We start from the raw sequence: 67736 nt of genomic DNA on the forward strand, positions 1-67736 counted from the left end.
GTTCTTGTATGTTTTAGCCTTCAGTCCCTTAATCATCTTCGTTGCTGTTCTCTGCACTCTTTCTAGAGTCTCAACATCTTTTTGTGTTGCGGTGACCAAAACCGGATGCCATATTCCTAGTGTGATCTTACCAGTGCAGTATAAAGTGGTATTAACCCTTCACATCATCTTGCTTCCTTCCCTCTGTTGACGAAGCCTAATATTGGGTTCACACCAATATATTGTACAGTACTTTGTTAGACAGGGCCCAGTGTCCAAGTCTGTCAAGATCCTTCTGGATCTTGAGCCTATTTTCTGGGGTGTTGGCTATTCCCCCCATTAGACGCCAGGTGAATTCCCTTCTATTCCTTCAGCTCAACCGTTTATGAAGATATTAAAGAGCACTAGGCCTAGGTACCCCACTGCGTGCTTCCCTCCATGTAGATGCAGTTTCAGTGAGGACTATCCTTTGGGAGGGGTTGGTCAACCAGCTACAAATCCATCTGGTGGTGATCCGATCTAACCCACATTTTTCTGTCTTACTAAGAAGTAGGTTGTTCTCAAATGCCTCACTGAAATCCAAGTATACTATGTCCACAGAATTTTGCTAGCCCACTAATTTAGCGACTTTGTCAAAGAATGCAATAAGGTTTATCTGACGTGATTTATTTTTGACAAACCCAGGTTGGCTTCCAGTAATAGCTTTGCTTCTTTCCAGGTTTTTGCAGATCCGTTGCTTGATTATCTTTTCCAGAATCCTCTCAAATATTGAGGTTAGGCTGATAGGTCTGTAGTTTCCTAGACCTGTATCCCCCGCCCCTTTTTTTGAAGGTGGGGACCACATCAGCTCTTTCCCACTCCTCAAGTGTTTCCCAGGGGCTCCAGGATGCTTGAAAGAGACGGTTCAGTGGGTCCAAGACCTCTTCTGCCAGATCCTTCAGAACTCTGGGATGTGATCCGTCAGGGCCCGGTGATTTGAACTCGTCTAGAATGGGTCGGTGTTCTCTTACCATTTTCTTGCCTAATTTGACTTGTATTCCTAATCTTTTTCAGTGCTGCTTTTGATAAATTGGATTTTTTTCCCCTTTTGTGTAATGGCAAATGCAAAGAACGATTAAGCAGATGTTTCTGAGTCACAGTTTGGTTTTGGGCTGTTAAAATGAACAAACAGGCACCCCACCACACAGCAACAAAAATCACAACCCCTCACTAGAAACTGGATCATGTCTTGACAACGACAGCCAGCCAACCAAACAACCCAAAGCCAGACTGTGACTCAGAGGCAACCAAACAAATTTGCACCACACAGATGATACTTAAACACTGAGGACTGTGGCCCAGCAACAACAACCAGCCAATCAAACAGCCCGAAATCAGTCCGTGACTCAGAAACATCCAGACAAATAACACCCACACCAATTTACAACACACAAAAAGGTATTTAAAGGCCAGCGCTCTGACAGACCAGCACGATTCAAAGCACACTGAAGATGCCCCTCTCCCAAATTGCATCGCCAAGCTCGGAGATCGAACCAACAGTCCAAAGCAGCTCCCTGTTTATCAACCCTTAACTCAGAGCAAGACAAACTTTAAGGAGGAGAGCAATAAAAACGCTTTTGATTAGATGGAGTGTGTGTGGGGGGATCCAACCGTTTTCTCACGGGCTCCAAACGCCATTCAAGCAATGGAAAGGAGAGCTGTTGGTTGGCTTTTCCATGCTCACCTTGTCTGTAAGGCAATGGGGACTCTACCCACTGAGCAGCTCTGCCTCATCTGCTGCAGGCCTTGCCGAGCCTTTTCCAGATCAGCCGGGTTTTTACGGCATAGACAACCGGGTTGAGCATTGGAGGCAGCAGCTGGTAGAGGTTGGCCAGGAGGATGAGGACAGACTGGGGGATGCTGTGGCCGAACCGGTGGGCGAAGAACGAGAAGAAGGCCGGGGTGTAGAACATGAGGATAATGCAGAGGTGGGAGCCGCAGGTGCCCAGCGCCTTGAGGCGGGTGTCCTTGGAAGGGAACCTGAAGACGGCCCTGAGGATCAGGAGGTAAGAAGCGGCGATGAGGAGCACGTCCAGGCCTGGCGAGAGAAGAGTGGTCACAAAGCCGTACCAAATGTTGACAGCGATATTGGCACAGGCCATGCGGGCAACACCCATGTGCTCGCAGTAGGAGTGGGGCATCACCCTCTTCCCGCAGTAAGGCAGCCTCTTGAGGAGGAAGACGGTGGGGAACATCACGCAGAAGCTCCTGGCCAGAGCCACCAAGCCGGTCTTGCCAACCACGGAGGGGGACAGGATGGAGGTGTATTGCAGCGGCCGGCAGATGGCGACGTAGCGGTCAAAAGCCATGGCCAGCAGGATGGTGGACTCTGCAATGAAGCTGATGTGGGTGAAGAACATCTGGGCAAGGCAGCCGTCAAAGGAGATTTCCTTGGAGTAGGACCAGAGGACGCTCAGGGTTTTGGGCACGGTGGAGGACGACAAGGCCACGTCGGCCACGGCCAGCATGGCCAGGAAGAGGTACATGGGCTGATGGAGGCTGTGCTCCACCCGGATGAGGAAGAGCAGGGAGAGGTTTCCCAGAAGCGCGAAGAGGTACATCAGGCAGAAGGCCACGGCCATCCAGCTGTGGTATTCCTCCAGGCCAGGGATGCCCACCAGGATGAAGGAAGCAGGAGGGAGGCTGCTCTGGTTGCTGGGCTGTCGGGGGTCCGGAAGCATGTTGACTCATTGCACCCAAGTCCGGGCTCCAATCCTCTGCTGGAGGGAGGAAGAAGACGGAGGGGTTACGGCTGGAAAGCGTGGTTGCACCCGGGGCCGAAGGGATGGGACTGGGGAGGGACGCAGCTGCTCCATAAGTAAAAATCACATTGCTAACATTTCTAAGATGGGATGCTGTAATGAGTGAAGCGGCAATATTTTGAGAAAGTACTTCAAAGAAGCTAATGAAGAAACATTAATGACATATTCGTAATGAAGCAACAGGACGAGAAGCAACGGATGGAAACTCATCAAGACACAACCTGGAATTAAGGAGAAACTTCCTGACGGGGGGGGGGGGACAATCAACCAGTGGAACAGAAGTCGCCTCTGGAAGCTGAGGGTGCTCCATCACTGGAGGTTTTGAAGAAGAGACTGGACAGACGCTTGTCTCAAATTGTATAGGGTTTCCTGCCTTAGCAGGGGGTCGGACTAGATGACCTCCAAGGTCCCTTCATCTCTATTCTACTCTAAGAATGCTAAGAAATCCGATGTAGCTTATTCTGTTCTTTTCTTTCCCCTGGAAACTCTTGCTTTGTAAATACTGACCAAAGAAGAGGAATCGGCTGCCAGCTGACTTCTGAAAACCCTGCCTAGAACTGCCAGAGAGAAGAGCGGTCAACCTCTCCTCCAAAACGCCCGAAGAAGGCAGGACAAGGAGCAACGGAGGGAAACTCATCCAGGAGAGAAGCAACCTGGAACTAAGGAGAAACTTCCTGACGGTGCTGAGGACCATTAACCAGGGGAACAGAGGTTGTGGCTGCTCCATCGCTGGCGGCTTTGAAAGAAGAGACAGTCATTTCTCTGGAGTGGGATAGGTCTCCTGCCTGAGTGGAGGGGTGGATTAGAAGACCTCCAAGGTCCCTTCCAACTCTGTTATGTTATTCTGAGAGTCCAGGAGGAAAACACAGCCAGCCTCTCGGCATAGTGCTTAATAGCCCTTCCATATTTTTTTTGAAAAGCAACACTTTTTGCCATTATCAGTACAGTACAGCCTATTCTGACTACATTATGCTGTTAAGCATAGTATGGTAGCATATAATAATTTATTTTGCATAATTATACCTTGTTATTTAATACATAATTAAGATTATTTCTATGACTAGACTTGGTGGGGCCATAAAAACACAGGCATTTTCCCGCATCAGAGATGCCTACAGATTATTTCACTGAGTAAGATTCTCTTATATAAATTCCAGACTGGAAATGATATCTTGAAGAAACGTGATGTCCCAAATTCCAGCCATTGCCCCAATCCTTGCAAAACATTATATCATTGGTACATCCAATAAACAAACATTTCCATGTTATCATCTCCTTTGTGCAGCCACAAAGAAAACCGGCCTTTGGTTTACAGCAGAGGTCTCCAAACTTGGCAACAGCTATGCTGGATGGGGACTTCTGGGAGTTGAAGTCCACAAGTCTTAAAGTTGCCAAGGTTGTACACCCCTGGTTTAGAGAATTGGTCCTTAGGCTGGTGCCCAAAGTCTTCCCCAAATCACAAAGCAGGCAATAGGCTGGCTAGACTAGAAGACCTCCAAGGTCCCTTCCAGCTTCTACTCTACTCTACTCTACTCTACTCTACTCTACTCTACTCTACTCTACTCTACTCTACTCTACTCTACTCTACTTGTGACTCACCAGCAAAGGGAGATGAAGGCAGCTCTTGAATGGAGTTGAGGAGCTCAACCGTGCAAGGAAGAAGATGATTTATCCAGTTTTCTTGGGGACTCCAAGGACACGCCTGCCTCTTCTTCCTTCAGACCGAAATTGGCAAGAGAGGCCCAGTTCCCTCTGCCCCCGGGGATGGAGAAACTGGCTGTTTTCAACTTCACGTCCGCTGGTGGGTTTTCCCCCCAAGGACAGGGGACTCCCCAGTGCCAGTTAGAAGTTGCTTGTGTGGCCCCACAGGGAGGGTTTCAAGAGGGCATCCGCTTCCTATGGGGGGATAACCCTTCCCACTGGCTGCCCCAGGGGCTTCTTAAGGACGAACTCTGATGGGGAGACGGCCTCGGGGAGGAAGTGCTCTGTGGCCACCAGACTTCTTCTAAATCACTTGTGGATCCTGGAAGCAGCCAGTCTTGGGCTGGGCCAAAAGGAATAAAGGAAACTCAAAGAAACTCAGGGGAAGCCCCCCCCCCCCCGGCCTGGGAATTCTGCTTGCTTGACTTGAAGGATGGCTCAGCCGGCCTCAGACCCGGGGAAGGCCAGCCGGCCTCTTTGGCCCAGCCTAAGAAGTGGACTCGGAATGACCATTTTATTTCTTTAGTTGTTTCTTTGTGTCTTTATTATTAACTATTATTAACTTGTATACAGCTGCCCATTTCACTAAAATGGTGAATTGCTCAAAAAAATAAAGGGAACACAAGATAAGACATCCTACTATACACACACACACACACACACACACACACACACACACACACACACATACACACACACATGTATATATGTATATTATGTATATATGTATAAATTTATATTTGTATATCCATATTCCTGCCTATCTCAGCTCTTAGTTTCAGTTTTAGTACAGTTTTTAAATAATATTTTAATCAGCATAATTTTAATACTGTAATTATTTGGTTTTACATATTGTAATCTGCCCAGAGTCACCTTCTAAGGATGATGGGCGGCATAAAAATTTAATAAATAAAATACACATTGATCAGTGCAGAAGAAAGCAAGACCCCACCCAGGCAAAGAGAGGGTAAGGCCGGCCCCTTCAACGGCGGAGCCACCCAGGCAAGTCTCTGGTTCCCGGTCCCCGACTTTCCCCGGTGCCCTTGTGGCAAGCAGGGTCCTTTGTTGGGACTGGTTGAGCCACGCGAGGAGGAGGAGGAGGAGGAGGAAGGTTCTCCTGGCGGGGGAGGGAACTGGTTTGGCTTCCCCTCCTCGTGTTTGATGAAGAAGCAAAGGGAGGGAGGCAGCCCAACTTCACAACCCCCCCCCTCCAATTCCAAAAGTGGAAGCAGCAGCCACCTCCAGGATGTACGTGCAACACGTGTGCAGGAACTCTTGTTGTGCAAAGGTTATGAGTGGGAGAATTCAGGCGGGTAACTGGAGGAACACCTGAGGGCTTATGGGTATAAGTACCGGCCATTACCTGTAGCTGGGCAGTTGTTTTCTTGAGACAATAAGGAGATGCTTTGACGCTGTGTCGCTTCTTGCCTATTAACTTAACCCACTACAGTCGGCTTTCAAGCCTAAGGCGGGACTAGAACTCCCCGTCTCCTGGTGATGGGCCCAAAGTGCATCAGCAGCAAAATTGCCATTCTTGAATACCGGAGAACATGCCTGGATGCTCTTGTGTGTGACTTCTTGCAAGTACCTGTAAGGAATCTATGGCATCCCTCCCTCCCCGGTCTGCTCAGCTCTCTCCGTCTCTGCAGGAGGATTTGTAGCTGACTGGCCATCTGGACCGAAGCCCTTCTGGGCTCTCTACATCAGGGGCTCCTAACTAGGGGTGCTTGCCTGCCCCCCCCCGGGGGTACGAAACGATATTCCAGGGGGTGCAAAAACCTGGGTTTTCAAAATTATAGTGTGTACGCATAATTTGTTGCCGTTATTTCAAACTTCTGCAAGGGGCGCGAGAAGTGTTCCAAGGCTGTGGGGCATAGAAAAGGTTGGGAGCCGCTGGTCCCCGTCTCCCTTACAGCCTGGGGTGGACAACTGGGCACTGAGGGCAGGAGGAGGGCAGGGCCTGGGCCTCTCCCTTGCCAGGATGAGGAAGCTCCGGGCCTGCCAATGTCTCCCAAGTCTGCCCTTCCTTCCTTCCACGTGCCTCGCACGGAGGACTCAGTTGAGGCTGGCGGCCGCTGGCTGTCCCCGGTCAAGCCGCCCATCGGGGATCCGCACAGTTCCCACCTCGGCAGGCAGCAACCGGGACCCCTTCCTGCCTCTCCACTTGCAGCCTCTGCCGATGGGCCTCTCTGGGCAATGTCTGGAGCCGACCAACCCTCCATTTTGGGGGGGAAAGGGGAGCAACCGGCAGCAGGGCAGGTGGGGACTGATCCTCGTGGCAGTGAAGGGCCAAGCCTGGTCCACATGGCCCATAATAGCCAAGCCTGGCCCCACGGCCGGTCAAGCACCCCCTTAAATCACACCACCACCCATCCTCCACCCTCCTAAAGGATACAGGCTGGCTTTGCAGAGGATCAAAGATACGGGGGGTCCCCGACTTACGACCACAACTGGGCTCAAAATTTATGTTGCAAAGCGAGGCATTTGTTATGACTTTTGCCCCGTTTTACAACTTTTCCTGCCACCTTTTTAAAGTGAATCACTGCAGTTGTTAAGTAACAGGGTTGTTAAGTGAATCTGCCTTCCCCATTGACTGCTTATCATTGACAGAAGAGGGTCACATGACCCCGGGACACGGTGACCGTCATAAATTTCATGACCCAAATTGGGGAAAATCTTCAGTGCTGATGTGAAAAATGGTCGTAAGTCACAACTGTTTAGTTCTGCCTTCGGCTTGAAACAACCACATTACTAATTCAGCGATTCACTTAACAACGGTGGCAAGGAAGATCGTAAAATGGGGCAAAACTCACTTAGCAACTATCTCATTTAGCAACAGAAATCTGGGGCTCCATTGTGGTTGTAAGCCAAGGACCACCTGTAAAAATCTGGCCGATGTGTCGGTCTATTGCCAGCTCCCCAAAAGCAAGCCTTGTGCAGTTTTTGGAAAAATAAGAGGCCTCCTTCAACCCCACAACCACAGCTTTCCAGGAGGTTGGTCTTCTGTCCTGGCACTGGGGTGGGGTGGGGTGGCAGAAGTAGCACACACCCCTGTTCTGGGGCAGGGATGGAATGGGCTGAGGTGGGGAGGGGCGGGAGGGGACGTCCCAAGAAGCCATGCAGACCTTGAAGAAGACAAGGGGTTGCTGAGCCAATGAGATGGTTCCGCCCTAGGCGCCTGATGGACCCTGAGTGGTTCCAGGCGGCGCTTGGGCCCCCACCTGCCTCCTTTGCCCACAGCTCGGCCGATGCCCTAGTGGAAGCCTGGGAAAGGGCGGCCACAGAGGCACTTGACCGAGTTGTACCCATGCGGCCCTTGACCCGGTGCAGATCCCAATGGGCTCCATGGTTCTCCATGGAGCTCCGGGAGATGAAGCGTCAGAGACGGGGCCTAGAGAGCTGTTGGAGGTCCAGCCGATCCGAATCCGACCGGTTACAACTAAGGTCGTTCACGAGAACTTATCTCGTGGCGATGAGGGTGGCAAGGTCTAACCACTTTGCCACCCTCATCGCGTCCGCAGATAATCGCCCGGCCACCCTGTTTAGGGTGACCCGCTCCCTCCTTAATCAGGAGGTGAGGGAGGAGCCCTTGCAGGGTCGTGCAGAGGAGTTTAGTCGATATCTGTCAGACAAAATCGCTCAGATCCGGACCGGTCTGGACTCCGACTGGGCAGAGTCTGATGATGAGGATACGGGCAGTCTTGTCAATGTTATCTGGGAGTTCGATCCTGACTCCTGAAGACGTGGACAGGATCATGGGGAAGCTGAGCTCCACCACGTGTTTGTTGGACCCGTGCTCCTCCTGGCTGGTTTATGCAGCCCGGGATGGGACACGAGGCTGGCTCCAGGCAGTGATAACTGCTTCTCTGAGGGAGGGTAGTTTTCCCGCCGCCTTGAAGGAGGCGGTGGTGAGACCCCTCCTCAAGAAGCCTGCCCTGGACCCAGCTGTATTAAATAACTTTCGTCTGGTCTCCTACCTTCGCTTTCTTGCGAAGGTTGTTGAGTGTGGTGGCGCATCAGCTCCCTCTGTTCCTGGAGGAAGCTGATTATCTAGACCCGTACCAATCGGGCTTCAGGCCCGGGTACAGCACGGAGACGGCATTGGTCGCGCTGGTGAATGATCTCTGGCGGGCGCGGGACAGGGGCTGTTCCTCTGTCCTAGTCCTTTTAGACCTCTCAGCGGCTTTCGATACCGTCGACCATAGTATCCTGCTGCGGCGCCTCAGGGGGTTGGGAGTGGGAGGCACAGTCCTTCAGTGGTTCTCCTCCTACCTTCTGGGGCGTTTGCAGTGGGTGTTGGCAGGAGGGCAGAGGTCGACCTTGAGGCCTCTCGTTTGTGGAGTTCCTCAGGGGTCGGTCCTCTCGCCTCTCCTGTTCAACATCTACATGAAGCCTCTGGGTGAGATCATTCGTGGTTTTGGAGTTGGGAATCATCAGTACGCTGATGATACCCAGCTTTTTATTTCGACCCCAAACCACCCCAGTGATGCCCTCGACGTGATGTCCCGTTGCCTGGAGGCGGTTCGGGTCTGGATGGGGAGGAACAGACTTCAGCTCAACAATGACAAGACTGAGTGGCTGTTCGTGTCAGCATCTCAGGATATTCAGAATATTCCATCTCTTTCTATGGGGGGTGAGCTATTACCCCCCGTAGATAGGGCTCCCAACTTGGGGGCCCTTCTAGATTCACGGCTCTCCTTAGATCATATAGGAGCTGTGACTAGGGGGGCCTTCGCCCAGGTTCGCCAGTTGCGGCCCTATCTAGACCGGGATGCCTTGCGTAGTCACTCATGCGCTTGTGACCTCTCATTTGGACTACTGCAACGCTCTCTACATGGGGCTGCCCTTGAGGACCACCCGGAGGCTTCAACTGGTGCAGAATGCAGCCGCGTGAGTTGTGTTGGGGGTCTCCTGATACTCCCATGTTACACCTCTGCTCCGCGAGCTGCATTGGCTGCCAGTTGCCCTCCGGGTGAGATTGAAGGTGCTGGTTATGACCTACAAAGCCCTACATGGCATGGGTCCGGATTACCTACGGCAGCACGTGCTGCCGGCATCAACTTCCCTCTGTCCAGTGCGCTCCCACAGAGAGGGCCTCCTCAGGGTGCCTCCGATCAGAGAATGTCGACTGGTGGCCCCCAGGGGGAGGGCCTTCTCTGTGGGCGCACCAGACCTGTGGAACCACCTTCCGGTTGAGCTCCGGATGGCCCCCGACCTGCGCTCCTTCCGGCGTGATTTAAAAACCTATCTATTTGAACAATCTGGCCTGGTCTGATGGGTTTGGGGTTGGATTTAAATAAGTTCTTAACACATTTTTAGTATTGTATTCTTGGGCATAATTATTTAATTTTTTAAATCTCTTTTTTAACTTTTGTATTTACACTTTTGATATTTATTGTCCTGTACACCGCCCTGAGTCCTTCGGGAGAAGGGCGGTATAAAAATTTAATAAATAATAACAACAACAACAACAACAACAATAATAATAACAACAACAAACTTTATTATTAAATGCAAAACCATTAAGGAAATGGCGCCATTGTGCCTAGTGGAAGAGGGTAAATAGAAAGCCACAACAAAAAGGCTTGGAAAGGGAGGAAAGATTCCCTGGGTGGAGGAAAGCAGCCGGCATTCGTCCAGGGGGGTTCTGCTCCCCCCACCCACCCCCCGGGCTGTGAAGGGCCGAGGCTGGCTCTCCCCGGGGCCACACAGCGGCAAGCGAGGTGAGCGGGAGGCGCCCTGGGGCCGACTGGGGGACCCGAGGCCGCCAGAGGAGGGAGACGGGCGTCCGGTGGGTGGCACAGCAGGAGCAGCCCTTCGGGCGCAAAAGGGCGAGGCCGGTCAGCCTCCTGGCAGCGGCCAGGACAACCCTGCATAACGGAGAGCAGCTCCGGCCAGCCGGCGGCAGATCTGGCACGGTGAGAAGGAACCGGGGAGAGGCAGGACCAGCAAGGAAACCGCTTGCCTTCCCTGCCCCAGACACAATGTAGGCCCTGGGAAATGGGGGGGGGCGCCCCAGAGAGAGCAACACGGAGAGAGAGTACACAGGAACCCTGGGAGGTGGGGCTCCTGCCCCCCCACCTGCCGCAGCCTCCGGAGGACGTCCGTCTTCCCTCTCCTGGCCCAGAACTGGAGCGGCCGAAGGCGCCATCACTTATGGCTGCCCACTCGGCTGCAGAGGTGCGACAGTTGACTCTGGAAGGAGAGGAACAGAGGCCGGTGGTCAGAAGGGACCCCCCCCCCGCAGGGCTGAAAGGAGCTCTCGCCTTGGTGACTCCTCCTGGGAGGGGCCAGGATGGAGAGCTCCCCCACCCCCTCTCAGGATGGAAAGCTGTGCGGGGGGGGGGACACAGCCTGGGCCCACTCAGGGAGGAGACGTCCCAGCAAAGGCCTCCTCCCCTTCCCCCCCCAGCAGAGCTGCCCCCCACCTGCCCACCCGCAGAGGCCTTTTCTAGCCCTGCAGGCTCCGCCTCTGCCTCGCACCCGATTCCTTCCCAGCCTCTCCAGGGCCCCGAAGTGGAGTCGGCCCCAGCCCTGCCGGTCCCTGTGGCCGAGCTGGCGGCCTTGCCTGCCCCCTTTTATTTTGTGCTGTTATTTCATGGCTTCGTGGAGGTTTTTGCCTCTGCAGGAGGGCTGGCTGTCCGGAGCCAGGGGGTGCTTGGGCATGGGGAGGCCAACTGTCTCTCCAGGGGGACCCCCGGCATTCGGGAAGGCTGGTCGACCCGGACCAGGCTCCAAGGAGCCCAGACGGGGAGGCCGCCGCCCCCCCAGGAAGAACAGAGAAAGAGCCAGACCCACCGACAGCTTCTTCACGCTGCCCAGGGTCTGGGCGTTCAGCCCTCTCAGGTCCTTCTCTGAGAGCTCGCTGGCCCTGATCCGCATATTCTGTGCAGAGGAGAAAGGGCCGTTAGTCTGGAGTGGGACCCAGGCTTTCCTGGGGGTGAAACAAGCCCACCAATCCCCCCCACAATGAATGCAGGAGCCACAAGGACCCCCGGCCCGTGCCCACTTGAAGCTGCCACCTCTGTGTGGAAAGAGAAAGAGAAGCCCCCATCCTGGAGAGAGGCGAGAGGGCAAAGGTGGCTTCCACGCTGCCCCCTCCCCCCCGCAGACCCTTACCTCTCCTCCGCCCAGGGGCACCGTGAGGAAGACCTCGCTCCTGTCTGCCAGGGGGCTGCCGTTCGCCGAGATGCTGAAGACCCGCTCATGGGCGGCAGGGGCCCGCAGGCCGGGCGTCTTGAAAACACTGCGGGCAGAAGCCGACAGGTGGTCGGTCAGGCGGCCAGCCCTCCCCAGAGCTTCCCCCAGCCCCGCACCGGAGGCCGCCCGAGAGGCCTGCCTGCAGAGGGGCTCACCTGGAGTCAAACTTCCCAGCAGGTGTGAACAGAGGAGTGGCAGCTTTTGCGGGGTTCCCTTGGCCGGCCGGAGTGACGGGGTTCACTTTGGTGAGCCTGCTAAAATACCACAGCAGCAGCCGTCAGTGGCCCATTTGGGACTTCAAGCCGGCGGCCAGAGCTCTAGACTGGAATTCCTGGCCTGAAGGGACCTTGAGGGCATCAAGACCACCCCCTTGCTCAGCACGCCATTCCAATTACGGCCCCTCGAGGGACAAGCCTAGACCGCTAGTCTCATGAACGGGACTGCTGTGATTTAAATGACAAATTTCGTCCTCCCCTCTGGAAGAAGAGATCACGGCAGGCATCTTAGTGCCGGGAGGCACCTTGGGGGGCGGTGGGGGGGGGTTCTTGTCTCCCGACTCTGCTCTGCCCACCGCAGAGAAATGCCTGCCCAAACTCTTCTGGAAAACCTCCAGGGACGGAGGAGGCGCTGCTCCCTTGCACAAGGGCTCCAGAGTCGGGAAATTCCTCTCCGATCCCAGCCTGGGTCTCTGGGTGTCCAAGCGTGGCCACCAGAACTGCTGCAGTTGTGGTGGCTGGCTGGAGAACTCTGGGAGTTGAAGTCCATATGCCTTCAGCTTCCCAGGCCTTACAAGCTCCTCCCCCTCCGGGTCCTGAGGGAACCGACCTCCTCCCTCGCCCCTTCCTGCTATCGCGTCCCCTCCTTTGAGCCTGGAGTTCCTTTTCCTGGGGTTCCGCCTCCGAGGCCCTCCCCACCTCCCTTGTCCTGCCCTGCCCTCTCTCCAGCTCCTCAGCCTTTCCGTGTTGTGGAGACCAGCACCCCATCTCGGGGGGGGGGGGGGGGTGTCTGACCAGGGCAGTGTAAAGCAGCAGTAGCCCTTCCCCTATTCCCCTCTCACGCAGCCCAGGAGCGCGCTGGCTTTTTAGGCAGCTGCAGCACACTGCACCCCTGTGGTCTTCCAGGACCCCCAGATCTCCTCTTGAGGAGTTTCCACAGTGCCGTGGTGTCCCCCCTCAGGGGTCTCCCTGAAGAACAACCCACCCGGCGTCTCCTTCACCTCCGTTCGCAGGGCTCGCTTCAACCTGCTTCAGTCTCCGACAGAGGAGAGTATTTTTAGCTCAGGGTCGTTCTGCGGATTCCCCAGCTGGGTTGCTGACTGCTGGCTGCCCGTTACCTTTTAGAGAAATGCTTGGATCGGGTTGAAGGGGGCCGGGTCCTCTTGGAATTCGGAGGCCCTTTGCTGGAGGTCTGCGCCTGGAAGGCAGAAGGGGGTGTGACTCTGCCCGCCTTCGGCCACAGGCCCTTTGCTGTGCCAAGCCCCAACCTCTTTGGAGGCCGTAGGTCACCGGTCCATCCGCCCGCCCGCCCGCCCAGTTCATTCATTCGGAATAGAGCGGGAGGTCCTCTAGTCCAGCCCCCTGCTCAGGCAGGAGACACCATCCATACCATTTCAGACAAGTGGTTGTCCAAGCAATTCTCGAAAACCCACAACTTCTGGAGGCAGGTTGTTCCACTGGCTAATTGTTCTAACTGTCAGGGAAATCCCTCCTTAGTGCCAGGTTGCTGCTCTCTTTGGTTAGTTTCCCTCCGTTGCTTCTTGTCCTGCCTTCTTCGGGCGCTTTGGAGAATAGCTTGACTCCCTCTTCTTTGGGGCAGACCCTGAGATACTGGGAGGCTGCTATCGTGTCCCCCCTGGTCCTTCTCTTCTCTAGAATAGCCATACCCAAATCCTGCAACCGTTCATTTTTCATCCTTCTGCTGTCTTGTTACCCATTAACGTCCTATTGCTGGGACTTGGCAGAGAAAGACCCGTTCTCAGACAGAACCTTCTGGGCTTCGGGTGCAGCCCCCCCGAGGGCTGCCTGCTTCGTTAAGACAGAGAAAGCGCTCGGCAGGCAGGGGTCCGGAGGGGAGCCGCGAACTTGTACCTTCCCTGCCTTCTGGTGTGCCACGTCCGGATCAGCCTGGTCCTCCTGCCTGGACTTCTTGACCGCAGGCAGCAGAGACGTCTCCATTTCTTCGTCGATGGTCTCAATGTCCTGCTTGGCTATGGGGGGGGGGAGGGGAACACAAACTCTTGGAGGAAGGGGGCGAGACAGGCGGGCTGGTGGGGGCAGCTGGGAAATGCTCGCTTCTCAGCCGGCTCCATCACAGCTTCTAGGGCAGGGGTAGGCAACCTGGGCTCTTTTACGACTCGTGGACTTCAACTCCCAGAATTCCTGAGCCAGCCACGCTGGCTGAGGAATTCTGGGAGTTGAAGTCCACCAGTCATAAAAGAGCCAAGGTTGCCTACCCGTGATCCAGGGCAACATGAGCGATCGGTTTTCTTTTTATTAAGACAAAGCAAGCGGTCCTCGGCTTACAACCGTTCATAGGGCGACCATTTGAAGTTCAACGGCACTGGAAGAAAGGGACTAGCGGCCGTTTTTCACTCTTATGACCGTTGCAGCATCCCCAGGGTCACGCCATCAAAATCTGGATGCTTGGCAACGGATTCCTATTTATGACGATTGCAGCATCCAGGTGGGACCACGTGATGCCCTTTTGCGACCACCTGGCCAGCAAAGTCAATGGAGACCACGTTGCTAACAACTGCAGGGATCCCCTTAACGACTGTGGCAGGAAGAGTCGTAAAGCGGGGCAACTGTCTGGGCTCAGTTGCGGTTCTAAGCCAAGGCTTTCCGGAACTCTTTCCCGAGTATCGTTAAGAGTGGAAGGAGAGGAAGCAAAGTGAAGTTTGTTAATCACAAATGCCGATGTTTGAAAATTGTTAAGTGAGTTTTGCCCCATTTTATGTCCTTTCTTGCCAGTTGTTAAGTGAGTCGCCGCAGTTGTCAAGCCGGTAACACGGTCGTTAAGCGAATCTGGCTTCCCGTCAGGTCATGAAAGGGGATCACGTGAGCCCCCAGGACGCCGCCAACGCCACGAGTATGAGTCAAGCCTGTGAATGTCAATCACGTGACCCCGGGGAAGCTGCAGCGGTCATAAGCGAGGAAGAAAGAGCACTTTTTTTTCAGTGGTCTTGTAACACGGAATGGTCACTAAGTGATCCGCTGCAAGTCCAGGACTGCTGTGTTGGTTGGAAAAAGGCAGAAGAGGTGACATCCTGCAGGGGATGCAGGTGATTTTTCTCCCCCTTCCCTGAAGTGTGTGCAACCTGAGGGCCAGGTGTATCTGGGGGGGGGGGGGGCTCACCGTCTTTCCTCCTGGGCAACCCCCCCACCTGCTGCAGAGCGCCTGGGCGGGCGGCTTCGGGGTCCCACGCTTCCTCTTCGCGGCGGGGGGGGGCCCGCGAGAGCATCAGGCGGGCCCTCCTCCCTCCCTCCCTCCCTCCCCCGCCCGCCCGCTGACCTTTCTTGGCGACCCGGAAGGGCGTCTGGACGGCCCGGGAGGCCAGCTCGTTGATCTCCGCGATGTCCACCTCGTTCTGCGGGGAGGCAAGGAAGCCGGGCAGCTGGCGGGAGGCCGGGGGGGGTGGAAGGCGGCCCCATTCGGCCCCCCAGCCCTCCCCCGGGCTACTCACTGACCGAGGCCACCTTCTCCAGGGCCTGCTCGTCGTCTCCCAGGGCTGCAGGGGGGAGAGAGGGGGGAGGGTCAGCTGGCGGGCGGGGGGCGCGCAAGGGCGGGGGAGGGGGAGGGAGTGGAGGGGGGGCGTCGTGGACCTACCGTAAAAGTCCAGCCAGTTCATCTCTCGCACCGCCACCGGCAGCCGCAGCAGCTCCATGTTGAACATGTCCTCCGCTTCCTTCTTCAGGCCCTCGCCCTCCGCCCGCACCCGCGCCACCCGGGCCTTCACTGCAAGACAGGCGCCCCGGTCACCACGCCGCCCCTCCCGCCGCCCCCGCCCCCACCCCGGTCCCCTCCGCCGGCCCCCGGCCCCCCGCCTCACCCTCGCGGTCGAAGTCCCTCAGGAAGGCGTCCAGCCGCTTGTCCCGGGCCGAGGCCTTGGGGGCGCCCCGGGCCGCCGCTCTCTTCTTGCCGGGCGCCATGGCGGAAGTGCAGCTCGCGGGGCCGGCGGCCGTTAAAACCTGGCGCGCGCCCGCTCGGCCAATCGGGAGGCGGCCCGCCGCCGCGCGGGGGGGAGGGGCGTGGCCGAGAGCCGCCCGCACGGCTCCTCCTCCTGCTCCCGCCAGGCCACGCCCCTCGCGCCGCCCAGCCGCGCTTTCCGTCGAGGCTTTCGGGGGGTGGGTGGGCGGAAGACCGCAGGGGAGGGGCCCTCGGGGGTGGGCGGAGCTTTGGGGCGGGGGGAGGGGCGCTTCGGGGGTCTCGGCCGCGCTCACGCTCAGGCTCCTCCGGCGAGGAGAGGGGACCACGCGGAGATCGCCCTGGGCCCTCCGGACTCCTCCTTCGGCCAAGCGGGGGTCTCGCGTGCTCCGGTGGGGATTGGCGCCCCGTCCCCCCCGCCCGGGCTTGCGGGGGGGTCCAGGCGGGGCGACGGTTGCGCTGCTCGGGGCGGGAAGGGGCGGAAGGGCCGGGAGAGGCGGCGAGACGGTTCTCTTGCTTCCCAGGAGAAGCCTCCGGGCCTGGGTCGGGCTCGCCGCGGACCTCGCCTGACTGCTTCCCGCTTTCGGCTCCCTCTGATAATTCCCCCCGAGCTGCAGAAGGGACCTCGGAGGTCGTCTAGTCTCACCCCGGTCCGGGGCCGGAACGTCTGCAGGGGGCCACTTAACTCAGCTGCTCCAGCCGAGTTCTGTGGGGCTTGCTGGCAGGAGGCTGAGGAGGGTGGGCTGGCCCTCTTTCCTCTGCCTTCCCTACTCCCCCCCCCTGCCCCCAGCATCCGGGCAGAGCGGCAGAACCGGATGGGGATGCCATAGCAAGAAACCACCCCCCCCACCCCCGAGGCTCTGTCCCTGGCATCTCGGCCTGCCCCTCTGGGGGCAAGGCTCACTCGGGGAAGGGCTCCCTGCCTCCCTCCCCCTCCCCCAGGCCCTCTGGGGCTTGTCAGGCGCTTGCAGACCTGGGCCTGGTGCTCTAAGTGGGCGATGCCAGGGACTGGCTGCCCTTATCAGCCTGGCTCACCCCCTCCAACACAGCCAGCAGCCCTGCGTCGCCTCCTAAGGCCTCTTCCCTTTGCAGTAACCGTAAACCTCCATCTCAGAACACAGGCCGTCCTCAAGTTACGGCCACAACTGAGCCCTAAATTTATGTTGCTAAATGAAACATTTGTTAAGTGAGGTTTGCTCCATTGTACGACTTTTCTTGGCACAGTAGTGAAGTTAGCGACATGGTCCACACTGACTTTGCTGGCCGTAAGGTCGCAAAAGGGGATCACGTGGCCCCAGGACACTGCGACCATCATAAATATGAACCAGTGGCCACGCGTCCAACCATGGGGGTGCTGCAACGGTCACCAAGTGTGAAATGTGCCTCCTTCTGACAAGCCAAGCCAGTGGGCAAGCCGGATGCACTTAACAACCGTGTGCCTAACTTTGCCATGTTTTGCATAGCAAGAGAAATTTTGGGCTCGGCTGCGGTCATAAGTCAAGGACTAGGAACAGAAATAGAATAGAACAGAATGTAGAATACAATAGAATAGAATAGTATTAGAATAGAAGTAGAGAATAGAATAATATTAAAATAGAGTAGAATAGATGTAGAGAATAGAATAGAATATTAGAATAGAGTAGAATAGATGTAGAGAATAGAACAGAATATTATAGAGTAGAATATGTAGAATAGAATAATATTAGAATAGAACAGAATAGAATAGAGCTGGAGTAAATAAAAGGGAAGGAGGGGGAAGAGGCATTTGAACACTCTGGTGGGTGCCTCTTGGCTCTCCTGCCATCCTGTAGGAGATAGAGGAGCGTAGCCAGCCCTACCAACAGGCTGGAGGAACAGCTTCTATCCGTGGGCTGTCAGGCTCCTGAACGGGAAACAACGCTACGTACGATTGACTTGCGAGGCCGGTGTGTGGTGCCATTAGCTCACACGGTGTAACAAGATGGTGGGTTTGTTGTCACTGAGTTGTGGGGGGGGGCATGAAGGGAGGCTCAGCCAATCTCACTGTACACAAGTTGTACTTAGATAATAAAGGTTCATCCATTCATTCAGAAGTAAAACGAGAACCGTCAAGGGATCACTGACAGTGGGAGAGCAACTTCATCGATCCAATGACCACAGGGAGTCGGGAGGCTTCGGCCTCTTCCCTGCCTGGCTCCGAGGAGGCCTCTTCTGGCTGGGCACGACTCCCCTAGGAGAACAACGGGAGAATTGGGGCTCCCAGCGGCCGCTGGCTCCTTTGGCTGAAGTTGGAAGAGGCTTCTAGACCCCCACAGTGGCGGCTCAGCTCCAGGAGAGGGGGGCCTCGGGGCCAGGAAAGGGGTCTTCTTTAGCATGACGGCAGAGTTTTTATACTGCAGTGTTATAAAAGGGAAGTAGTACATTATATTGTTTGGAAACACTGGTTAGCCATATATGTGTTGAGGAAAGATTGTTAGCCCTGTAAACATTTGAACCATTCAGGATACAAATAAAAAAAAGATTATCTATCTTAGTTAATAAAAACAGGATTATTAAGGTTTTTTTCAGTCAAAATTGAATGCAATGCAGGAAGTCCTCAACTTACAACTTTTTGTTTAGTAACCGTTGGAAGTTACAAAGACATTGAAAAAAGTGATTTGTGACAATTTTTCACACTTGACGACTGTTGCAGTGTCCCCCACGGCCACCTGATCAAAATTCAGATGCCTGACAACTGGCTCCTATTTATGACGGTTGCGCTGTGGCCGCGAGATCCCCTTTTGTGACCTGAGAAGCAAAGTCCATGGGGAATTCAAATTCCCTTAACAACCATGTTACTAATTTAACAAACTCGATGCTTCATTTAACAACTGTGGCAAGGAAAGTCATAAAATGGGGCAAAATTCACTTAACAAATGTCTCACTTAACAACATAAATTTTGGGGTCAATTATGGTCATAACCTGAGGCCTGCCTGTTCTAAATAACTGCTGCGAGTTTCATTAAATATTTGTTGTACAGCACAATAAAGCTGACATCTTAAGCTCGTTACTTAATATTAAGATCTCCGTTGCATTCTATTTTTTACGCATATTGAAAAAGAAAAGTTAAAGCAAATTTTACTGCAATTAAGGTACCAATAGATTTAAAAAAGAAAAAATGGTGGAAAGAAGAAAGACTTTGCACTTTGCACTTCCTGTTTCTGCTTCTACTAATTCAGTTTTATAAACATTTGCGCCCCTTAGAAGTCAACCATTCTTGCTTAAATTTGGTTAAACTTCTATTGTGAATATATACCGTACTGTCACTCCTGCATGTTCTCCAAATTAACCTCCCAGTCAGATATTTTCAGAATTGTGTTTTTCTTTCAACATTGGGCAACATTTATCACAAACAAAACCAATTTAAGTTAAAGATAAAAATAGAAAAGTGGAAAAAAATAAAGAGAAAAAGAAAGGAAGAAGAATGTGGTTTCTGATCAATAAAAATAATCTTCCATGAGATTTCCAACGTTTATTACTTTATAATTTATCTCAGTTATTATTGATAGAATTGCATACTCTCTATAGAATATTTTGTACCGCTTTTAGCTTGGTCTAAAATTTATAGATTATAGTCCATAATTTTTAACAGAATCACGAAGTTGGAAGGGGCCTTGGAGGTCTTCTAGTCGAACCCCCCCTCTAAAGCAGGAAACCCTACACCATTTCAGATAGGTCCAGTCTCTTCTTAAAAGCCTCCAGTGTTGGAGCATTCACAGCTTCTGGAGGCAAGGAGTTCCACTGGTTAATTGTTCTCACTGTCAGGAAGTTTCTCCTGAGTTCCAGGTTGCTTCTCTCCTTGAGGAGTTTCCATCCGTTGCTTCTTCTCCTGCCTTAAGGCGCTCTGGAGAATAGCTTGACTCCCTCTTCTTTGGGGCAGCCCCTGAGATATTGGAAGGCTGCTATCGTGTCACCCCCCCTAGTCCTTCTCTAAGCTAGTTCCCTCAACCATTCGTCCTAAAATTTATCCTCCAGACTTTTTATCATTGTGCTTCGCTGGTGGTTTTTAACAAGAGACTGGACAGTCACTTGTCTGAAATGGTCTAGGGCAGGGGTCCCCAGCCTTGGCAACTTTTAAGACCTGTGGACCCCTGTGGACAGGTCTTAAAGTTGCCGAGGTTGGGGACCCCTGGTCTAAGGTCTCCTGCTTGAGCAAAGGGTTGGACTAGAAGACCTCCAAGGTCCCAGATGTATTCTGATTGATTGGTTGATTGACCCTGGAGATCAAGAGCCTCACTGGCTACCACACTTCCTCTGATGTGCAACACCGCCCTGCGTAGCTCCCCTTCCTCCAGTTCTCCTTATTGATGCATTCTTTTGCTCAGTGGGGGTGTTTCAATTTGGACCTAAAAGAGCTACTTCACCCACTGTACCCCCCCCTTGCAGGAGGAAAGCTGTTTTGAGAGGGAAGAGCCGGCCCAGAGTCCCCCTAAGGGACACCCCGAACAGGACTTGCCCACCCCCTGCGGCCCCCTGGCATGGACCCCAACCTTCACCCCACCCCACCTTGGCTTCAATGCCTCTCTTGGGATAGGGAAGCACAGGAGGGAGGAGTAGGGACCCCCCCTCTGCTGTGGGAGGGGGCCCAGCAATGGACCCCTTGTCACAGGAACTGCACCCCATGAAGGGGGCGGTTTTGGGGGGGGTGGCTTTCCCAGGAGCCTCGCGGAGCCCACGAACAGCCTGGCTGCAGGTGAATTTTCTGGAAGCTCCCGGGCCTTCTGCGGAGCCCCAACGCCCCCACGGTGGCCGGGCGGGCGGCCCTGCTCAGCCAGGACCAAGGGAGCCCCGAGCCCTGGCCAGGCCATCCCAGCGGAGCCCAGCCAAAAGAGGAGGGCCCGACCCGAGGCGGGCGCCGCCGTCCCGCCGGCAGCTATCTTGGGCTCCGGCTGGCCCGGCAGGGCCACACCCGGCGGGCTCCCCCCTCCTCCCTGGCCGGCCCAGATCCACCCTCCCCCCGGGCTCCTTTCCCGGCGGGCAGGGTATAAAAGGCCGCCCCGGAGCCGGTTCCGCAGCGTCGCCGCTTCCCTTCCTTCCGCCCCGAGAGCAGCCCCCGTAGCCGCCGCCATGGTGCACTGGACCGCCGAGGAGAAGAGCACCATCACCGCCGTCTGGAGCAAGGTCGACGTGCCCACCGTCGGCGCCGAGGCTCTCAGCAAGTGAGCCCCGGGGGGGGGGCAGGGGAGGGCGGCGGGAGGGGGGGCCCGAGGCCGACTGCCAGCCGCTGACCGTCCTTCCCCTTCCCAGCCTGCTGATCGTCTGCCCCTGGACCCAGCGCTTCTTCACCAACTTCGGCAACTTGAGCAACGCGGCGGCCATCCAGAGCAATGCGCAGGTCAAGGCGCACGGCAAGAAGGTCTTCACCGCCTTCGGGGACGCCGTCAAGAACCCCGAGGGCGTCAAGGAGACCTTCGCCAAGCTGAGCGAGCTGCACTGCGACAAGCTGCACGTGGACCCCGTCAACTTCAAGGTGGGACTCCGCGGCCCCCCGGCCAGGCTTCTCCGGGGGCGGGAGGGGTACAGGGGCTCCTCAACCCCCCCGCCCTTCTCGCACTAGTTGCGTCTTGCAACGTCTGCTCCAGAGAGCGCCAAGGACCGCGCTCTCGTTTATCCGGGTCGGGGTTCCAGGCTGCTTCGAGCAGCCTCTTCTGCTCGGCCCATCCAAGACACGCACACACCCCGCATCTCCGGCTTGGGATCCGTGGCCGGGGGCAAAGGGGCTCCTTGGTGCAGGAGGGGCCGTCGGACACCCGGCGGGGAGCGACCACGGCAACTCTCTTCCCTTCTTTCTCTTCCAGCTGCTGGGCGACAGCCTGATCACCGTGCTGGCTGCCCACTTCGGCAAGGAATTCACCCCGCACGTGCAGGCCTGCTTCCAGAAGCTGGTGGCGGTGGTGGCCCACGCCTTGGCCCACCGGTACCACTAGGCCTCGTCCGCAGCGGGTGGGCCCGCTCTTCGCCGCCTCCGAGGGGCCCTTTCCGGCCCCCCTGACCTGCTCAGACAATAAAAGTCACCTTTCGCAGACTGAACCGACTCTGTCCGTGGCTTTGTGTGTGTGTGTGTGTGTGTGTGTGTGTGTGTGTGTGTGTGTGTGTGTGTGGAGGGTGGGGGAGAGCCGGGGGCGGCGGTAGTCGGGGAGGGAAGCGGCCGGGGGCACCGGGGTCTTGGGCGGCGCAAGGACCTTGAAACAACCGCAGGGCTCCACGGAAGGGAAGCCCCGGTGAGAGGGCGCCGTCCCCGGGAGGAAGGCGAGTGGTCGCTCACCAGCGCGTCTGCGAGGAGAAGGAGGAGGAGGAGGGGGGGTTGTTGTTAGAGGTCTCATTCCACCTGAGTGGGGAAAAGCCCCCTCCCCGCCCCCGCCCCCGCCTGGAAGACGGAAGCTGCCCAGCCTCCGCAGCGCCCGAGGCCGTCGGGGAAGGCTGGAGCAGGGAAGGCCCGCCTCGGCGGCGCTCGGATGCCGCGTCGGGCTTCTCTTGGCCTCCCCGTGGCTCCGTCGCGGCCCTGGACCGTCAGCCGGGCAGGAGGCCCTTCTCTTCCCTCCCCGAGCAAGAGGCGCTCAGCCGGCAAGGGAGACTCCCGGCCCGCCGCTCAGATCAGGAGCGGCCGGGAAGGGAGTCCGTGTCCGACCAGGGGCGCTTCCCGCCAGCTGCGGGGTGGGCAGGGGGATCCTCTTTCCGGATAGGCCAGCCGGCGATCAGTTGCAGCTACTTGGATTTACAAGGAAAAGCTGCTCCGAGGGAAGATCCCGACAACCGTGGGCCGGTTTTCTGGCCCTGGAGGCTTTTGTGAGGAAACTGGCAGGTTTCGTTGGTTGGGTTGCACTTTGCAGAGGGCTGGACTAGGGTTTTGGTCATCTCCAATGATCCTACGGTTCGGGCACTATAAAAGCGGAGGAATTGCCCCCCCTGGTCATCCAAGAGAGTGACCTGGTCCCTGGGAGCCAGTTCAGAAGATGGGCAGAGCCTGGAAAGCAGCCATGCCAGGATGGTCAAAGAATCTGGCCTGTTGGGTCTACAGGGGAGGGGAGAGGAGGGGCTCTAGGGACCCCACGCAGCAGGCAGAAGGGGCTGGTTCTCCATTGGCCCAGAAGGCCAGACCAGAGCCAGTGGGAGAGAGAGACACAGAAGATTTGGGCTGCAGATCAGGAGTGGCTTTGGCCCAATCCCTCTCTCAGCCCAGCCCACCTCACAGGGTTATTGTTACGGAAAATAGGAGTATTGTCTATATGTGCTGCCTTGTTTATAATAATAATAAGTTGGAAGGGACCTTGGAGGTCATCTAGTCCAACCCCCTGCTCAGGCAGGAAACCCTATACCATTTCAGACAAATGGCTGTCCAGTCTCTTCTTAAAAACTTCCAGTGTTGGAGGATTTACAACTTCTGGAGGCAGGTTGTTCCACTGATTAATTGTTCTAACTGTCATGAAGTTTCTCCTTAGTCCTAGGTTGCTTCTCTCCTTGACTAGTTTCCATCCGTTGCTTCTTGTCCTGCTTTCAGGTGCTCTGGAGAATAGCTTGACTCCCTCTTCTTTGGGGCAGCCCCTGAGATACTGGAACACTGCTATCATGTCACCCCTCACCCTTCTCTTCATTAAACTACACATACCCAATTCCAGCAAACGTTCCCTATAAGTTTTAGCCTCCAGTCCCCCAATCCTCTTTGTTGCTCTTCTCTGTACCCTTTCTAGAGTCTCGACATCTTTTTTATATCGTGGTGACCAAAACTGGATGCCGTATTCCAAGTGTGGCCTTACCAAGGCCTTGTAAAGTGGTAGTAACACTTCACCTGATCTTGATTCTATCCCTCTGTTGATGCAGCCCAGCACTGTGTTGGCTTTTTTGGCAGCTGCAGCACACAGCTGGCTTATAAAAATAATCAAAGTGGGATACAAAAAATAAACTTCCTGGCTGGGGGAGCTGTCTGCCTGTGGTTCAAGCAGCCACCCAGTGCGGTGAGTGGGCGTTTCCCAGTGGGTGCTGGGTGGCGCAGCTGTCAGAGATGTTCTAGTGTGGGCCTTCCCGAACTTTTTCCTTCATTAACCAGATTACTTCTAACAGAAGTAGTTGGAAGGGACCTTGGAGGTCATCTAGTCCAACCCCCTGCTCAAGCAGGAGACCCTATACCATTTCAGACACATGGCTGTCCAGTCTCTTCTTGAAAATCTCCAGCGATGGAGCACCCACAACTTCCGGAGGCAACCTCCGTTCCACTGGTTGATTGTCCTCACTGTCAGGAAGTTTCTCCTTAGTTCCAGGTTGCTTCTCTCCTTGATCAGTTTCCATCAGAAATTTTTAAGTTTCTTTAAAGACTTTTTATCAGAAAGTCCTTTTTAGCCCAAGAAAGGTAAAACACTTTGAATTCACTTAAATATGTCTCTTATCATGAGTTTGTGTGTTGTGGGCAAAAGCCACTTTTGCCCAGTATTAGGTTAAGTTACTCAGGCTTGGGAAGCCCTAATGCAGTGGATTCTGCACCAGGTAGGGTTGGACTAAATGATCTCTAGGTTCAACGTTCATGATTTCACATGGAATATGAAACATGAATATGCTTCAGCCGGTGAACAGGATTCAGAAAACACGGCGTGTGTCTCAAAAAGATTCTGCCGTTGGATTTCTTAAGCAAAAAAACAAAAACAAAGCACCTTCTAATGCAGGGTAGGTAGGCAACCTTGGCTCTTTTATGATTTCAACTCCCAGAATTCCTGAGCCAGCCAAGATGGTTCAGGAATTCTGGGAGTTGAAGTCCACGAGTCATAAAAGAGTCAAGGTTGCCGACCCCTGCTTTAATGTCATTTTTGAAGCACCACAGAAGGGCACAATGCAGGACGCAGCCAAAGATGGGACAAAGTTTGCCCCCAACCCTAACCCACCACCCTTTCTTGCACTGCAGGAGCCCCCAGAGGGGGTGGGCAGGGCCTCTGCGCGGATCCACTTCCTAGGCTCAGCCAACACATCAACATGTTAAGCTCAGACAGGCTAAGTCAGGACGCTCATCCAGGACGCTAAGCCATAAAACCAAACCGAGATATTTCACACTAAAACGAACCCAAGATAGGCGGGGATGATGTTACCTAGTTGGCTCGTGAAATCTCTGCAAGAAAACCACCAAGCTCAGAAAGCCCCGAGGACCCCCCAATTCAGCCCTGAGCTCCAAGTAATTCTCGTCCTCCCCTCCTCTCCCCCTCCCCCACTGCCCCATGGGAAAGGGGTGCTTGACTGGGCAGGCTTTCGGCTGCAGGGGGGCCCTTGGCAAGGGGGTTTGTCACTGGCAGCCTCCCTGCCCAGCTTGCCAGCTGCCCCCTTTATCGCCGCCAAGCAGCTCTTCTGCCCAGGCCTATCGCAGGAGGCCGGCCTGACACTCAGCTCTGACTCAGCAGAAGGGGAGCCCGGGCAGACCTGCTGAGTCATCCCCCCTCCCTGCCCCTCCAGCTCAGGACCAGCCTCGCTGCCTCTTTGCCAGGGCAGAAGCCCTCTTGGGGGCTTATCCTCCGCTTCCCCAGGGCCCATCAGCCAGGCACGCAAGCGCACCCCGAGGCCCGGGAGAGGTCGGGTAGTCTCATCCACGGGAGCAAGAAGGATGGCTGCCGCTTGCCCCCCCCAAAGGATGGTGAAGTTGGGCCCTTCCTCCTCCACCCTTGGACCGTTGGCCATGGGTCTCCCCCCACCCCCTTTGCCCTTTCTCCGCCTAGCCAGGCGATTCCCAGAATTCCCAGGGAAGGGTGCCCGGCTGAAAACTGGGGTGCTGGTGGTTAGCCCAGCCTTTCCAGGGGGTCCTGAGTGGGGAGAGGCTGCTTGCGGAAGACCCCAGAGAAGAGATTTCAGAGGAGGGGAAGAGGGGAAGGGCCAGCCTTGTGATACTCTCCCCCTCCCCCTTACAGCGGAAGAAATGAAAGGTCCCTCCTGAGTCGCTTTGCCTGCTGTGGGCTCGGATGCCTTATTTATTTATTTATTTATTTATTTATTTATTTATTTGATTTCTATACCGCCCTATTCCCGAAGGACTCAGGGCGGTTTACAGGGCAAAGTTAAAAACAGTTAAAATAGGACAAAGGTTAAGATAAAGTTAAAAATTAAAATAGGATTAAATAACAATAGCCCAAATTTAAAATTTAAATTTAAAATTTAAAGCCCCTCAGTCCAGGTCAGCTAAATCAAACAACCAGGTTTTTAGGTCCCGGCGAAACGCACGAAGGTCGGGGGCGGTCCGGAGTTCCACAGGGCAGGCGCGCCCACAGAGAACGCCCTCCCCCTGGGGATCACCCGCCGGCACTCACTGACCGGCGGCACCCTAAGGAGGCCCTCCCTCCGAGCTCTTCCCCACAGGCTGAGGGGAGGTCCCCCCTCCCGGTGGGCTTGGTGGGGCTCATCAGAAGAGGAGACCTCTCCAAGAAGCCTGCTTGTTGAGCCCCCTCTTGCACCCGAGGCTGGAGTGGCTGGTCCACAGGAGGGCTGGAACGAGCAGCAACCCCCACCCCACCCCCACGGAGAGGTCTCTCGGGACAGATGGGGCTAGAACAGGGGTGGGGAACCTTGGCTCTTTTTTTGACTGGTGGACTTCAACTCCCAGAATTCCTGAGCCAGCCATGCTGAAGGGAAAGGGAGAGGTTTCCAAGCTGAGCCATGCTGGGTCAGGAATTCTGGGAGTTGAAGTCATGAAGAGGCCATAGACTCCCCCATGCTGGCTGAGGGATTCTGGGAGTTGAAGTCCACCAGTCATGAAGGGGCCACAGTTCCCCCATGCTGGCTGAGGGATTCTGGGAGTTGAAGTCCACCAGTCATGAAGGGGCCATAGTTTCCCCAAGCTGGCTGAAGGATTCTGGGAGTTGAAGTCCACCAGTCATGAAGGGGCCATAGTTCCCCCATGTTGGCTGAGGGATTCTGGGAGTTGAAGTCCACCAGTCATGAAGGGGCCATAGTTCCCCCATGCTGGCTGAAGGATTCTGGGAGTTGAAGTCCACCAGTCATGAAGGGGCCATAGTTCCCCCATGTTGGCTCAGGAATTCTGGGAGTTGAAGTCCACCAGTCATGAAGGGGCCACAGTTCCCCCATACTGGCTGAGGAATTCTGGGAGTTGAAGTCCACCAGTCATGAAGGGGCCACAATTCCCCCATGCTGGCTGAGGAATTCTGGGAGTTGAAGTCCACCAGTCATGAAGGGGCCATAGTCAGTGGCGTAGCGTGGGTTGTCAGCACCCGGGGCAAGGCAAGTAATTTGCGCCCCCTAACCTGTGGATTTTAGCACTCGAGTCTCTTCCACTAGCTCAGGAATTCTGGGAGTTGAAGTCCATGAGTCATAAAAGAGCCAAGGTTGCCTACCCCTGAGTTAGGTTCAAGGCAAAAAAGGGTCTCTGGAGAAGAGGGAAAATGCTAGTTTAACACTGAAACAAGGCAACTTTAAGGTGCCTCAGCTGTGATTTAGGATGAGACAAAGAGAGGACGTGGCGTTGAAAATGGTTAATGGGGCATGTTTGTTCCACTCTTAGTGGACGTCAGGATAAACCCCACGAGAGAATGACCTTACAACAGATGTGAATAGGCTTGGACTACATTTGTAGATTGAGTGCATACATCACATGGAGCAATGATGGGCTTCATCAAGATTTATGATCCCACAATTGGCTAGTTTTCTCCATCTTGTCCTAAACCCTGGATACCAACCACGGTTTATGGCTTAGCATGTGGTGTGGGGTTGACCCAACATGTTAGGCGACAAACAATGACTTCCAACTTACAATGCCTCAGCTTCCCAAGGTTATTCCAAAGCCGGAAAAGCCAACCAACCCACATTGCAGCTTTGCCTGCTTAGGCTGAACCCCAGGAATTCATACTTGCTGCGGTGCCCGACCTATTTTCTGCCCAGACGCTGCTTATCCAAGCCAAGCCGCCTCCTTCTCTTTGGCACCTCACCCCAAAGATTCGCCGGCCTGGCTGGAAACTCTCGCTGCTGGCGACGTGGGGGGGGGCGGTCCCGATCGCCGATGCACGGTTGGATCGGCAACCTGCCGACGCAGCTTTCGTTCCAGAGCAGGGACCCCCGGAGAGACGCTGCAGCGATCCTCCCCCCGCGGGAAATCCACCCTCTTTCAAGCCCCGCCGCGCCCCCCCCGCCTTTGGCAACCCCGGGAGTGCCTTGGGAGAGCCTCCACAGCGGAGCCCCGGGCTTGCAGGAGGGCCGCGCTCTGTGCACGCTCAGGAGCCGCCTTCTCCTTTGCGGGGGGGAGGAGGGAGAGAAGGCTTCCGTCCAGCGCCGGAGCGAAGGCGGAGCGGCCCGAAGGAGGAGTCACGCTGTGTGGTTGTGTGTTTGTGTGTGTGTGTGTGTGGCGCGCCGTGGGGCGTCAGGCCCTTCTCGGCTGGGGCTCCGGTGCCTCCGCCCTGCTGGATCCCGGCGCCGTCGAGCGCGCCCCCCCCAGATGTTGCGCCCGGTGCGGCCGGCCCCCCCTGCACCCCCCACGCTACGCCACTAGCCATAGTTTCCCCATGCTGGCTCAGGAATTCTGGGAGTTGAAGTCCACGAGTCATAAAAGAGCCAAGGCCTAGAAGGAGGGTCCAATGGGCCTTCTTTGGGAGCCACCTACTAGAGGGATTTGGGGGGAGAGAAGGGGTTCCCTGCTATGAGAAGAGTCACCTAACTCACATGGAACTGAGTCTGCACGTTGGAAGTCCAGAGGGAGACGTTTCCAGGAGAAAATTTTAATTGGGCCATTCCTCACATTTTATACGACTCCCCCATTGATAATCCTGAGGGCTTCCCCCTTTTGTAGGACATAAACCCTGGAAACCCTGAGGGTCCCCAGCCCCACCCAAGGCTTCAAGAGGGAAGAGTCCAGCCTTCCTCCTTGAAGTGGTGGCTGTGGCTATTCCTGGACAGATGAGGGAGTCCAGACCTGCTTAGTGATGGGGAAGAGACCACCTCGGAGATTCCAGGCTGTGGGCTGGGCAAGACTTCCCAGAGGAAGCTGGCCGCTGTCCCCCTCCCCCAAAGTCCATGGGGTTTATTTTCAAAAGAGGGCTATAGGAACCCTTGGCTCCCAGCCCCCCCCCCATATTGTGATGGGGTTTGCTCCCCTGGAATCCCAGCCAACAGCTGGATGACCAGGGTGGTCCTGCTTCTCAGCTTCCCAGGTGCAGCTAGGTGCCTCCACGGAGTGGCCGGCCCACCCAGCCCGTCCTTGGGGCTCTGCAGAGCCCAGGCAACCCCAGAGGTGACCAATGCTTTTGCAGACGTTCTGGATTTTCCTGGGGCTATTATTATTTATTTAGTATATGATGAGAACATAAAAGAAGAGAAGCGCGCGCGCACACACACACACACTCCACATAACAATATAAAAAACTTATTTGGGCCTCATACCTGCATGCCCAGTTCAGCTACCAAGGCAATGGCCTCAACATGGGCAACCTTGCACAAGGTGCTTAACAGCTTCAGCACCACAATCACAACAAGGGGAATCTTTCCACCCCTGCTGATACAGGGCAGAGGCTCTTCTTCCAGGATCAGGCCGAATCCTGTTGCGTTTTGTCCAGACGGAGGCAGGCAGGTCAAAGCCAATGAGGCTCGGCAAAGCCAGACCTGCAGGCCCTCCGGACGGGCCCGTGCCAAGAACTGATGCCCAAGGAAGAGAAGGACCTTGGGAGCCCCCTGTGCCCCTTTGCCAAAGGGCCGTGGTACCCCCACCTTGGGGGGCTCAGAGAGTGGAAACAGGCTGGGAGAGGAAGGCCTGGCCTGGCCGCCTCCTCGGAGTTCAAAATACTTCTTTTCAAAATGCTCGCCTTTGTTGTTGTTGTTGTTAGCTGCGAAGTCGTGTCCGACTCATCGCGACCCTATGCTCGCCTGCAGAGAGTCAAAATGACACGAACTATTAGTGCCGCTTTATAAACCCCTAGTAAGGCCACACCTGGAATGCTGCATCCAGTTTTGGTCACCATATTAAAAAAAGATGCTGAGATGAGAATCCTAAAGGGGAAAACAACTCAAGAAGCTTGGGAAATTTTGAAAAGTGAGATAATAAAGGCCCAGTCTAGCACAATACCAACAAAGAAGAAAAATAACAGCTCTCAAAAGAAACCACCATGGCTGCATAAAGAACTCTCTGATAAACTGAAAGATAAAAAGGACAAGTATAGGAAGTGGAAAGAGGGGCACATAACTAAGGCAGAATATCAGCAAATAGCCCGTGCCTGCAAAGATGAAGTGAGGGAAGCTAAGGCTCAAAATGAACTAAGGTTTGCGACCAAAGTCAAAAATAACAAAAAAAAATGCTTCTTTCAACATATAAAAACAAGAAAAAAGTTAAGGAAATGATTGGTCCATTAGTGGGTGAAAGTGGCAAGCAATAGGGTGAAGGTGACAAGCAATAGGGAGAAAGCAGAACTATTTAACTCGTTTTTTGCATCTGTCTTTACACAAAGGGAAAAAACAGTCCAACCTACCAAAACCAGTGCCATAAAAAACAGAATAGAAACGCAAGTTAAGATAGGCAAGAAAATGGTAAGTGAGCACCTGTCCAGCCTAGACGAGTTCAAATCACCAGGACCAGATGGATTACACCCCAAGGTTCTCAAGGAACTGGCAGACGTGATCTCAGAACCACTGAACTATATTTTTCAAAGATCCTGGAGCACTGGGGAACTACCAGAGGACTGGAAGAGAGCTGATGTAGTTCCCATCTTCAAAAAAGGGAAAAAAATAGATCCAAGAAACTACAGACCTATCAGCCTGACCTCAATACCTGGGAAGATTCTGGAAAAGATAATCAAGCAACGAATCAGCGAACACCTTGATGCGAACAAAGTTATCACTAAAAGCCAACATGGGTTTGTCAAAAACAGATCGTGCCAGACAAACCTTATTGCATTCTTTGACCAAGTGACAAAACTAGTGGACCAGAGGAATGCTGTAGATATAATTTACTTGGACTTCAGTAAGGCATTTGATAAAGTAGATCACAACCTACTACTTGATAAGATAGAAAAATGTGGGTTAGACAGCATCACCACCAGATGGATTCGTAGCTGGCTGACAGTTTTTAGTTTTAGTTTTAGTTTTTATTAAATTTTTATACCGCCCTTCTCCCTAGGGACTCAGGGCGGTGAACAGGGCAGATAATAAAAGTACAAAACTACAAAAGTTAAAATAGAATTAAATTAATGCCCAAAATAAAACAGTAAAATATACAAATATTTAAAAACCCAAATTAACTCCCCATCAGGCCAGGCCAGCTTGACAGGCCGTACTCAGCGTGTGGTCCTCAATGGAACCGCATCTACATGGAAGGAAGTGTGTAGTGGGGTGCCCCAGGGCTCTGTTCTGGGCCCAGTGCTCTTCAGCATCTTCATCAACGATTTGGATGAGGGGATAGATGGGGAACTCATCAAATTTGCAGATGACACCAAGCTGGCAGGAATAGCCAATACTCCAGAAGATAGGCTTAAGATACAGGAGGATCTGGACAGACTCGAACACTGGGCACTATCTAACAAAATGAAATTCAATTGTGAAAAAAGTAAGGTTCTACATTTAGGCAGGAAAAATCAAATGCACAGGTATAGTATAGGTGGTACTTTGCTCAATAGTAGTAACTGTGAGAGGGATCTTGGAGTCCTAGTGGACAATCATTTCAATATGAGCCAGCCGTGTGCTGCAGCTGCCAAAAAAGCCAACACAGTGCTAGGCTGTATTAACAGAGGAATAGAATCAAGATCATGTGAAGTATTAATACCACTTTACAATGCCTTGGTAAGGCCACACCTGGAATACTGCATCCAGTTTTGGTCACCACGATGTAAAAAAGATGTTGAGACTCTAGAAAGAATGCAGAGAAGAGCAACAAAGATGATTGGGGAACTGGAGGCTAAAACATATAGGAAACAGTTGCTGGAATTGGGTATGTGTAGTTTAACAAAGAGAAGGGTGAGGGGTGACATGATAGCAGTGTTCCAGTATCTCAGGGGCTGCCACAAAGAAGAGGGAGCCAAGCTATTCTCCAGAGCACCTGAAAGCAGGACAAGAAGCAACGGATGGAAACTCGTCAAGGAGAGAAGCAACCTGGAACTAAGGAGAAACTTCCTGACTGTTAGAACAATTAACCAGTGGAACAACCTGCCTCCAGAAGCGGTGAATGCTCCAACACTGGAAGTTTTTAAGAAGAGACTGGACAGCCATTTGTCTGAAATGGTATAGGGTTTCCTGCCTGAGCAGGGGGTTGGACTAGATGACCTCCAAAGTCCCTTCCAACTTCTTCTTCTTCTTCTTCCTCCTCCGGAAAAAGTGCACAGAAGAGCAACTAAGCTGGTTAAAGGCCCAGAGACTAAAACATATGAAGAACAGCTGTGGGACTTGGGTTTGGCCAGTCTCAAGAAAAAAAGAAACGGGGCGACATGATAGCAGCCTTCCAGTATCTGAGGGGCTGCCACAAGGAGGAGGGGGTCAACCCATTCTCCGAAGCGCCTGAAGGCAGGAGAAGAAGCAACGGATGGAAACTAGTCAAGGAGAGAAGCAACCTAGAACTAAGGAGAAACTTCCTGACAGTGTGAACAATTAACCAGTGGAACAACCTGCCTCCAGAAGTTGTGGGTTTTCCATAGCTGAAGGTTTTTAAGAAAAGTCTGGACAGTTACTTCTCTCAAATTGTCCCTTGCTTGAGCAGGGGGTTGGACTAGAAGACCTCCAAGGTCCCTTCCAGCTCTTCTCCGATTCTGGTTCCTTCAGCCTGACTTTTCCTCAAGCTGGGCTCCTGTTATCACCTTTCCCAGCAAGGGTGGGGGGAGCTATCAGGGGACCGACTGACTATCCCCAGGCCCGGCCGGCTGCCTCAGCTGGGCCCGAGAGATAGGCCAGGCCACACACAGCAGTGCTCGGATCCCCCCAGGGCACACCCAAGGCCCGCTGGTGGAGAGATAGCTCTGCCCCACCTCCGGAGCCCAGCAGAGCTTGGCTGCCAGCAGGACCAGGAAGGGGCCCAAGGCAGCTCGAACCCAGATTCAGGGGTGGGGAGCAGAGCTAGAATTGGGTGCGAGGGCTGGCTTGCCATCAGCCAGCTAGGTCCAGCTCTGACATCCTTGGTGAGGCCCATCCCAAAGAGGGGACCTCCTGCCCCTGCCCCAAATTGCTCACTGCTTAGAGACAGGAACCCCTCTTCTCAGGCAGGCCAGGGAGGGCAGAAGTGTGTGTGTGGAAGGGGGGTGTCCTTCCAGGCTCTGGCATCTGACCCCCTAGACCCAGGGTAGGCAACCTGGGCTCTTTTATGACTCGTGGACTTCAACTCCCAGAATTCCTGAGCTGGCCTAGCTCAGCTTGGAAACCTCTCCCTTTCCCCTCAGCGTGGCTGGCCCAGGAATTCTGGGAGTTGACGTCCACCAGTCCTAAAAGAGCCAAGGTTGCCTACCACTGCCCTAGACCCTTTCTGGGGGGTCCAAACTAACACATGGCTCTGAGGTGATAGCCACCCCAACTCCCTGGGCACATTCTCTGTGTGGATGCCGCTTAATCATAATCATAATCATAATAGTAAAGTTGGAAGGGACCTTGGAGGTCATCTAGTCCAACCCCCTGCTCAGGTAGGAAACCCTATACCATTTCAGACAATACCATTTCTGGAAGTCCATTCTGGGCCTGAGCAACAAAAAATTAGCTACCGGTTCTGCCAAACTGGTGCGAACTGGCTGAATCCCACCCCTGTCCCTGGGTCATCCCCGACCTGCTCCCCTATCTCCTCTTCTTCCAAGAGTTCAGCAGGATGCCCAGCCTACCCGCAACAACAACCCTGCGAAGTAGGCTGGGCTCAGCTGAAGGTGGACCCGAGTGCTGGTCCCTCCCTCTGGGGAAGCTGCAGGGGCTGCTTTGGGGCTCTCGCCGCTTGTGGGCTTTCAAATGTGGTACCGTCTTTTGGGTGGGGGGGGCTCCCCCAGGGGCTTTGTGAGCAGAACCTGAACACCGGACCTCAGAAGGTTCCTCCTGAATATCCTACAGGGAGTTCTCAACTTACGAGCAGAGCTGACCCCAAAATTTATGTTGCTAAGCAAGAGAATTGTTAAGTGAGTTTTGCTCCATTTTACAACTTTGTTTGCCAGAGTTGTTAAGTGAATCACTGAAGTTGTTAATTTAATTTAATTTAATTTAATTATGGGACTTGTATGCCGCCCTATCTCCAGAAGGACTCAGGGCGGCTAACAACAATAAATTAACAATAAAAACAATGAATACAAATATTAAAAGAGATTAAAGTAAGTAAGTAGCACGGTTGTTAAGGGAATCCGGCTTTCCCACTGACTTTGCTTGTCAGAAGGTCGCAAAAGGGGATCTTGCGACCCCCGGGACACACTGCGACCGTCATAAATGTGAGTCAGTGTGGGGGAGAGGCTGCGCTTCAAGGGGTCCTCGAAGCCCCTTGGCAAGCTCAGCTCCAGCTCGCGTCTGTGCATGTGTAAGTACAGATAGCAGCCCAGCGGAAGCTCCTCTGTGCAAGAGGCAGCGCCATGGAGCCCGGCCCCGCCGAATGCCTCCCCCTCCGTCCCCACAAACCGAGGTGTGGGGGGGAAGGGAAATCTGTCCCTGGAGTCTGACTCACCGTAGATGCCTCCCTGTCAGCTCCCCAAATGGCCGCCACGTCCCTGTCCTACAGTGGCGGAGAGTTCCATCGATTCCTGACGCTAAGCTCCTCGGCCTTCTTCCGTTTGATCACCGCCCCCCCCCGCAAACTTCGAACAAGAGTTTTGTAGGACAGCTAAAGATGCTCTCCGTGTCCCCCCTCCCCGATTACGATGGGGCAGAAACGAGGCTGGCGATTCACACGCTCCCCTCTCCAGGGTCTCCATCCGTGTTTCTCAAACTTGGCGACGCCGACAGCTGCGGAGTCCCCTTGCCGACGGCCTCCCAGGAGCGGACCGGGACGGCGGGCGGAGGGGCAGCCGGCTGCTCGGCCACTTGAGCGGGTCGGGTCGGGCGGAGCTGGGCTCAGACGCACCTGGAGCTGCCGGCCCAGCAGAGGCGCAGCGGCGCCCGACCGAGGGCGAGGCGGGGCGGCCGGCCGAGGCGGCGGGTCCGGGCGAGGCCCGCTCCGGGTAGGCGGGGCTGCCGGGCGCAGGGTATAAAAGTCGGCCCCGAGGTCCGGGCTCAGCTCCCTCCCTCCTTCTCGCCAACAGCCTCTCGAGCGCTCCGTCCTCCATCAGCCAGCATGGTGCACTGGTCGGCCGAAGAGAAGCAGCTCATCACCTCCCTCTGGAGCAAGGTGGACGTGCCCGAAGTCGGCGGGGCCACCCTGGGGAAGTAAGAGCTCCGGCCGGGCCGGGGGAGGGCAGGGCAGGCCCCGCGGGGACCCCCCCATCTCCTCCTCCTCCCCTTTCTCTCTCCCTCTCCCCTGGCAGGCTGCTGGTCGTGTACCCCTGGACCCAGCGGTTCTTCTCCCACTTCGGGAACCTCTCCGGCCCCAGCGCCATCTGCGGCAACCCCCTGGTCAAGGCCCACGGGAAGAAGGTGCTGACCGCCTTCGGAGAGGCTATCAAGCACCTGGACAACATCAAGGAGACCTTCGCCAAGCTGAGCGAGCTGCACTGCGACAAGCTGCACGTGGACCCCGAGAACTTCAAGGTGAGGGGGAACCCCCCTCCCTGCGTGGCTGGGACCCTCATCTCCTTGGCACCGGAAGTCTCCCCGCGGGGCAGCATTTGCCAGCTGGGCCCTGCCCTCAACTTCGCCAATGCTGAAATGAGGGCAGTGGGCTCCGTTCTGAGCGGCCCCCTCGGAAAGCCTCCCATCTGCCAGCAGAGGGACGGGCGTCCGGTCACAGGGCAGAGCCGGAGCAGAGGGACAATTCAGCCTCCATCCTGGCCTTTTGGCGCTGCCCAGGAGGCAGAAGGAGCATCCCCACTGTTCCTTCGGTGTTTGGTGTCGGGGGGGGAAGGGGGGGGAGAAAGGGGCAGAGGCGCCAGCAAAGCTCCTCTGGCAGCAGGCATCAGCATCCCCCTCCTCTTTTCCAGCTTCTGGGCAACATCCTCATCATTGTCCTGGCCGGCCACCATGGGAAAGAGTTTACCCCCAGCACCCACGCCGCCTTTCAGAAGCTGACCCATGTGGTGGCCCACTCCTTGTCCCTCCGGTATCACTAGGCCCCCCAGTAGGCATAACCGCCGCCTGCCCCCCCTCGCCAGCTCTGAAGCCCCTCCCAGCCCACGGATGACGCAATAAAAGTCCTCTTCGGAACCAGCAGAATGTTGTGCTTTTGTGGTCCTGGGAGGGTCACCCAAAGCCCCTCACACCACCCCAGTGAGGCCCGGTTGGGGGTCGAGGGAAAGGAGTAGGAGAAGCAACAGTCCTGCCATTTGCTGGGGGGGGGGCATTCTTCCTTTGCAGGGGGAGGGGTCTGTCTCTCTAGAGCCCCCGTCCTCCTCCATCCCAAGCTCTGCAGGTTAAGAAAGGAAATAGGACTGCTCTTCAACCCAGAAACTGGGGAAGCAAACCTTAATTATTTCTTACATGGGGGGGAGAGCGCACAATAAATTGACACAACTTGCTAAGTTCTCACTGCCCCCCCCCAATATTCTCCAAATTTAGCTCATGTGGGCCGGGGGGCCCTTTGGGAAAAGGGCAGGAGATGCCGGCAAGAGAGCTAATGGGGAGGCTGGAGGGGCAAGGGGGGAGATCAGCTGGCCTAACCTGCCCCATGTCCAGTGGGGAACTGAGCAAGGTGCCGCACCAGACAGAGGCACTGCTCAAAGCCCGCCCTTCTCAAGCCCTCTTGTGGGGCTCGGAGGCAGGAGGGCAGAGAACCAGGTTGAGGAGCCCCCCCCCCCCCCCCCCCGTGTAAGGGAGCGACCCCCTGTGGTTTCCCCACGGCTGAGCCCAGGTGCAGCAGTCTTGCATTCCAGAAGCGTTTATTTATTTGGGAGCTCCCAAACAACAATGCAGCAATAGCCACAATAACAACCCTTAAGAACAATCACATAAACACCACACAGAGAACTCCGGTGACCCCAACCTCCACCCGGCCAGAGAACAGCCTTTGGGGCCGCCGCTCTCGCCCTCCCCTGAGGCTTGTGGGAAGAGCCCCATCTTCAGGGGGTTGGGGGGCTGTTGCATCTTAAGGGCAGGGTGAGAGTTGCAAGGAAGCCACCATTCTGCCTGGCTCCACCAGGGGGCAGCCTTTGAGGGAAGGGGACGGAACTTGATGCAAGTCAGCAGGGGGGGGGGCATCCAAAGAGCGAAGAGAGGCTGGGGGTGGGTTGGAGACCCCCCTGCTTCAGAGGCCGTCCTCCCTAGGACCCTCCCCCCGGCTTTTGCCCAAGGGGGCCGAGAGGAAGCTATAGGGACCCTCCTTCCTCCTCGCCCGAGGCTAAAACATGCAAACAATGATGGCAGGAATCGGGATGTCACGTTTAATGAAGAGAAGGACGAGAGGTGACATAGCTGTCTTCCAGTATCTGAGGGGCTGCCCCAAAGAAGGGGGGGGGGTTTCCACCTATTGTCCTGAAGGCAGAACAAGAAGCAACTGATGGAAACTCATCAAGAAGAGAACCAAACTTAAAAATAAAGAGAAACTTCCTGACAGTGAGAACAATCAGTGGAAAATAAGTTTCCTTCAAGAGTTGTGGGCGCCTTGGCACTGGAGGTTTTCAAGAAAAGACTGGACACCCACCTTCCGGAATGGTCTAGGGCAGGGGTAGGCAACCTCAGCTCTTTTATGACTGGTGGACTTCAACTCCCAGAATTCCTGAGCCAGCCACGCTGAGTGGAAAGGGAGAGGTTTCCAAGCTGAGCCATGCTGGCTCAGGAATTCTGGGAGTTGAAGTCCACCAGTCATAAAAGAGCCAAGGTTGCCTACCTTGGTCTTGTCTAGGGTCTTCTGTTTGAGCAGGGGGTTGGACTAGAAGACCTCCAAGGTCCCTCCCAACACTTATTCTTCCTGGGCTAGAGACCTCATCCCTCCTTCCCTCCAGCATGCTCAAACCCAGGGTGGCTAGGCACCCGCAGGGCTCCTCTGTGGCTCCCCCTTGCTCACCAGAAGGGCCGGGCTCACCTGCTGGGATCCTTTCCCTCTGGGGGCTACTCAAGGCCTGCCTGGCTGCTCCTGTCCCCATGCTGTCCCCATGCCCTGGGACTGTGTGCCCGCACCCATCCTGCAGGAAAGCCTGGCTGCTGAGGCTGAGGGCACCGTAATGTAGATGGCAAGATTGGGGAGGGGGGTCCTCGAGGGTGCCCCCTGGAGAATCAGCCTTCCCAGCCAGCTTCCTCTTGCCTTGAGCCTCAACCCATATTGGGAGCACCTGGCTGGCTTTCGCATGGACTCCAGGCAGGTTGGGGTCTTCTCTTGTCTTTGGTTCTGGATAATTCCTGGCAGAGTGTGGCTGTGGGTCTGTGGGCTGTTGCTATTCCTAGGGGTTGGAGAACTCTGGCTGTCATTTCCAACACCCCCTTTTGTGTCTGGTAGGATTAGTAGCATCAGTTTTTACGCAGTGGTTGGCTGTGGCGCCCGTTGTGGTTTGGGTGCTGTCGGAATACAAAGCTTTTCAGACAGCTGTTGTGCAGAAAGATGCCAAGCAGCCATTTCTCCTCCACTTTTCTTAGTGTTGTGGTGTTGCAGTGGGTCCTCTCCCCACTACAAGAGGGCCTGGAGGCAGCTTCTTGCTTGCGAAGCTGAGGATCTGGTCCGTGTGCGTAGGATTGCGGCAGAGGTGGGTTTCCAGTTCTCCGTTGTCCAGTTTCCTTACAGTCGATGTTGAGGCATGGGAGTTTGTTGTCTGTTTCCTCTTCGTGTGTGAACTTGATCCCCGGGCATATGTAGTGGAGTGTTATGAAGTGGGGGTGGTGTGTTTCCTCAATTTATAAATAAATAAATAAATAAATAAATAAATAAATTTGGGAGCGTTTGATGATGACAAAGGTGTCCTTGACATCTTGGTTGGATGGTGGGTAGGGCTATGGATTCGAGTCATTGCATGACTGCTTCTGCTATTGGGCCCGATATGGGGGATCCCATCGGGGTGCCTTGTACTTGCTTTTAGTTTTTCCTGTTGAATTTGAAGTAGGTGTTGAAGATTCCTGTTGAAACTGGGAAGGTACTGGAAAAAATGTTAGAATAGACAACATCACCACCAGATGGAGCTGTTGCTGGCTGGCAAACTGTACTGGATGAGTAGTCCTCAATGGCCCTACGTCCACATGGAGAGAAGCAAGCAGTGGGGTACCTCAAGGTTCCCTCTTAGGCCCAGGACTTTTCAATATCTTCGTCAATGACTTAGATGAGAGAATAGAAGGGGAATTCATAAAATTTGCAGATGACACCAACTTGGCAGGAGTAGCCAACACACCAGAAGACAAGCTCATGATTCAAAAAGATTTTGACAAACTTGAATAATGGGCCCTAGCCAACAAAATGAGTTTCAGTGTGGAGAAAAGCAAAGTCTTATATTTAAGCAGAAACACCCAAAGGTACAAGTACAGACTGGGCGAGACCTGGTTCAAAAACAGCCACTGTGAGAGGGACCTTGGAGTCCTAGTGGAAGATCACTTGACCATGAACCAGCCCTGTGCAGCAGCAACCCAAAAAAGCTAATACAGTCCTGGGTTGCATAAACAGAGGCGTAGAGTCATAATCACATACTAGTACCACTTTATAAAACCTAGGTAAAACCAGGCATTCAATTTTGGTCACCACATTACAAAAAAGATGTAGCACAGAAGTGTTGCCTGAACAGGGTCCGTAGAATTATCTGGGACGTTACTCATCCTCTGCACGACCCGTTTTCCTTGTTCCCTTCTGGGAGGAGGGGGCTCCGTGGGACCCGCAGCAGAACATCCAGATTCAGCCACAGTTTCATTCCACACAGCGTTAGCCTTGCGAACCCGCAGGCTTCCTCCTCCCGTTATATGTTCAAGATGGGACAGTATTTAATATTTATTTGTTATGTATATGTAGGAGTGTGGGTCTATACATACGTTGTAAATAGTATGTTTTAGGTGGGTGTCATGTATGTGTCTCACTTTGAGAGGGGGCAACTAAATTTCATTTTTGATGTGTGCCGTTGTGTCCACAGTAAAAAAAAATGATAATAAAGGTTATCTGATCTGATCTAGGATGATTAAAGGCCTGGAGACTAAAACATACGAAGAACGGCTGCGGGATTTGGGTGTGGCTATTCCAGAGAAAAGAAGGGCTAGGGGTGACTTGATGGCAACTGGACTTCCCTGGTTTTTTCCCTTTGAAAACATTTTGTTTCTCACCCAGTTTACCTGCTGTGCCAAGGAAGACTCCTGGCTCCAGGTAAGGGGACCCTGAGGCCTGCCAGACTCTCAGTCCCAGGTGAGCTGTGCTGGAGATCTCCTGCCCTCCACTCCCAAAGCTCAGCATGCGCAGAGCGGTCCCAGCTGTAGGCCCTGGGCAACGCAGGGGCAGGTCCTGGCCTGGGGGAGCCCCCCCTCGAGGAGACTCTCTCTCTCGTGCCCCCCAGAGGGACCCAGGCCGCTGCGCCTCTGAGCAGGGCTATTTGAGGGAGGGGCCTTCTGGGGACAAGGAGGGGTGACGGCCGCCAGGCGCAGCTCCGCAGATTACATGTGAGAGGTAAGAAGGCGGGCACGGTGGCAGGGAAGATGGGAGACGGGCAAGGTGTCCGTCTCTTAGGCGCAGCTGGTGCCAGCAACTGACAGAGAGTCGCTCTCTTCACATGACCCGGTGAGCTGTTCCTGCCTTTTCTTTCGGCTGGCTCCAAATTCATGGCTGGTCCGTCTCTGCCCCTTTCAAATACCTGTGACGGGTGTGTGTGTGTGAGAGAAAAGAGATTGGGGCTCCCCTTAATCCTCCCTATAGGGATGAAGAAACAGCTTCAAAACTCCATCGGGGGGGAGCACGGAGGGCAGGGGTCTTTCACCTGCTTATCCAGTTTTTCCAAGAAGTATGAAACCACGTGGGTCACCTCTAGGATTGAAAAGGGGCTGATGGTGGGGTGTTTCTCCATAAAATCCTTCATTCATTTTAACTTTGGAGAGACTCTGATGATCTCTCTGTGTGGTAAAGCTGGCCAGAAGTGACCTTTCTTCCACGTGCATTTTGGGGAGAGGCCAGTGTGGTCTTGCTTCCCCCCCCCACAGCCACGATAGAACTGGGGTGTTCATCCTGAGGTTGCTGCCTCTTTCAAGGGTCCTTCGGCTAGTAGCGCAGGCTGCCTTGTACTCTACACTGCCGCCATCTTCTGCCCCACTGACTCAGAGAAGCAGTGGTTCACAAACGGTGTATTTAACACTCAACTGTACATTTTATTTAGCATACGGCACACCATATACAGACTTGCAATATAAACATTTCCCCTAGATTAAAGAAACAGAGTAAAATATTAATGTGTAAAAGATCCATATTCAAATGCCAATGTCTCTATGCCATCTACCCACTGAAGTGCAGCCTCGTTTATGGGAAAAGAAATCAGATCCTGGGCAGGTAGATGCCCTCAGCTCACAGCTGGTCACAATGTGGATCAGCAGTTTGCTGGGCAGCCCCCGCAGTCACACTGAGAAGGAGGGCGCTGTACCCCATTGAGAGAGTGAGTCCCGGCAGACGCCGTGCGAGGTGCGACTCCTCTTCAGGACTGCTGGCGAGCTACTTCAGAGACTTGCACCTTCCTTTTGCGTAGGATCATCTAAATGTCTTCTTGGGCGTTCAGCAACTTTATCGTCAAACAAACCGTGCAAAGCTGTTCCTGATAGGAGATGCAGAACGCCATTCTTTTCATTGTGTGATATTGGCTGCTTCTGTTCTAAAACTGACCAGTGTGCCCCCCCTTTCCTTTGCCTGTCTCCTATGGAAAGCCTCTTTAACCCCTTCCTGGCTGCAGCGGAATGCCAAGGGTCTGCTCCTGCCCCACAGCGCCCTCCTCTTTTTCCTTCCTCTTTCCCCACAAGGTTGCTGTGCCAGGAGGAGGCAAAGAACCAGAAGTTCTACTGAGGCTGCCGGACCGATAGGACTTGGGGGCCTCTCCGGGTTCTCGGACCAAGCAGAGGACCCTCAACAAGGACCACATTCCCACAGCCATTCTTGGCACCTCCTGGGGTCACCATTGCCCACCCCTATCCTGGCATCGGCCCCAGTAGGGCCTCTGTGCCCCTCAGCTGTAGGTCTGTCCCAGGGGCACCACTTCCTGCACCCCGGGAGATCCCGAACTGCACCGTCAGATATTAGGGTCCATCTTGAAAAGGAGCTTTCGCTCACTGCTCTTCTTCAAACCATCAGCGTTTATTCAGCTGGGGGAGGAAGGCCTTATGCCGTTTTGCAACAAGAACGATGCTGAGCCGCAAGGGATCGGGAGACTTACTTTGTAAAAGAAAGGCGTTTCATGAAAGTCTTGCATAAAACTTATACACAGTCTAGTGGGGCAGAGGAGCTCACCCAGCAAGGAAGGGCTTCTGTTCAGGACCATGGACAGGGCTGAGGAGCCTCTGCTTTTAACCAGGCGGGAATCGGCTTTTCTGGCTACAAGGCGGCCAGGTGAGCAACGAAGGAAGCCAGCCGCCTCCTGCAAGCCCAGGGACAGGTCCACTCGCCCTCAGAGTGCCTCCTGTTCTGGGACGCATCGTGGCCTTTGCTTTCTCCGACCCAGGCTGGGTCAGGCCAGGAGCCCTGGCAAGAGAAGGGGAAGGGAAGGTCTCCATTGTGACTTGTGAGGGAAGAGACAACAAACTCTAGCAATCACACAGGACATTTGGTTTTTTAAGTGTCCCTCACAAATCTGACCACCTGATTTCCTGATTTCATCCAACATTTCTTGCTCAAGTGACGGTCTGCCACCGAGCACCGCAGCCTGTTCTCTCCCCTTGTGTTGCCTCCTGGGCAGACCAAACCATCAGTAACACAGACTCCATGCTAATTGTTACTCTTCACGTACCTGCAGGTGCTGGAGGGGGGGGCAGAAAGACACTCATGGCCCCCCTCGGAAACCGGAGCGCCCCCTCTCCTACCTTCTTCCTGGTCAGCATCCAAGGACTGGAGGCAAGACGCCCCTGGGCCTCCCTCCCTTTCTGCTTCCTCTACGCTATTGCCGTCTTGGGGAACAGTGCTGTTCTGCTGGCGATTGTGAAGGACCGCAACTTACGCAAACCCATGTACATCTTCCTGTCCATGCTGGCGGCGAGCGAGCTGGGGGTGTCCCTCTCCACCATGCTGGGCGTCTTCCTCTTTGGTGTGCAGGAGATTGGCCTTGACGCTTGCCTCAGCCAGATGTTTTTCATCCACTGCTTCTCCATCATGGACTCCGGGGTGCTCTGGGCCATGGCCCTGGACCGCTTCGTCGCCATCTACAACCTGCTGCAGTATGCCACCATCCTGACTGGCCAGCGCATCGCCCTGATAGGCTGGGGGATTGCTGTGAAAAGCATCCTTTTGCTGGTCCCGCTGCCTCTTCTCATGAGGAAGCTGCCCTACTGCAGGGCCAACATGCTGGCCCACCCCTACTGCCTGCACCCCAACCTGATCCGGCTCCCGTGCGCAGACACCACCTTCAACAGCCTTTATGGCCTGTTCGTCCTGCTCTGCACTTTTGGCCTGGACTCCCTCTTCATCATCTTGTCCTACGCCATGATCCTCAAGACCGTCCTGAGCATCACCTTGAGAGACGGCCGCCTGAAGGCCCTCAACACCTGCGTCTCCCACATCTCAGCAGTGCTGGTTTACTACACCCCAATGATCGGCCTCTCCATGGTGTACAGATTTGGCAGGCGTGTGTCCCCTCTGGTGCCCTCCCTCCTGGCCCACGTCTACCTCCTGCTTCCTCCGCTGCTGAACCCCATCATCTACAGCATCAAAACAAAAGAAATACTCAAGGCTTTGTGCAAACTCTTCTCGCCAAAGACCACCTAAGGGGGAGGCAGACCCTGGATCGTTTGGCTCTTGAGTCGGAGCTTCTCTCTCCTTGGATGCCAGAACAGAAGGTGAGCTTGGAGAGAGGCTGCAGACATTCAGAAGGGAAGATCTGTTGTGTTGGCAGAGGCAGAAGGGATAAGAGAGAGTTTTGTGGAGTGTAAATAATGTGGGCACTGCAATTCAATTCTGAATGGAAGGGGCCTTGGGAGGTCTTCTAGCCCAGCCCCCTGCTCAAGCAGGAGATCTTATACCATTTCAGACAAGTGGCTGTCCAGTCTCTCCTTAAAAGCCTCCAGTGACGGAGCGCCCGCAATGTCCTGGCAGAATAGGCAGGGTCAGAATCAGGCAAGGAAGCCACGAGTTGAAGAACTGGGGACTTATGGGCGGGCTGTGGAAGAGAAGTGGAAAAAAGAAGACAAGAAAAGAGTTGGACAAGGGAGAAAGAAAGATGTGAAAGAAACAATCGGGACATAAAACAGCTCACGTGACAATCTTCCTGGGTTGGTTGCAACAACCAGCATCTTTTGCAGAATAAATAGTTGTGATCTTATATTATTGCCAGGTGTAAAAGAGCAGGTCCACACGTGAAGGTCCAGTTAAGCTGATTTATTGCTAAAAGGCCTATGCACTGGGATCTTCTCAGCCTGCTTGGAGTTTCAGTTTCAGTTTCAGTTTTATTTAATTTATTTAATTTATATACCGCCCTTCTCCCTAGGGACTCAGGGCGGTTCACAGGGCATATAAATAACAATACAATACAATACAAAAGTTAAAAAAGATTAAATCAAGTGAGAGAAGGGTCAATGGAATTCAAGGCAGGTTGGCCTTAGTTCGCTTGTGTCTACATAGGGATTCTGGGCTGATGCCTCTTTTGACTCAGCCCCAGATTCTGCCAGCCCCTCTCCAACAATTATCTCTTTGTAAAATATGTGGGGGAAATCAGAATAACAGAGTTGGAAGGAACTTGGAGGTCTTCTAGTCCACCCCTCTCCCCTGCTCAAGTAGGAAACCCTGAACCATTTCAGACAAGTCTCTTCTTAAAAGCCTCCAGTGTTGGAGCACCCACAACTTTTGAAGGCAACTTCTGTTTCACTGATTATTTTCATTGCAAGGGAATTGCTCCTTAATTTGAGGTTGTTTCTCTCCTTGATTAGTTTCCATCCGTTGCTTCTTGTCCTGCCTTCGGGTGCTTTGGAGGATAGGTTGACCCCCCTCTTTTTTGAGGCAGCCCTTCAAATATTGTAAGACTGCTATCATGCCACCCTTAGTCCTTTTTTTCACTAGACAAACCCAATTCCTGCAACCATTCTTCATATATTTAGCCTCCAGTCCCCTAATCATCTTTGTTGCTCTTCTCTGCACTTTTTCCAGAATTTCAACATCTTTTTTTATAATATGGTGACCCAAACTGGATGCGATATTCCAGGTGTGGTCTTACTAAGAATTTATAAAGCGGTACTAATACTTCATGTGATTTTGATTCTATGCCTCTGTTTATACAACCCAGGATTGTACTAGCTTTTTTGGCTGCTGCCGCACACAGTTGGCTCATGTTTAAATGATCATCCACTGGGACTCCAGGGTCCCTCTCACAGTGGCTGTTTCTGAGTCAGGTTTCAGCTAATCTGTACTTGTACCTTGCTTTTTTTCCTGCCTAAGTGTCAAACCTTGCTTTTCTCCACATTAAATTTCATTTTGTTGGATAGGGCCCATTGTTCAAGTCTGCCAAGATCTTTTTGGACCTTGAGCCTAATCTAGGGTGTTGGCTATTCCTGCAGCTTAGTATTGTCTGCAAATTTGATCCCCTCTATTCCCTCATCTAAGTCATTGATGAAGATATTGAAGAGTCCTGGGCCTAAGATGAAACTTTGTGATACTCCATGCTTGCTTCTCTTCATGTGGATGTAGTGCCATCGAGGACTACTCATCGAGTACGGTTTGTTAGCCAGTTACAAATCCGTCTGGTGGTGATGCTGTCTATCCCGCATTTTTCTAGCTTACCAAGGAGTAGGTTGTGGTCTACTTTGTCACATGCCTTACTGAAATCCCATTATACTATGTCCACAGCATTTCGCTGGTCCACAAAGAATGTTCTTTATTGTCCCCAGTCTTGGAAAGGGATGGGCAATGAGTTGGTTGGCTGATAGGCTTCTGCCATCGCCAAAGACCCCTGAGCTGAGTAGGAATCTCAGAGAGGAACTAGGGAAGACGGGAGCCAGGTGGCGTCTCCGTCGATGTTTCAAGGTTGCCTTCTGTCTCCGCCAGCTCTTGAGCACCCAGCCCTTCTCCTGGCCTTGCATTGGCCTGGCCGGGCTGCTCCTGCAGATCCTGAGATTGGGCTACCGGAGCCTGCGAGGTTGGAGGCTCCGTTGCTGCGGCTTTTCCACCCTGCAAAGAAGGGGTGGGAGTCTCTGGGCTGGCATTTGACACTTCGGGCAGGAGAAGGCCCTCATCCGCTTGCCCGCTTTCTAAACCAAAATCCACTTGGGCTCCCTTTGATACTTTCTCTGGACGGAGGTTTCCCTCTTCGGCAGCACCTCTCTGGCGGTTGGCCTGGCCCGTCCGCCAAGGCCCGGTAGGCGGCTTCCGTGGGACCCAGGGGTCTGGCAGAGGGTCTCTGTTCTCCAGTCCTGGGCACAGAGTGGCCTGATTTGAAGCTGGACTCACAGCCTGGGTGGCGAAAGGATTTTCACGCCGCTCTTCCACTGCACTCCAGATGGGCTCCTCAATCTCCTTGTACATGCGTTGCAAGATGTTGTGGCCTCCTGGGAAACTTTCAATGTTGCTCAGGATCCGATCACAACGTCTGTCCATTTCCTGCTTGACCTCTGGCTTCCGGATGTACCTGATGATTTCTCCCACAATCTTCGGGTTGCTCAGCATGTGGCCGATGGTTGGGTTTTCCTTAGCAAGTTGGATTAAGGAAGGGCTGGTTTCGAGTGTGCGCCTCAGCATCCTGTCCTCAAGTTCGTCCTGAACCTCTGGACTGGAGAGGACCTGGCGGATGTCGGCAAACAACTGGCGGAAGGACTCTAGATCATCCAGCATGTCCGCTTCAAGGCTCATGCCTGGCGTAACGGAGCCCGCCAGTTGCGGGAGCTTCTTATAGACGACCATCACCTTAGTTAAGCCACTGAGGCTCAACAGCCTGCCAAACTGTGGGGTCTCCTGAGCAAATGCTTTCAGCTCTGGGTTCTCTGACACAAACTGGGCCATCTCCTTTGTGTTGGCGAGGAGGTTCTGCACAAAAGCTTCCTCCAGAACCTCGGCAACCTCCCTGTCGCTAAACACCTTCTCCTTCTCTGCTCTTGACTGCATCACTCTTAGACTGACCAGGCTGGAGACTCCCAGGATGAAGGCGACAGTCAGAGGGTTGTGCTCGTTGGAGAGCAAACTCTGAACGGTGGAACTCCCCACCACCTGAAACATGAGCTCTGGATGCTGCTGGAAGTGCTGGGGCAACTCACTAAAAAGGTCTAGCAAGGTCACCATGTCTCTCCTGATGCCTCTCAGCAACGGTTGCAAGTTAACCCCTCCAGAAGACTCGGAGACACCAGCAGCCGGGCCAGCAGCGCTGCAGCCCGGTGCTGCCGGGTGTGGCTGCGGGGCATGGCTGTGTCTCAGCTCTGGCCTTTCCACCACCACGTGCACCAGGCCTCCCTCTTGGATGCCATGCTGAAGAAGAGTCTCTTGGTCTTTCAATATTTTCCCCGCGAATATCAAAAGCACCTGCTCCTTGTTGACCGAGAAATGGCGGGAGGCCGCGCTCCTGAGCTCCCCAACGGTGCTCTTTTCGGCTAGCTGGCAGTACCGGGTCTTCCCCGAGCTTTTCAAAGTCACCCTGACGGTTTTGGGTTCCCTGCTGCTCTCCGCAGGGCTGGCGCTGGGGTCGTTGCTCATGGCTGGGGCACCCCCACCCGTCCATTCCTAGCCAAAGGGCAGGCGAGGCCAGGGGGTCCCGGGTGGTCCCGGGGAGGCTCCTGGGTGGTTCCCTCTGCCTCACGAGAGCCCCGAGCCCCCAGGCAGGCAGGCCTTGCCCAGGCCTCACTCCCAACCCAGGTGCCGGCTCTTTCTTTCCTCTCCCCCCCCCTGGGAATGTCACCCTGCTCCCCCAAATCCACTGTGGCATCACGGCCATGACGTCACAGTCCTGAAGTGACAGCGGTGCTTGGGGCTCTCCCAGCTGGCACGGCCCCACTCAGAGGGCCCCTTGAAGCGCCCCCTGACCCCAGGGCTTTGAAGGACGGGCGCCCCAGCCGCTCCTGGGGCTCCTTTGGGGAGGGACGGGGAAGAGGAGCCTGGAGGGTAAGAAAAAGAGAGAGAAAGCAGCCCCGGTTCGGCTGCTTCCCCCACGGAGGTCTGCTGTGTGGTCACACGCTGTTGCTGCTGTTCTGTTTCTTTGGCTATTTCTCCACTTGTTCTCTCAAGGGTCGGAGAAAGGCAAGTTCCTCCTCCCACACTAGCCCTCCTCTCTGTGTTCTTCCCACATCTGGGGGTTCCTCGTTGCTCCTGAAACCCCCCCCACCTGCTTTCATGGTTGAGGGGTCCTTGGTGTCCTCTGAGCTTGGTGGCTTCCTTGCAGACATTTCATGAGCCGGCTAGGTAACACCCTCAGCAGTAGTGATAATGTTAGTGCTGGTGATGTTCCCTAGTTGGGTCATGAAACGTCTGCAAGGAAACCACCCAGCTGGACCACACAGCCCTCCTCCTCCTCCCCCTCCCCCCATTCCCTCCTAGCACTGATGATGATGATGATGATGATGAAACATCTGCAAGAAAATAGCCAACTTCAGAGAGCACCGAGAATGCCTCATTTCAATAATAACAACAACAATAGAATTGGAAGGGACCTTTGAGGTCTTCTAGTCCAACCCCCCACTTTCAACCCTGAGCTACAAATAATTCTCTTCTATTTCTACTTTCATAGCTCTCTTAACATTGTGGGAAGTCAGCCCCACCACCACCGAGAAGGAAATATTAAAAGGGAAGAATATTATATTTCCTCAAAGGATCTTAAAGAGGCAGAAAAGCATGCCCAGTTATTTTTTCTTAATAGCCCCAAATCTCTCTCTCCCAAGCAGAAACCAGCTCTGTAGAAATGTAGATGTGATAATCCATTCAGGAAGGTTGGAGGCCTCCAGCTAGAAAGACAAAGATACCTAAAATCTACATATTCCACCCAAACTCTAGGACAGGACAGGATTAACCCACAGATGCCAAAGGGGCACACTCAGACTCATGTCAAAGTACATGATACAGGAAATACAGAGCCTCAAACAGGAACAGGAAACAACCTCAAGAGCCTCAGAGGGTATAAAAACTGACTGGCTACCTGTGGACTCACTTTTTTTCCCCAGAGCCATCTTCCTGTCTGGCTCTCCTGTCCAATAAACTGCAACCTTCTTTCTAAAGCAGTCGCCATGTTGTTTATTCCTGGCTTGGACTGAACCACGATGAAGACTTTTCCTTCAACAACGTACTCAGCTCTCACTTCCATGTGATGAAGGAAGCAGGAAGATGCTCTGATGGCCCAGCTTTTATTTGCCCCGGCTTCCTGCCACTATTTTCCCATCTTAAAAAGTTTGATTTATTTGTTTGTCTGTTCAATTTCTATAGAGGCCTCAGTCGATGACTTTGGTAGCTTACAATTCACACACACGTGCCACACAGACACAGAGAGAGACACATACAGGCATACGTACTCAAAAATACTAAAAACATTTTAAAACAATAAAAGGACTAGACACAACCAGATTAAGTACAGGTAGTCCCTGAGGTACGAGCCTAATAGAGCCTGCCCATTAGGCTCCTGATCATAATCGGACTCAATATTACAACATTTTAAAATCAAACTCATTAATTGAATCAAATGGGTCATTAAATGAATGAAGATTTGGTTTACTATTTCCTCCGATGCCTGCCTGAGAGACTTTTCTCGCCGCTGCTGTTTCCGGCTGCACATCAGCTGTTTCCTGTTTCAGTAAACACAGGACTTGTAAACTGCCTCCCAGTTTACTAAAAGAACTATTGTAAGTTGAGGACTACCTGTAACTCTCCACGCTTCTGCGGCACTGTAATTTTTTCCACTCATTCCAACAGCTTCCACATCCTTTTTCCTTCCACCCACTTCGTTCTCTCAGGAAATTAATCTATCCTGCCTGCCGGACTCCTATGTTACGTTTCTGCAGTTGTTCGTCTTTTCCTACCAGGAAGCAGAGAGACCGACCACTGGGGGGAAGGTGGAGGGAAGCTGTCACTTGCAGACTAATCCGACCAAGGCTAGCCTGGCCTCACCCTCTTCCCAAAGAGTACACAGCCAAGGAAGGGCTGTGTTTCCAGTCTGATCAATCAATCAAAGAAAGCCACTTCCCTCCTCCAGAGCAGCTGCTCAGCAAGGAACACCAGTCTTGGGGGGGCATTTGGAATTTGGGGAACATATTATGGCTGCATTTCACACCATAGCAATAGCTCTGAGACTTATGTAGCGCTTCATGGTGCTTCCAGCCCTCTCTGGGAGGCTTACAGAGTCAGCCAATGGCCCCCAACAATCTGGGTCCTCGTTTTACTGACCCCGGAAGGAGGGAAGGCTGAGCCAACCTCGAGCCGATCAGGATTGAACTCCAGGCTGTGGGCAGAGTTTGCCTGCAATTCTGCATTGTGACCCCGGCGCCACCAGGGCTCCTACTTGCTGTGGAAGTCAAGCAGGCACAAAATATGCATTTCCTTGCAAGCCAACTGAAAAGATTAAAGGAAAAGTAACTCGCCTATCTTAAAAGGAGGATCCATTCTTTGGAACCTACAATTTTCTACTCCCCCCCCCCCACCAAAAAAGGGAACTGATGATGCTCAAAGATAAATGCTTTGGGCAAGATATGAATACAAGGTTGGAGCTGAGCCCACATATCAAAATGTTGTTTGCCCTCATGAAATACAAAAAACACAAGGCTTCCAGACACACATTCACACATGCACACCTAAGCAACACAAAGATGTACTTTCCGTATTTTTTTGCTTTTAACAACCCTATAATCCCTTCAATCGGGGTGGAATTGGGGCGACTAAGCAGAGCTTGAACATTTACTAGCTGGTTGCCCTTCCTGATGCCTATACAAAGTTCACAGCAGACAATTATTCATTGCACCCGGAGAGAGAAATATCTGCCTCTATTTCGGATCGAACTCACAGTCTCCTGATTGTGAAGTGAGAGCGCCACCTCTGGGCCCGTGCACAGCTCATCAACACAAAGACCTAATACAAAATTCTACAAAAACTCAAGCAAAATATAAACCACAGTAATCAGGATGCAGACACACACACACAGAGAGAGAGAGAGACAGAGAGAGACAGAGAGACAGAGAGAGAGGAGACCCACATTTGTTGCTGCACCGCTGATTACTTTCCTGGAAGGGAGGCAACCATGGTGGCTGGAGGACGTCCCTTGGCCTTGCAACAAGCAGACTCCCACCTTAAAATGCTGCTTTTCAAAAATTCAAGACCCGGAGAGGCGAGGGGGTGGCAGTGGCCTCCGGTGGTCCAGGGACCCGCCTTGGGAGGCGGAAGGGAGCAGCTCATCTGCAAGAAAGCGCGCTCACCACCCAGGGTCTCAAGCAGAGGAAAGGAGCACCAAGGCACAGTTTATATCCACCATGCTGACTTTAGTGTGTCAGATGACCCTACAAGAGGCAAAGGTAAATCTGTAGCTAGGATGCACGAGAGTTTGTTAGCTTTTCAATTGCCAAACCGATATCTCCTTCTGTGTCCACAAGAGCCTGCAGGTTCAGTTCCTGGTTGGGGAAGCCCATCGCTCTGAGCTGCTCCAACTGGATCTGGTAAAGGGCCTCCGGACCTTGCTGTTCCATGTCCTCCTCCTCCTCCTCCTCCTCCTTTTCGCCATCATCTGCTTTGGATGCGTTGCTGTCCAGCTCCAAGCTTTCTTCAATGGAGACGAAGCTCTCCGCTTCCGAAGACGGGCTCTCCCCCTCCTCAGAGTCCTCCATGCTTTCTGGGTCAACATCCGGGTCTGCCAAAGCTTGCAGGAAATCAGGGACTTCCCTGGTGAGAACCAGCAGACTCATTTGCAACTGGAGAAGAGCCTGGACCGCCCGGGGGTTGGTCAGCAGCAGGGCAGATGCTGACTTGGCCAGTTTGGACGGAAGCTGCTGTGTCCACCCTGGAGGCGGAGGCGCCTCATTTCTCCCCGGGGAGTTGCAGTGGCCGAGGAACAACTGAGTGGGGCCATTAGGCTTCGCCAGGGCGTTGGAGATGTTCTGCATGAATTCCAGGTTGTCTGTGAGCTGATGGACCATGTTTTGGATGCTTTCAGTCTTGCTAGGTCCTGGCCGGACTCCAGGGCCCAACGCCAGCAGGATGTAACCTTGCTCGGCGCTGTTACCGGCGGCGCTGCTGATGTCCCCGTTGCATATATTGTCACCGCCACTGCTGTTCGGCTGGGGTGCCCACGGGTTCGGCAGAGGCTCCTTGTTCTCCGTCCTGGAGAGGGGGCTGATCCCCCCAGGGGAAGGTTTGGCGTCCGAGGGAGGGAACGAGTTGCCCTGGAACTGGGCCTGCACCGCGTTCAGCATTGGGACCTCAATGTCGTTGTAGAGCTGTTGCAAGGCACTGTAACCCCCCGGGGTGCTCTCCAGGTTGCTCAGGGCTCGGTCGTGGTTCCTGATGATCTCATCCATCACAGCCGGGCTGGTGGCCACGTCGATCATTTCTTGCAGGAATTCGGAGTTGTTAAGGATGTGGTTGATCTCTGGGTTCTGCTCAGCCAGCTGCTGCATCTGGGGCACAGACAGGATCATCTGCCTGACCTGTTCGGGATCCCCAAAAAGGTTCTGCACAAAGGGGTGCTGCATCATTTCAATGATGAGATCCTGCCGGGTCACATCCTGCTCCTGGACCTCACTGACCAAGTCGGAAACCTCCTGGGCGTTCAAGTCCAGAACGTTCATGCCGGTGACCCCGAGGAGGAAGCCCAGGAGAAGCGGGTTGCTGTTCAAGGCAGAGGCGTCCAGGTTCAGCGTGACCATCTGGAGCAAGAGGTTCTCCGTGGTTTGGGCAACAATTTCGTGGCAGGAGGCCATCAGGTCTTCAGGCTGGCTGCTCCAATCCGAGAGGTCCAGGCTGTGTTCCGAGGAGCCATCTCGAGCTGCTGGCATTTGAGGGAAGGCGGTGGGCATAGCTGGGTTGTCCGCTAGGTTTCCTGAGGGCTTCCTCTGAGACTTGATGAAGAGATGGACTTTGGACCCATCGCCAATCTTGTGCTGCACGAGGGTATCCTGGTCGTTGAGAATCTCACCAGCAAAGATGAGGGACAGCTGCTCGGGGGGCGTCTTGAAGCGGTCAGCAATCAGCTTCTTGAACTCTTGGATGCGGGTGTTGTCGGCCACCTCAAATTGCTCCTTGCGCTTGAGGGTCTTGACGGTCACTCTGATGACCCGGCTTCTGTGGTTCGCAGCCCCGGGGGCTCTTTTGCTCTCAGACATGGCCGCTCAGAGGCTGCGGCTGCGGTCTGGATGGTGATGAAGGACCTTGTGAAGAGAGCAGAGGTCCAGAGAGAAGGAGGAGGGAAGCAGGAAGTCTCTTTCCAGCGGGGCGGTGGTGCTTGTGAGGAGGTGGGAAGGGGCCAGTGGTCTCCTGCCCCCTTGCGTCTCAGCACCAGCCAAGGCCAGATCACACATACCAGCGGGATGTTGCCTTTCTCGTCCGCTTGCTCACCACCTGGCGGGCTCCTTCATTTTCCTTTCCCCCCCTCTGCTCCTGCCTTGGACATGTCTTCTTCCTGAACTTGGCTGGACTGTGATCTCACCGCTGACATCACAGAGATCTGTGACATAGTTGCTGGGCCACATCTCCAGGGGTTTTGTCCTCATGAAGTTTGGCCATCACCCTCCACCCGTTCAGGGCCGTCCGGTCCCTGCTTCTGGAGCACTTGGCTAGCCCGGTCTTGCAGCACGCAACCCCCTGACCTCACAGATTCATGGATGACTTGTGGAGAGGACCTTGCCTGTCTCCCCAGCCAGTTATAAAGTGGAATATTTGTAGCTCAGGCTTGAAATGAAGGGTCCCTGGCGCTCTCAGAGCTTGTTTTCTTGCAGACGTTTCATGGCCCAAACTAGGTAACATCTTCAGTGCTAGAAGGGAGCTGGGTTTCTTCTCTGTTTACACACAATACAAGCCCCTCTCTTATAGCACTGGTGATGTTACCTGGTTAGGTCATGAGATGTCTGCAAGGAAACAGCCAAGTTCAGAGAGCACCGAGGACCCCTCAGTCAGTTATCATTCTGGAAGTGCCATAAGAATCACCTGAAGGAAAACGTTGCTGCTCTTGAAAATCCAAATTGATGGAGCAGAAAATATCTAAGGGCGCTTTGCAGCTTCTGCGGCCTCTTTCATGCCACATGTGGTCCTTTGGTTCCAGAGCGGGCACCTTCTCTGAGAAACAAAAGAGAGAGCAAAGGAGCCAGACGTGGCTGGGATTCCTCTTGTGGGATTCGTTGTCCAGCTGAAATAAACAATCACAGGCCAAAACTTCCAAGAGAAAACCATGATAATTTATTTGCACTCCTTGTGCATGCAAGCACACAGTGGGCACACTTTAAATCTTCAATATTCTTTATATTCTCCATTGCCATTACAAATTTACCTCCCACCTCTTCTTCATTGGCTTAGCAATCAAGCCATCGTCCTGTCATCACAACCTATCCAAACTTCTAAAGCAGGAGTCTTCAAACTTGGCCCGTTTATGGCTTGTGGACTTCAACTCCCAGAACGCTGGCTGAGGAATTCCGGGAGTTGAAGTCCACAAGTCATAAAAGGGCCAGGTTTGGAGACCCCTGTTCTAAAGTGAATATATTATCTCCACCCCTGATCACTTCTCCCATTACTCTAATTTTATCGCTCCCGGCCCTTATCTACGAATTTCCTTTTTATGGTTGTTAGTTCCTAGGGCTTCTCTCTAAAGTTGCTATCACAGACTAGATGACCTCCAAGGTCCCTTCCATCATCATCATCATCATCATCATTATTATTATCATTACAGTAGATTGTGGTTAGGATGGGTTTTCAGCGTAGCAGAGACCTTCCTGGATACAATTCTCAAGCTTCAAGCTAGGCCCATGAGATTAAAATATACACAATGTATTGGCTCCACAGGCTAGCATGTCCTCTCACAGTTCTGTAGGAACCATAAGCTCCTTTCCCCACACGCTTTGGTTTCGTATATCTATACAATGTAGGACATGGGCTGTACATTGAAATATTGGATGGAGGAAATCCACAAGGCAAAAGCAGAGGAGAGACGGGGGACTCTTTCCTTAAAAGCAAAGCTTACTTCTTGCAGTGAAAGCGTATTTTCCACACACAGCTGGAAAAACAAAATTATTCTTCTAACAGGGACTCATAAAAAGATGTTAAACTTTTTTTTAAAGTGCTACAGAACCAGAAATACGTATGTGTGAGAGAGCGGACCTGGTGGGAAGGAGGATTGTCAGAAAGAAGAGGAGACATTTCTGCGGTCCTTGCTCTGCTCTCTGAGGTTGGTGGTTTCCTTGCAGATGTTTCATGACCTAACTAGGGAACATCTTCACTGCCAGAAGAGAGGGGGGGTTATGTTGTATATAAACAGAGAGCAAACCTCACTTCCATCTACCACTGAGGATGTTCCTTAGTTGGGTCGTGAAATCTCTGCAAGGAAACCATCCAGCCCAGAGAGCACCAAGGACCCCACAGTCTTCCTCCTCCTCCTCCTCCTCCTCCTCCTCCTCCTCCTCCTCCTCCTCCTCCTCCTCCTCCTCTTCCCCCCCCAGAAACTTCACTCCCCTCTAATACTGATGATGTTCCCTAGTTGGGTCATGAAATGTCTGCAAGGAAACCACCCAGCCCAGAGAGCACCAAGGACCGCACAGTTCAACCCTGAGCAACAAATATTCCCTTCTAATGACACATTTATTTTACTGATAATAAACTTTACTGATGATGCCCAGCCTGGACCGCCTTCCTTGGCATTTTCACCTGTCCTTTGGGGCAATAGAGAAGACCTCCACTCCCTCCCCTGTGGGAAGGTTGAAGGCTGCTCCTATGCCTCCACTGGGTCTGTTCTGCAGGCCGAACGTCTCCAGGCCTTCTAGGGCTCTCCCAGCCTCCTGGAACGGACTTGGGGGAGGCGGGGATAATGGCCTGGGGCTTCACCGAAGGGATAAAGCAAGTGATCCCGGCCAAACGCTCAAGGAGAGCTCGGAGGATATGCCCTCTCCAAGAGTGATGGATTGACTGATTTGCTCATTCCATTCGGATGCCAGGGGATGCCAACCAACTTGTGTTGCTCCTGCAGTTTTCCTTCCAGAAGGGAATCATTCAGGGGCCTCTCGGAAAACTATCATGGCACATTCCTCCCCACATTCTGCTCTGGGGCCCCTCTGCAACCTGCCTGAAGGGAGGAGCCTGTCTGCTTCTCTTCCCCCCCTTCTGCTCCTGCTCTGGAGGAGGAGGAGGAGGAGGAGGAGGAGGAGGAGGAGGAGGAGGAGGAGGAGGAGGAGGAGGAGGAGGAGGAGAGATCAGCCAGGTTCCGGCAATCCAGGCCTGGCAACTCACCCCCAGTTCCTGAGCTCCAGCTGGTGATTGGGCTGAGCCTTTCAGAGTACGGTACAGAATTCAGCCCCCAAAGCCCGGCTGGGTGTCCCCACCACACTCTCCTGTGGCAGCCACTTCTGACCACGGGGGTGGAAGGCAAAGCTCACCCCCACCAACCCCTCAGCTGTGAACAGGCGTGGGGCATCCCCTTCCCAAAGTGTCCAGCAGTCACCCAGGCCAGGGCTACTGAGCCCCCGGCCCTTTGAGTGCAAGACTCTGGTCTGGTGGGAATGAGCAGGCAGGAACGCTGCTTGTCTTTCAGCTTTGGTTTATCAGGTGGAGCGGGTGTTGAAGAACATGTTACAGGAGTGTCACCCCCAACACAAAGGAGATCTCCTGGTTTCCTTCTGATTTCCTGGAACGTCTTCTTCTTGTTCCCAGCAGGGCAGCTGTGCGGGAAGAATGCCTCTCCAGCTTGCACCCCGGGCTGCCGATCTGACCTTGGAGTTTCTAAGGGGGCGGCCCCTTCCTTCCTGGGAGAAGATGCGAGGGCCACCCAAGAGAGGAGATGTGGTGTCCCTACTCCAAAGCAGCTGATTCTTCCCCAGAGGGAGAGCCGGTGGCCATGGCCCCCGTGGCAGGCGTGTGCCCCAACCCCTTCAAGCGCAGCATGAACCAGGGCAGGAGCACCGGGGCTTCCTCCATCAGGGTCTGCAAGCCCTGCTCCATCTGCACCCAGGCCTGGATGGCCTTGGGGCTGGACATGGCGGCCACCATTTCCGGCCTCTGCATCTGCTGATAAAAACGCTGCAGCAGCTGCCGGACGTCGTCCTGCCGGGTGGCCTGCATCCCTTGCGAGGTGAGCAGCACGTTCTGCATGAGGGAGAGCATCACACGCCGGGTGTAGGCGTTGCAGAGGTTTACGATTAGGGCCTGGATACCCCCTACGTGGCAGGGTCCTGCCCCAGGGCTGGGCACAAGGCTGGGCAGGGAAGACCCGAGAGGATCCTGAAGGCTGTTGAAGATGCCACCTTCATCGTTGCTTGAGTTGTTGCTGCAAAACCTCCCGTAGCCGTTGGACACGGGGACAGAGCCCTGAGAGCCTCCGGGGTGAAATCCCTCCCCACCCCTGACCTTGTGCTCTGGACAAGGGTTCCTGGCCAGGGCGACATGCGGGCTGGAGGGGGCAAGGGGGTCCTGGCCTGTATTCAGCCCTGGCTCCTGAACCTCACTGTTGAGTTGCCTCAAGGGGTTGTCCCCACCGGGAGTGTTGCTCTGAACACTAATCAGGAGTGGCTCTGGATTCTTCAGGTCCTGTTCCACGTCAGGGTTCTTTGCCAGGTCCACGATTTCTCTCGTCTTGTCCAAGATCACCCGCATGATGCCCACGTTGTTCAGGATGTGGCAGATGGCAGGGAACTGCTGAGCCAGCTGCTGGATCTCTGGATTGGCCAAGATCAGCTGCCGTACCTTCTGAACAATCGCCTCCGAGGTCGGCGTCTGGTGCCACTCAAGGCTGGAGGGATGTGACTCCGGGGGGCCCCACGAACCCTGAGAGATTGGGTCCAAGGCGGGCAGGGCCAGGCTGGTGCCCACTGGTGCCAGGGCACAGCCTGAGGGCCTGGGCACGTAGGATGACTGAGCAGAGTCTTCTGGGTCTCTCTTTAGGGATCGGATGACCAGGTGGACAGTCATCCCATCGCTGACCCCGCATTGCTGGAGGGTGTGCTGGTCCTTCAAGATCCGCCCGAAGAACACCAGCACCAACTGGCATGGCTGGCAGGCGAAATGCTCGGAAAGTTTCTCCTTGAACCGCCGGACGGTGGTTTCCCGAGGCAGCACAAACTGGGCGCTGCCCGTGGGAGACTTTGCAGTGACGCCGATGAAATTGGGGCTGGGGGCCAGGACAGGGCAGCCGTGAGCGGCGCCCTCTTGGTGCATGTTCAGGGTCTCCATGGTGCATGGAGCAGACGGAGGAGGAGGAGGAGGAGGGCCTGCCCAGGAGAAACACGACAGGGATGGCTTGCCTGGCTGGACAAAAGGAATTGGTTGGTGTCTCCGAGATGGATGAACTTTCTCTGCTGGAAGGCAAACCAGCACCCTGAGAGCCAAGCCAGGGTGGGTGTCAGAGCCCCCTCCCAGGCCTGCTTTTCTCCCCCCCTCCTCTTACCTTCCTTCCTTCTTGCTATGCCAAGGAGCTGCTGTCTCCTCTTTATCCCAGCCAGCTGGGGGGCGTCACTGTGACATCGCCAGGGATGTCACTCCATGGCCAAGCTGGTCAAAGGGGCACCCAGGAGCCAGTCTGGGTTCTCGAGCTGACTGGCAGGGCCGGGTGGGCTCTTGCCCGCCTCTTCTGCGGATTGGAGGGCTCAGGAAACTGGGGAGGGGGGAATTCTCGAGGAGGTTTATCTCTCCAGAAGCTGGAATACAACTTCATCACTCTAGCACAAGTTGGCTGGAAGTGATGGAAACTGGTTGCCCAGATCTGTCATCCCATAATAGACTGGGTGATAGGCTTCCCAGAGGGAGAAACATCTGAGAAAAGATGCTTTTCTGCTGATTGAGCCCCTACGAACCCCCCCCCCCCCAAATATACCTTTTTGGGGAAGGATGAATAACTCAGTTTACTATTATATTCTGATTGAACATGAAGCCCCATCTGGGAGTTTGACAGTGGAGTCCGTGATCCAGGGAAGGGATGGACTCCTGCAAAGGGGGCTCAGGCACGTCGCCACCAAACAGCTGGCACAGATATGCAGGAAGGGCCCCTGACATGGAGTGGAGTGGAGTGGAGTGGAATGGATTGGAATAGAATAGAATAGAATAGAATAGAATAGAATAGAATAGAATAGAATAGAATAGAATAGAATAGAATAGAATAGAATAGAATAGAATAGGAAGGGACCTTGGAGGTCTTCTAGTCCAGCCCCCCCCCCCACACACACTCAGTCAGGATAACCTATACCCAGTGCTTTTTTCCTAAAAAAAAGGTGCCGGAAGTCTCATCTTGGCGGGCGCAGGTGGGGGGCGGGCGACGCTGCTGCAGTCACAGGTGCGAAGGGTGTTGGCGGTGGACTCCCCCCCCGGGGCTCTATATGGCGGGGCTGCGGTGCGGGTAGCGGAGATGGTGCAGGCCAGGCGATCTTTTAATCTTATGATTTAAAAAATATATTTTTTTCTATTGTAAGTTTCCCCAAACCCCACCATGTGGATTGCATACAAATATTATATAATTGGTAAATAAAGGTAGAACATATGTTAAATATATGTCAAATGATAATATGATAATATGCTTCCCTACAAAGTCAATTCTTGCTCACTGGCAGACCAAGGAGTTAACTCGGAAAGGCAAGAGGAAAATCTAGAAGAGGTCTGTGCAACTTGTAGAAGGGAAAGGCCCACACTGATAAATTAAAAATCTTTGTGGTCTGCAAAGGAATGCCGGTGGGCTAATCAATGATTTGGTGACTAGAGGAGCATCTGCAGTGTTGGAGTTCGTGGTCACGGTAAGCCATGGAGGCACTAGGCAACATGACTTTCAGGGCAGTGGTGGTGATTTTATGACTTTTTTTTTAAAGTCTGTGCTCTGTCCAAGGGTGCTTGGTAGGCTGCATGTACAGGCCCGGTCTAGAATTCATTTTGGAGTATTCAACTATGTAGAGCAGGCATGTCAAACTCATTTTGTTTGAGGCAACTTTTTATAAAAGAATTGCCATTAATTTGTTTTAATAAAATAATTTAAATCAATTTTTCACTTGATTTCAAATTAAATGAATTATATTGGTTGACAATGAGATTTTTTTTAGTACAATTGCCAAATGCAATAAACAGGTTTTAGGTATATGTTACTGGAAGGAAAAAGCAACCCCTGTTGCGTTACTGATCCCAGAGAAACATTTGCATGTATGCAGGTATTGTGTAGTGGGTCCGACGCAAGAGAGACGCCAGCCGGTGTGTGAGTTCAGCTCTTTATTGGAAGGGGAAGTGAACTGAGAAATGAGGGCTGCCTGGCCTCCTTATATACCTGGCCAGGTAAGCTAACAGCCAATGGGGTTGGCCCTAGGTTTCCCGCCGAAACTGTCCAGGCCAACGCCCCCTGGTGGCTGTTGCTATGCAGGTGCCTGCATACATAACACCCCTCCCCCCTTAGAGAAGACCCACATAACAACAACAACATGCAACTACTATAACTATGAGTATATATATAAAAAAACAGTGGTGTCCTTGTGTGAGGGTCACTTGCACACATAGTCCGACAGGTAGGCTGGTGTCCTGTGTGGACAGGTGGATCGTCTGGGTGTGCTTGGCCCCTGGGCTTGGCCCGTGGGTTCCTGAGGCCTTTGTGCAGGGCTGCAAGGAGCCAGCATCAGGAAGTCCTCCTCCTCTGGTCCCTGCCCTGTGACGTCCTCAGCTGGGTTGACCCCTCCTGGAGTGTGGTCCTCCTGTTGATCGTGTGTCGTTGAGTTCAGGGACTCTTCCTCTGAGCTGATCGATGTGTCACCTTATGTGTCTGTCCCCCTCCACCCCTACAATGTACGAAAGGGGTCCTGTTTTCCCGACCACTGTCCCCGGAACCCAAGGATGTCCAGCCCCATAGTTCCTTGCCCAGACCAGGTCCCCCAGGTTGAGGACCCTGTGTGTGGGTGATGAAGGCAATGGTGATGGTAGTGATGCTGGTGGTGATGGTGATGATGGTGATGATGGTGATGTTGCCCTTCCGGTTTCGGCTGCTACCCGGTCTGGGTGTAGGCGGTCCAGCTTGGTGATGAGGCGCCGTCCCCATCGCAGTTCTGCTGGGCTCTTGCCGGTAGCCACGCATGGTGTTGTGTGTTGGGCTAGTAAAAATTTGGCCAGTCTGTGGTGCCAGTCCCTGCTGATGATGCGCCGGAGTGCGTCTTTGGTCGTCCTTACCATCCGTTCAGCCTGCCCGTTGGTAGAAGGATGGAAAGGCACGGAGGTGGCGTGCCTAATCCAGTTCGCCTTCAAGAACGCCTGGAAATCAGCAGCAGTAAACTGAGGCCCATTATCAGACACAATTACGTCGGGGAGGCCGTGTGTGGCAAAGAGAGCTCTGAGCACCTGGATTGTCCTCCCCGAGGTCATGTTGGGGACAGGGACTACCTCTAACCACTTGGAGTGACTGTCCACCACTACTAAAAATAGTTGACCCTGGAATGGCCCCGCATAGTCAATGTGAATGCGGGACCATGGCGTGTGTATGGCCTCCCACCGGTGTACTGGTGCATGTGGCACTTCTGGCCTGGATCTCTGGCACGTATAACAGGCCTTGACCCAATCCTCAATCTCCTTGTCCAACCCGGGCCACCAGAGGTAGCTCCTAGCCAGTGCCTTCATCCTGACCACCCCTGGGTGCCCTTCGTGTAAGGAGTCCAATACCCTGGCGCATAGTGCGGGTGGAATGATGACCCTGCTACCCCAAAGGAGGCACCCCTTGTGTGTGGAGATTTCATCGCGTCTAATGAAATAGGCCTGAAACTCTGGTCCCGGGGATTTGTCCTGCCACCCTGTGCAAACCCATGAGTGCACCCTGCCCATGATGTTGTCTGTGGCTGTGTGGCTGGCAATGTCCTTGGCAAGAACTGGGCACTCGGGTAGTTCCTGCAGGGCTAGGATCTGTGTGGCTGGTGCTGGGTCTGGGTCGTGTGTGTCTAAGGGAAGCCTACTTAGACCGTCTGCGTGGCCCATCTCCTTCCCTGGCTTGTGCACCAGCTTGCAATTGTATGCTGCAAGGAAGATGGACCACCGGAGCATCCTGGGGGACAGAATCTGGGGGGTTTGCCTGTCTGTGGTGAACAGGCCCAGGAGTGGTTTGTGGTCCGTGAAGACAGTGAACTCCCTGCCATATAAGTAATCGTGGAATTTCTTGATTCCTGCCACGATTGCCAGGGCTTCTTTGTCTATTTGGGCATAGTTTCTTTCTGCTCCAGACAGTGTCCTAGAATAGTATGCTATGGGGACTTGTGCCCCGTTGGGCTCAAGGTGGCTTAGGACAGCGCCCACACCATAAGGGGATGCATCGCAGACGATACAAATGGGCTTGGACTCGATGAAATGGGTTACTGTGGACTTGTCCGACAGCAATGCCTTCAGGGCCTTGAAGCTCTGATCATGGGTGGCCGTCCAGGCCCATGTTGCCTGTTTGTCTAGCACCCTGTGGAGCGGTTCAGCGATGGCTGCCTTGTGTGGGAGGAATGTATGGTAGAAATTCAGCAGACCCAGGAATGCCTGAAGCTCTGCTTTGTTCTTGGGTGTGGGTGCTAGTTTGATGGCCCTCACCTTGGATTCTGTGGGGTGGATTCCCCTGGCGTCTACTCTGAACCCCAAAAATTCTGTGGAAGGAACGCCTATGCTGCATTTTTCCTTTTTGAGTTTGAGGCCAGCTGTGCGCAGCCTTGCCAGCACTTCCCTAAGCCTACCTGCCAGTTCCTCTGCTGATGCTCCTGCGATCAGGATATCATCAAAATAGGGGCAGACTCCTGGAATGCCCTTGTCTTTTCCATAACCTCCTGGAAAATGCTGGGAGCAACGCTGACTCCAAACTGCAGCCTGTTCACCCGGAACGCCCCCCTATGGGTTACTATGGTTTGGATGTCAGCTGTTTCCCTAGTGACTGTGAGTTGCTGGTACGCCTGCGCAAGATCAAGCCTTGCAAAGATGGCGCCGCCTTGGAGGGAAGCGAGAACGTGGCTGACCGCGGGAACCGAGTAAGCGTGCGGGTTTAGGGCGCGGTTCACCGAGCACTTATAGTCGGCGCAGATCCTTATTTCCCCATTGGATTTGAGGGGGGTCACGATGGGGGTTTCCCACTCCCCTCCATCTATGGGCTCTAAGATTCCCTGGGCCACCAACTTGTCTAGTTCGCGCTCGATTTTGTGTTTGAGCGCAAAAGGGACTCGCCGCGGCCGGACCCTAACGGGGGAGACGTTCGAGTTAAGCTTGAACAATATGGGGGCCCCGGGGTACTTGCCTAATGACCCGTCGAAGACGTCAGCCAACTCCCGGCAAACAGCCTCAACGGAGTCCCCCTGGATCCGATGGATCCCGGATACTGAGATTCCCAGGGCCTCAAACCAGTCCAGCCCGACCAGGCTGGCTCTGCGGCCCTCTACCACTACAACGTCCAGGTGCCCTTCACGACCCTTAAACCCCACTGAAATGGTGGCCTCCCCCTTCACCTTGACCGGCGAATTCTGAAAATCGGTCAGGGTTAATTTAGTAGGCCGTAATTTAATCTGTTGCTTGCTCCGGCTAATTATGTGGTTAAGGGTCTCGTCCGAAATAATTGAGACCGCTGATCCGGAGTCAAGCTCCATGCTGCAAGGGATGCCTTGCAAACGGATTGCTAATCTAATTTTGGGTTTGAGCAGCCGGCGGCTACCTGTGTGGTTAATGGCCAGCTGGCTCTCGACATAGCCAATTTTTGTTTTGGTGGGGGCCCCAGTACCTTCGAACGGCGGTTCCTCCGGCTGCAGCTCGTGGATTTCCTCCCGGGGCGGCGGCTACGGCAGATGGCGGCTATGTGGCCTGTTTTCTTGCAGGCCCGGTACGTGGCGGACCGGAACTTGCAGAGGCTGCGCATGTGGTTCCCACCACACCCTGCGCACCTCTGGGGAACGGCAGTGTTGCTGGGAGGCCTGGGCCTGTCTGGGCGTCTGGCTCGCTGGTCGGGGGTCGACTTCCGCTGGAGGAGGTCGATGCTCAGGTCGTCCTCCTCTGTGGCCCCTTGCTGGTAGACGCTGGTTGCCTGGTTGCCGGGCCGGGTTCCCTGGCAGGCTTGGACGGCCCCGCAGGCCACTTCGTGGGCTAGGATGGCATCCTCGGCTTCCTGGAGACAGACCTCCTCTCTTTCGAACAGGCGCTCCTGCAACCGCCTGTCGCGTAGGCCGCAAATCAGCCGGTCCTGTAGTCGCTCCTCCAAATTTGTGAACCTGCAAGCGACGGCAGCTTCCCGCAGGGCGGCGAGGAAGTCGGCGCCGGTCTCATCGGGGCGCTGGTCCCTTTTCTCGAATTGTGACCGTGCGGCCACCTTGGAGCGCCGGGGCCTGAAATGTGCGTTGAGCCTGGCCACTAGGTCTCGGTACGTGATGGTGTTGATGGCCTCCTGGGGGAACAGGTTCACAGCGACTTCCAGCAGCGCTGGTCCCCCAAGGCAGAGCAGGGCGGCTGCCTTTGCACCGTCGTCCGATATCTGATTGAACCGCATGTACAGTTCAACGTGATCCAGTTAACGGGTCCAGGTTTTGGGGCGGCGGGTCTCGAATTCACAGGGTTGTCCGGCTCTAGCCATGGCGGCAGTTGGTCATGGATGTGGCGCTTGGCGTTGCCGGTTCAGCTGGCGGTCGTGGGGGGAAAGAAGGAAAAATGCCTTTCCCTTCAGCTCGCGGAGCGTTTCCCCAGTGACTTCAGCTCTTGGTCGGCAGCAATCCCATCCTTGTCGCCACTATTGTGTAGTGGGTCCGACGCAAGAGAGACGCCAGCCGGTGTGTGAGTTCAGATCTTTATTGGAAGGGGAAGTGAACTGAGAAATGAGGGCTGCCTGGCCTCCTTATATACCTGGCCAGGTAAGCTAACAGCCAATGGGGTTGGCCCTAGGTTTCCCGCCGAAACTGTCCAGGCCAACGCCCCCTGGTGGCTGTTGCTATGCAGGTGCCTGCATACATAACACCAGGTATCCTTAGGGTGCCATAGTTATGGATGAGAAATATTGGTTGCAAAGTTGGCATTTCTGGATGTAATACAGATATTTTGGACTTATTTTTGTTCCTTTGCGTGTTTGATATTGTTAAAAAGGCATATGCTACTGACTACGCTTATGCACATATGAAACATGATCACTGCTTGTCCAAAATTTTACTATACAGATAATACCCCCAGAAATTATTTTAGCCTTTTTAATAAATGTTGTTATTGATGTTAAGCTCACCAGGGAAAACATCATATATTGTTATGTATATACTAGGTTAATTATTTAAAGACTGAAGTGCAACATAACTAGATTCTAAATAATCTATTTTTCAAAACACACAACAGTCCAAACAGTAAAAGTAAAGTCCAAATTAAGAATATTTCATTCTTAAGAATTGTTTAGATTCAAAATAGTTTTCAAGAATGTACAAAAGATACTATTTTTTCTAGAATCAGCTAAATTAGACATATTACATTGAGAAACATCTTTCTCATTTCTTTCCTGTTACCTTTGCTTTCATTGCAGAGATGTTAACATAAGAAATAGATTATTTTGTTGTCTAGTTTTACCTTCCAAAAGACGGAAGCAGATGAAAAATGTGAGGTTCTTTCCTGTTGGCTTTTTTGAATTAGCTGTTTTAGATTCTAATAGTTTAGTTCCTAAAGAAGTAATCCTGTAAATAATTTTAATGTCCTCCTCTAGTGCAGGCTCTTTTATGACTCAAGGACTTCAACTCCCAGAATTCCTGAGGCAGCATGGCTCAGCTTGGAAACCTCTCCCTTTCCCCTCAGCATGGCTGGCTCAGGATTCCTGGGAGTTGAAGTCCACTAGTCATAAAAAAGAGCCAAGATTGCTAGCCCTGCAATAGGCTTAGGAAAGCCAATAAGGGAGCTGGGTTTTTGGGTTTTTTTTTGCAAAAAAAAAGGTGCCGGAACACCGTTCTGAGCGTTCTATGAGAAAAAAAGCCCTGCCTATACCATCCATTGGTCCTCAATGGAACCGCATCTACACGGAAGGAAGTGTGTAGTGGGGTGCCCCAGGGCTCTGTTCTGGGCCCAGTGCTCTTCAATATCTTCATTAATGATTTGGATGAGGGGATAGATGGGGAACTCATCAAATTTGCAGACGACACCAAGCTGGCAGGAATAGCCAATACTCCAGAAGATAGGCTTAAGATACAGAAGCATCTGGAGAGACTTGAACACTGGGCACTATCTAACAAAATGAAATTCAATGGTGAAAAAAAGTAAGGTTCTACATTTAGGCAGGAAAAATCAAATGCATAGGTATAGTATGGGTGGTACCTTGCTCAATAGTAGTAACTGTGAGAAGGATCTCGGAGTCTTAGTGGACAATCACTTCAATATGAGCCAGCAGTGTGCTGCAGCTGCCAAAAAAGCCAACACAGTGCTAGGCTGCATTAACAGAGGGATAGAATCAAGATCAAGTGAAGTACTAATACCACTTTACAATGCCTTGGTAAGGCCACACCTGGAATACTGCATCCAGTTTTGGTCACCACAATGTAAAAAAGATGTTGAGACTCTAGAAAGAATGCAGAGAAGAGCAACAAAGATGATTGGGGGACTGGAGGCTAAAACATATAGGAAACAGTTGCTGGAATTGGGTATGTGTAGTTTAACAAAGAGAAGGGTGAGGGGTGACATGATAGCAGTGTTCCAATATCTCAGGGGCTGCCACAAAGAAGAGGGAGTCAAGCTATTCTCCAAAGCACCTGAAAGCAGGACAAGAAGCAACAGATGGAAACTAGTCAAGGAGAGAAGCAACCTAGAACTAAGGAGAAACTTCCTGACAGTTAGAACAATTAACCAGTGGAACAACCTGCCTCCAGAGATGGTGAATGCTCCATCACTGGAGGTTTTTAAGAAGAGACTGGACAGCCATTTGCCTGAAATGGTATAGGGTTTCCTGCCTGAGCAGGGGGTTGGACTAGATCAGTGGCGTAGCGTGGGTTGTCAGCACCCGGGGCAAGGCAAGTAATTTGCGCCCCCTAACCCGTGGATTTTAGCACTCGAGTCTGCCGCAGGGAGCCCCGCATCCTGGGCATCCGCCGCACCCCCCATCCACGCCTCCCCCGGGAAAAGGGGGAAGGTCCGGCATCCCCTCCCTCACGTGCGGCAGAAGCGCCGGGACCCGAGGCCGTGCCAGGAGGCGGGCGGCGCAGCGGAGCCTCCGCTTCGGAGCCGGCGGGGGGGGCGGCTGGGGGCGCCGCCGTCCCTTTCTTACCTCTGATGCCTGGAAGAGAGCGGGACCTGCCAGCGCAGCTGCCCGTCTCGCTCAGGCATGCACCGCGGCTGGCCGGGGCTTCCGCCGGGGGCGCATCCGGGCGCGGGGAGCGAGGGAGGGGGCCGGCACGACGCCCCGTGAGCTTGGCAGCCCTTGGCCGGAGCTGCGGCTGAGCCTGGAGCCGCACCAGCCCGCACCTGCTGCCCCGGGAGAGCTCGGCTCGCTCCTCTGACCCCCCTCCCGCCACCGCCGCCCCCTCAGCCACGTGCGCCGGGCCGCCACCGCAGGGGCCGCTCTAGCGCGGAGAGGGGGAGGCTGGTCCCCGTTCGGCCCGCCAGCCCCGGGAGAGCCCCGCGCGAGCGCCTCGCCAGCCGCTGAACTCTGGCTTTTGAGCAGGAGCGACCTTGCCCTGCTTGCCCTTGCCCGGCGCCGGGAGCAGCCGCCGCCGACCACCCCGCTTTTTGCAAGCCCCGCTACACCGCCGCCACCTGCCGCGGGGTGAGGGAGTCGGGGCCGCACTGGCGGGCG

The 67736-nt window shown here is 53.9% G+C and overlaps 7 protein-coding genes across 8 annotated transcripts; 3 read left to right on the top strand and 4 right to left on the bottom strand.

Annotated features, from left to right (window-relative positions):
- Nucleotides 1-1623: 1623 nt before the first annotated feature.
- Nucleotides 1624-2615, bottom strand: LOC310640229 (olfactory receptor 52B2-like). The gene has a single exon (XM_083362403.1). It carries the CDS (start codon nucleotides 2598-2600, stop codon nucleotides 1749-1751), a length of 852 nt encoding a protein of 283 aa, XP_083218529.1. The 5' UTR covers nucleotides 2601-2615; the 3' UTR covers nucleotides 1624-1748.
- A 7349-nt stretch (nucleotides 2616-9964) lies between these two features.
- On the bottom strand, nucleotides 9965-16502 carry CDCA8 (cell division cycle associated 8). Of its 2 annotated transcripts, XM_083362393.1 has the most exons (10): nucleotides 15730-16502; nucleotides 15507-15635; nucleotides 15368-15408; nucleotides 15192-15267; nucleotides 13769-13887; nucleotides 13015-13094; nucleotides 11837-11935; nucleotides 11601-11727; nucleotides 11280-11366; nucleotides 9965-10676 (listed from the first exon to the last, which is right to left on the bottom strand). In XM_083362393.1, exons 1-10 carry the CDS (start codon nucleotides 15827-15829, stop codon nucleotides 10632-10634), a joined length of 903 nt encoding a protein of 300 aa, XP_083218519.1. In that variant the 5' UTR covers nucleotides 15830-16502; the 3' UTR covers nucleotides 9965-10631. The 2 variants fall into 2 exon arrangements, with proteins under 2 accessions (XP_083218519.1, XP_083218520.1); XM_083362394.1 differs by lacking the exon at nucleotides 11837-11935.
- A 4273-nt stretch (nucleotides 16503-20775) lies between these two features.
- LOC310640227 (hemoglobin subunit beta-1) lies at nucleotides 20776-21873 on the top strand. The gene is made up of 3 exons (XM_083362401.1): nucleotides 20776-21002; nucleotides 21091-21313; nucleotides 21642-21873. Exons 1-3 carry the CDS (start codon nucleotides 20911-20913, stop codon nucleotides 21768-21770), a joined length of 444 nt encoding a protein of 147 aa, XP_083218527.1. The 5' UTR covers nucleotides 20776-20910; the 3' UTR covers nucleotides 21771-21873.
- Nucleotides 21874-34917: 13044 nt separating this feature from the next.
- LOC310640226 (hemoglobin subunit beta-2) lies at nucleotides 34918-36039 on the top strand. Its single transcript, XM_083362400.1, has 3 exons — nucleotides 34918-35106; nucleotides 35205-35427; nucleotides 35817-36039. Exons 1-3 carry the CDS (start codon nucleotides 35015-35017, stop codon nucleotides 35943-35945), a joined length of 444 nt encoding a protein of 147 aa, XP_083218526.1. The 5' UTR covers nucleotides 34918-35014; the 3' UTR covers nucleotides 35946-36039.
- A 6700-nt stretch (nucleotides 36040-42739) lies between these two features.
- On the top strand, nucleotides 42740-44186 carry LOC310640288 (olfactory receptor 51I2-like; the record flags this gene model as incomplete). Its single annotated transcript, XM_083362502.1, has 1 exon — nucleotides 42740-44186. One exon carries the CDS (start codon nucleotides 42740-42742, stop codon nucleotides 43673-43675), a length of 936 nt encoding a protein of 311 aa, XP_083218628.1. The 3' UTR covers nucleotides 43676-44186.
- Nucleotides 44187-51305: 7119 nt separating this feature from the next.
- Nucleotides 51306-53273, bottom strand: LOC310640217 (ubiquilin-1-like). The gene has a single exon (XM_083362386.1). It carries the CDS (start codon nucleotides 53167-53169, stop codon nucleotides 51379-51381), a length of 1791 nt encoding a protein of 596 aa, XP_083218512.1. The 5' UTR covers nucleotides 53170-53273; the 3' UTR covers nucleotides 51306-51378.
- Nucleotides 53274-56833: 3560 nt separating this feature from the next.
- On the bottom strand, nucleotides 56834-58210 carry LOC310640289 (ubiquilin-1-like; the record flags this gene model as incomplete). Its single annotated transcript, XM_083362503.1, has 1 exon — nucleotides 56834-58210. One exon carries the CDS (start codon nucleotides 58208-58210, stop codon nucleotides 56834-56836), a length of 1377 nt encoding a protein of 458 aa, XP_083218629.1.
- Between the last annotated feature and the right edge of the window lie 9526 nt (nucleotides 58211-67736).

Source organism: Vipera ursinii (genome assembly GCF_947247035.1).
Source record: "Vipera ursinii genome assembly, chromosome: 4".
NCBI lineage: Eukaryota > Metazoa > Chordata > Lepidosauria > Squamata > Viperidae > Vipera > Vipera ursinii.

Excerpts from the sequence above, each read along its gene's own strand:
- LOC310640217 (XM_083362386.1), bottom strand. The coding sequence starts at position 53,169 with ATGTCTGAGAGCAAAAGAGCCCCCGGGGCTGCGAACCACAGAAGCCGG.
- LOC310640227 (XM_083362401.1), top strand. The coding sequence starts at position 20,911 with ATGGTGCACTGGACCGCCGAGGAGAAGAGCACCATCACCGCCGTCTGG. Across the intron at positions 21,003-21,090 it reads GGCGCCGAGGCTCTCAGCAA|CCTGCTGATCGTCTGCCCCT; the intron begins GTGAGCCCCGGG and ends TCCCCTTCCCAG. Across the intron at positions 21,314-21,641 it reads TGGACCCCGTCAACTTCAAG|CTGCTGGGCGACAGCCTGAT; the intron begins GTGGGACTCCGC and ends TTTCTCTTCCAG.
- LOC310640229 (XM_083362403.1), bottom strand. The coding sequence starts at position 2,600 with ATGGCCGTGGCCTTCTGCCTGATGTACCTCTTCGCGCTTCTGGGAAAC.
- LOC310640226 (XM_083362400.1), top strand. The coding sequence starts at position 35,015 with ATGGTGCACTGGTCGGCCGAAGAGAAGCAGCTCATCACCTCCCTCTGG. Across the intron at positions 35,107-35,204 it reads GGCGGGGCCACCCTGGGGAA|GCTGCTGGTCGTGTACCCCT; the intron begins GTAAGAGCTCCG and ends CTCCCCTGGCAG. Across the intron at positions 35,428-35,816 it reads TGGACCCCGAGAACTTCAAG|CTTCTGGGCAACATCCTCAT; the intron begins GTGAGGGGGAAC and ends CCTCTTTTCCAG.
- CDCA8 (XM_083362393.1), bottom strand. The coding sequence starts at position 15,829 with ATGGCGCCCGGCAAGAAGAGAGCGGCGGCCCGGGGCGCCCCCAAGGCC. Across the intron at positions 15,636-15,729 it reads GAGGGACTTCGACCGCGAGG|TGAAGGCCCGGGTGGCGCGG; the intron begins GTGAGGCGGGGG and ends CCTGTCTTGCAG. Across the intron at positions 15,409-15,506 it reads GAACTGGCTGGACTTTTACG|CCCTGGGAGACGACGAGCAG; the intron begins GTAGGTCCACGA and ends TCCCCCCTGCAG.